The sequence below is a fragment of the Staurois parvus genome, unplaced genomic scaffold (genome assembly GCF_062004578.1).
Source record: "Staurois parvus isolate SC_StPar_1 unplaced genomic scaffold, SC_StPar_1.0 ptg000668l, whole genome shotgun sequence".
Taxonomy (NCBI): Eukaryota; Metazoa; Chordata; class Amphibia; order Anura; family Ranidae; genus Staurois; species Staurois parvus.
In genome coordinates this window covers 862,766-934,854 of record NW_028318464.1, presented here as the reverse complement: position 1 = coordinate 934,854, position 72,089 = coordinate 862,766, and the positions used below count along the sequence as shown (strand labels likewise).

General features: G+C 41.8%; 1 protein-coding gene across 1 annotated transcript; it reads left to right on the top strand.

The window, feature by feature from the left end:
* Positions 1-15,106: 15,106 nt before the first annotated feature.
* On the top strand, positions 15,107-32,758 carry LOC149447814 (transcription initiation factor TFIID subunit 9-like). Its single transcript, XM_089651914.1, has 7 exons — positions 15,107-15,259; positions 19,777-19,858; positions 21,436-21,572; positions 22,436-22,570; positions 24,869-24,950; positions 30,322-30,435; positions 32,534-32,758. The coding sequence occupies exons 1-7, from the start codon at positions 15,209-15,211 to the stop codon at positions 32,698-32,700; spliced, it is 768 nt and encodes a 255-aa protein (XP_089508040.1). The 5' UTR covers positions 15,107-15,208; the 3' UTR covers positions 32,701-32,758.
* Positions 32,759-72,089: the final 39,331 nt, after the last annotated feature.

Genomic DNA, 72,089 nt, shown 5'->3' with positions numbered 1-72,089 from the left:
AGCAATCTACCTTCACTTTCTATCCTTATGATGCTGCCACACCACAGAGGTTTAAAGAGTAATTTAAAAAATGACATGCTCACATAGCAAGCCTAAATTCTCAAATGTCTTTTTTTTTTCTTACAGCTGTGATCTCAGTGCTGTAAAAGATTGGCATTTGAACTGTGACACTTTAGTGCTGATATGTAAGTATGTAAGTTTTGGAGTTCAGTGTAGTGTTTGAAACTAAATTAAGGGTTAATTTAGGTTCAAGAGCTAGGGAGGCCATTTCCGTAGTTCCAACTGTCACTGATTTCGAGGGACTGTCCCTCATCTGTCGCTCTTTCCTCATCATTTGTCCCTCGTTTTGTTCTTATCTATATAGTTGTTTATAAAATGCACTATTTATTTTTCAAAAAGTGTGTTACAGTGCTAAACCTTTCATCCAGTTTCTAAATTACTGCATTTGTAATAATCCAAAGCCAATATAAAGGAGTATTGGTCAGAAAGCTACTTGTGGGTTTAACCAACAATTGTTTGTATAATTCTCCTTTAAGGGGTCATGTCAGGGGGTGTGTCCTATGCCTACATACTTTTGCTAATAGGTGTCCATCACTCCCATCTCAGAAAATGGGAGTTATACATTTAGCTGTAAATTTATGTTAAAAGTAATTCTCATTGTTTTTAAATCTACAGTTTTTTTAAAGTCCTTCTAATCACAAAAACAGAAATTAAAAATTGCAATTCATCAGTCTTTAGATGTGGTGGCTGCATTTGTTTGTGTTTATATGGCTTTTACACCTGGTGATCCTGCCAGTAACACACTTCCTGTCCTAGGGTGACATAGCTTACTCACCATACATTATCTGGGGAGGAGCAAAGGAGTTATCACCCTAGGCTGCTTGAACTACAACCCCTTCCCTTCATTTTCATAACATGGGGGGAGGGGAGTGTTCTGTAGTCCACATAAAATAGATTGTAAAGTTGATAACACTGTTTGAGATTACAGTTCATTACACCGGAAGTGACACTTGATCTCTGGCAGGTATTTTCTATACTTGAGGAAAATGTATGTAGCATGAAAGAAATGAAAATGCAAGGACTGGCGAGCTGCACGTGAAGTTCTGCCCAAGAGGGGATCAAGTCTGCTTTCTTCAGAGCAGAACAACTCCTGCTGCTTCCTTGAAGGTTCATGTAGGCTATGGCATATACGTTTGTCCAGCTAGTTTCTTGGTGGGTGACCTCACAACTGTGCGGTACAACAAAGACAGAACCACCAAAGCACCCTGACTTCCAGGATGCTGAAGGGAGGCCAGGCTTCTTGTACCAATAAGGTATCTAGAACTCATTCACCAGCCTAAAAGGCTGGCACCCTTTATGAGAACTGTACACATCTTTCTAAAGAAGATGTCCCTGTCTTCAGCACCAGACTGGAAATCCGTCATGCCAGGGAGATCCTTGGCTTGCAGGCCAGACACAGGTAGAATCTGTTTGTCCCATGCTGCAGGCACCAATTGAGGGTTGGCCTTGGGATGGTAGGGTCTGGGCACAAGAGCTGTTGGATAGAACTTTCCATCAGGAAAATTGTGGACAGGACCATATTCAATATTAGGCCCAGGTGCTAGATGGTGAGTTGGTTTCAGTGACGACTTCCACAAGTTGAGACTCAAACAGAAGCTGTGCAGAATTTGTATCATCTGTTGGACATTGGATACAGGCATAGGAGGACTGATACTTGAGCAGAAGATCGTCAGAGTAACCTAAATTTATCTTCTGGAAGTAGAGCAGAGCTGAGACTGGGGCAAGCACCTTACAGAAAAATCCAGGGGGCCATAGACAGCACAAAGCTAGAGATGACAAATTGGTAGTGCCGACTGCCCCCACAAACCACAGATAGCTTTGGTATTGTAGGAAAGATAAGAACACACAAGTAAGCCTCCAAGATGTCTACTGAAGCCAGAAAATTCCCCAGAAAGTGGGAGGCATTGACTGGCCTTATTGATTCCATGGAACTTTTGAACCTGCAGAAACAAGTTGAGAGCTTTCTCCTCCATTTGGCATGAAAACTTCGTATATATTTGAGTAAAAACCTTGAAAGTGTTTCTCATTCAGGAAAAGGGCAACGACTCTCTGAAAAAAGAGCTGCTGAAAAAGAGCAAGAAAATGAGACCATCTTAGTGGAGAGTGGGACAAATTTAAAAGCCTGAAGCAGGGAAGAGGCTGAGCCTTTAACTGAAGTTTGCAGCCCCTTGAAATGACGCTCTGGAGTCATAGATCTGAAATATTCTGGAACCAGAAAGCCAAGAGGGCTGACAAATGTCCCATCACTTTACCAAGTGGGGATGCCACTTCTTTGGAAGTATGGTACAGTCTTAAACTTGGAGATGGAGGCTTGAGGGGGATAAAATGAACTTTTTCTAATCTTAGAGATAGAAGATCTAACTGCTGAAGTGTGAGGCATCTTTTTTTGGGTGTGGAGAGTACTCTTGCTTCTTGTGGTCCCTTTGATGCATTTATCCAAGGAGGGACCAAACAGGTGCTCAAAGGGCAGACATTCTAGGTGCTTCTTGCATAGGAGTTCTGCTGACCAGCATTTGAGCCAAAGAATCTACATATGGACAGAGAAAAGACTCATCCTGGAGATTTGGCAGACCATGCCCACAAAGCCATTCACGCAGAAGTGTAAATATATGGATGGAGCTAGGGTCTTGACCCATGCACTTAGTGCAGGCAGCCAGGGTCTGGCAAGCAGCCATAGAAGCAACCAGAGGTTGCATAATAGAGCCTCCTAAGGCACAAAAGGCTTAGGTTGAAGGCTTCTAACCTGTTATACAGTTGTGTTCAAAATAATAGCAGTGTGTTGAAAATAGTGAATAAAGCTCAAAATCCTTCTAATAGCTTTTATTTCCATACACACAAATGCATTGGGAACACTACACATTCTATTCCAAATCAAAACATGAAGAAAAATGTATCAAATTTGTGTTGTTCCTCTAAAAATATTGAAGAAAAGTGAATATTAGACTGTTCAAAAAAATAGCAGTGTTTGTATTCTTCTTTACAAACTCAAACATTTACTATATAAACTGAAAAATGTTTGAAGATTTTGCTTTCCTTTGAATCACTTAATTAATATTTAGTTGTATAAGCACTGTTTCTGAGAACTGCTGTACATCTGTGTTGCATGGAGTCAACCAACCTCTGGCACCTGTGAACAGGTATTCTAGCCCAGGATGATTGGACTACATTCCACAGTTCTTCTCTATTTCTTGGTTTTGCCTCAGAAACTGCATTTTTGATGTCACCCCACAAGTTTTATATTGGCTTAAGATCCAGGGATTGGGCTGGCCACTCCATAACGTCAATCTTGTTGGTCTGGAACCAAGATGTTGCACGTTTACTGGTGTGTTTGGGGTCGTTGTCTTGTTGGAACACCCATTTCAAGGGCATTTCCTCTTCAGCATAAGGCAGCATGACCTCTTCAAGTATTCTGATGTATTCAAACTGATCCATGATCCCTGGTATGCGATAAATAGGCCCAAGACCGTAGTATGAGAAACATCCCCATATCATGATGCTTGCGCAACCATGCTTCACTGTCTTCACAGTATACTGTGGCTTGAATTCAGTGTTTGGGGGTCGTCTGACAAACTGTCTCTGGCCACTAGACTCAAGAAGATCTTACTTTCATCAGTCCACAAAATGTTGCGCCATTTCTCTTTAGGCCAGTCAATGTGCTCTTTGGCAAATTTTAACCTCTTCAGCACATGTCTTTTTTTCAACAGTGGGACTTTGCAGGGGCTTCTTGCAGATAGCTTGGCTTCACATAGGCGTCTTCTAATTGTAACAGTACTCACAGGTAACTTTAGACCTTCTTTGATCTTCCTGGAGCTGATTGTTGGCTGAGTCCTTGCCATTTTGGCTATTCTTCTATCCATTCGAATGGTAGTTATTCGCTTTCTTCCACGTCTTTCAGGTTTTGCTTGCCATTTTAAAGCATTTGCGATCATATTAGCTGAGCAGCCTATCATTTTCTGCACTTCTTTATATGTTTTCCCCTCTCCAATCAACTTTTTAATCAAGGTACGCTGTTCTTCTGAACAATGTCTGGAACGACCCATTTTCCTCAGAATTTCAGAGAGAAATGCACTGTAACCAGCATGTACAACATTTGCTGCCTTCCTTCCTTAAATAAGGGCAATAATTGCCACCTGTTTTTCAAAGAATGAATGACCTCACTAATAGAACTCCACACTGCTATTATTTTGAACATTCCCCTTTCAATTAGTGATTCAATTACACAGAATCAGCAGCATGCATTTCATGACTGTTGGGTCTGTTGGATTTCTATTACTCTACTACACCTGCTAGTAAATTATTTGCCATGTAGAAATATCATTTCTACCAAAAACAGTGATTGATCAGGTTAGTGATGTCTGACTGCTATTATTTTGAACACAACTGTATACTGAGTCCTTGAACACAGGATTATTTTTTACAATGATGGTAAGGGTCTTGTTAAGACAAGAGATGGCAGGGTCCCCAACATGAACTTTTAATTTTTGTGGGAAATCTCTCTTTGATAGGATATTGCTGAACAAAAATGTTTTGGAGGAGCAAAACAGCTTTTCAGGGTGAGGCCAGTCATGATTTAGGACAGGCTGCGAGAGTGATTGTACAGGAAAGGCTTTAGCATGCTTGAATGATTGAAGGGACCCCATGTAGATGAGCAGAGTCAGATGTTAAATTCTAATTTTTACCAGCACTCCTGGTGCTGAGCTGAACAACTTGGCACAAATGGCACAGCATGCACTTCACAGTTGATCAAAGCATAGCAGCTCTGACACTCTATGCAGGATAAAAAAAAGGCTTTTGCCTAGCATTTTGCCACAGAAGATGTCATATGATCTGGGTAGGAATAAGGGGAGCAGACCCCATTTTGTCTTTACCCTCCATGGTGGTCATACCCCCAAAGGGATCTTCAGAGACAGGGCTCTTCCACAGGCAGACCACAGCCTTGGGCCTGTATTGCATCCTGCGGCTAACTCAACTTGGTGCACCATGTGAGAACGTGACTACCCAAGCAGGATCCAGTGCCCAAAGCAACATTACAGAATGGGCCCCTGTCTTATGGTCCCCAGGGCTTAGTTAAGGAGTCAACAGAGCTGGAAGCTTTATAGGAAGCCACAGTGGCTTTGGTACAGCCAGAAGCCTTTATAAAAGGATTTTCTTAGAGAGAAAACCTCCATAGGACAGAGGTAATCTTCTTTCAGTAGAGAGAAGGAGTCCCTTGCCTAGGGGACACTAACAAAAAAAACTAAGGGCCCGTTCACACTTATGTGTCTATGGGGTAAAAAAATGCCGAAGAAAATTGCATGAAAAATGTATCACTTTAAATCCCATGGAACTCTTCACATCAGTGCTTTGTGGGTGCAGTGTGTTTTTTAAATGCTGCATCTTTAGCGCACTTTTCAAAAGCGCACCAAAACCTCATCTTCCATTGATTTCTATAGAACACATTTTTTGAGTCACGTGTTCAAGTTTCACAGGTGCATGCTTGGAGTCAGAAGTCCAGAAATTGTGGCAAAATGGCAGCAAAAATGCATACGCATTTTACCACATTTTTTCAACACAGCAACGTGAAAGTACCTTACCCTAGGTTCACACCTATGCGTTTTCTGCGTTTCGCAGAAATGCAGTACAGTCCATTTAACATGATTTCCTATGTTTTTTTGGAAAGGGTCAGGGACATTTTTAAAAGCAAAAAGTTGCATTTTTGGTTCTATAGTTTTCAATGGAAATGCTGCAGAAAAGCATGTATTGCATTTTTGCTGCATTTTTTCCACGTTGTTGAGGCGTTTTGCTTTTTAAATCTGCCTAGCAACAAGAAAACGTAAAAAAATAAAAAAACGCAAAATGCATCAAAAAGCGGCAAAAACGCAAGTGCAAAAATGCAATGCAGAAACATCTCAAACACAACATTCATAGGTGTGCACCTAGCCTGAAGGCCTGCTGGGAGTGGGAGAGTTTTATATAGGAGGATGTCCCTGCAGCTTTTTTTTGCAATACAAAACAATATGGTTCACTACACCAAAGATCAAAGAATTTAAAAAAGAAATAAACATAAATGTGACCCCTGCTGCTATTCCAAACTTTGCGTAAACACAAAAAGTGAAATTTAAATAAATGTGAATAGAGCTGGGTAACAACAATTAATTAATAGGTGTCATAGATGCAAACTGATGTGCCCAAAAATATCCGCAATCAGCACAATCCACCAAACTGTTTATTCTATAGTCCACAATCAGTGTAAGGTAAGCGCTGTTTCTGCCCGGTGGAGTATAGAGTATACAGCTCGGTGGATTTCTATGGATTGTGGATTTTTTAGCAGCTTGCTATTGGGGCACCCGATGCTCCGTGTGTCCATTCACACACGGAGTCACGGCTTGGCTCTGCCCCCTCTCTCTTCTCATTGGCTCACGGGCTGTGATTGACAATCCAGTGCATTTTTTTTCTGCATCAAAAACACATGGATAGTAGGTTATATGGTTTCCAATTGCGTAGATCACACCAGTATGTTCCAGTTCCAAAAAAAAGTAGAACATGCTGCATTTTTTCTGCAATGAGCTGTACTGGAACGTGGTAAAAAGCATAAAAAATGCACCGGAATGCACATGTCCTTATTTCTGGTGAAGAAAAATGCACAGGAATGCATACAAAAATGCACTGGAACACATCAAATATGTGCATGCAGAAACGCATTCAGAACGCAAACTGTGTTTCTATAGTGTAAACTGGCCCTAAAGTATACATGCAAACTATCATTGCTGACCCCCTTGTGATGATGTTTGAGGCAGCCTGGAGAAGAGATAATGTGGTCTATGCTGCTGCCAAAAATGGGTGTGGCTACATCGCCCTATTGGACGCACTTTAAAGGGGTACAATCAAACAGAATCTATGCTACTATAACTGCATGTGTTCCCATCTCCATTCCAAAACCCCTTAAGACCTCAGACCAGAGCACACTAGGGGGGTCTAACCAAGACTTCCCTTGTGGCTGTGTCATGCAGATTTTCTGGAATTGGCTATTTTGGTGGTGTATGTGCCTTTAAGGGTACATCTAGAATTTGAAGGTTAAGCTCACCTTTTTGGGCAGAATTTTACTTTTTATATTAAATAAAATCCTTTGGTAATATCATTCTGCCCAGCCACCCTAATGTTCTTATCTCTCACTTATCTCATCCACAGAAGCTTTAAAATTTCATATTTCATATTTTATAAAAAAATTTATTTCTACTTGCATCACTTGCTGTAGCTTATCTCCCAACATACACACAAAAAAGCATGTTATAGGTATGTATTACCAGCCTGGATCACACCATCCTCATTACTATACCACCATCTCCTGTTTTATTTCTACCCACTTTCCTACTTCTTCCCTTATAGCGGAGTTCCACTCAAAAGCAGAAGCTCCGCTTATTTGCCTCTCCCCCCCTCCACTGCCATATTTAGCACCTTTTGGGGGGAGCGGATACCTGTTTTTACAGATATCCGCTCCTACTGCCGGCTCAGTTCGCTGCGACGAAGTGAGCTGGAAGTTCGGCTCCCTCCCACAGTCTCCTGGGAACTTTCACAGGTCCCAGGAGACTGCCGGACCCAGGGGCGGACTGACCATTTGGAAACTCAGGCACTGCCCGAGGGCCTGGGGTCAGTAGGGGGCCCATGAGATGCTCCTGGTACCTTTTTCATAGGCTTTTTTGAGTTTGGGCAAGGACACTGGGGCCCCATGATCCCCTGTTGCCCGGGGGCCCCATGAGTTGTCAGTCTGCCCCTGGCCGGACCAACTAGGAGGCGCAGCACGACTCGTGCATGCGCAGTGGGCACCAGGCTGTAAAGCAGCGAGCTGCCATAGCCTGGTTCCCACAGTTGATATGCCGCCGCCGTGGAGGAGAGAAGGGATGGCGCAGGTGAGTACATCACTGGACTCTGGAACAGGTGTGTGTTTATTAAAAGTCAGCAGCTACAGTTTTTGTAGCTGCTGACCTTTAATAAACACAAAAACGGCTGGAACTCTGCTTTAAGGTGACTATGCACATTACAATCTGATCGTACAATCTACTTTAGATCTACCACCAGCTATCAGCTATGTAGTACAAGGGCCTGCCTGGTTTGATACAAATTGAATAGATTGTTCAGGGTTGTTTCCTCCTCCTTGTTTCCTCCTATTCCATTGTTCTGGTATACCTAAAGGAGATTGTATAATCAGATTGCATAGTGCATGGCCAGCTTTATACAAATACATGAGAGGGAGTGGATAGAGACACTCAGCTGTCAGGCCCCATTCACATCTCCACATAGCAGGAACTCATGTCCCCGTGGACATTTTTTTTGCTGTGTTTTGGAGAATTTCCTCTTGTGCATAGAGCAGCCCATTCACTTGAATTGGCTGTGCTAAGCACAACAATCAGGGCTGGGACAAGGGGTGGACATTAGGGACAGCCACCCTGGGTGCAATGGTTTACTGTAGTGTTGGGGCACCTTCCTTCTGTTACAAGGCTGACAGACGTAGTAACAGCGGCAGTGATTTTGACAAGCGTGTGACTGCTCGACGTAAGATCCCCTAAGCTTTCACATCATGAACGGGAAGGGGAGGGCTTGCACTTTGCCAACTTTGCCCTGGGCACTAGATGACTTTGTCCTAGCACTGACAACAATTACCCCAAAGGAGCTTGCAGCGCGTTTCTGAAACACATGGCAAAGAAGTGAATGGAGCCTCATTGTTCTTGTGTAAACCCACCAATTTCACTTTCAGACCCCATTCGCACCTGAGAACATACGTTTTCTGATTTGTTTTTCCTGTAGCACACATAGAGCAGCTTGTTGATTTCAATGGGCTGCCCTACACATGGCAAACTAGCTCATGGGAGATGTTGGAGTGTTTTGGGTTGCAAGTTTTTTACTGTGTGTTTTTCTGTGTTTGTCGCCCGTGTTTTGTGTGACAAAATGTGTTTGCTTCTGTGTTTGGTGTGCGGTTTACAACAATAATGACATTGAATGTGCAACTAGCTTTTTTTAGGTTTAGAAAAGGTGGCCATACACTATACCAGGGGCGGACTGACCATTTGGAAACTCGGGAACTTCCCGAGGGCCTGAGGTCAGTAAGGGGCCCCATGAGATGCCCCTGGTACCTTTTTCATAGGCTTTTTTGAGTTTGGGCAAAGACACAGGGGCCCCATGATCCCCTATTGCCCGGGGGCCCCCGTGAGTTGTCAGTCCGCCCCTGCACTATACAGTCTGATTGTACAATCTCCATACCATCTCATTTAGATTTACCAAATTATATAATAGGAGGAGACACCCTCTATCCAATTGCTCTGTATCCAATTAGCTAGGCCCTTGAACTACATAGTTAATAGCTCTAAAAGAGATTGTACATTCAGATTGTATAGTGTATGGTTCTACAGAACCCAGGACATACTTCTCCTGTATTCAAAACGACAGCTTTATCTACATAGGCTGTTATGTGATCGCTCAGCTCCTGTGCACTCTGCCAAATGAATGATCTATGGCTGTGTATTTATGAGAACAGTATTCAGTGACTGTATTGGAAAAATGTGCACCTGAAAAGGTGGGTGGTAGTGATCTGTTGGAGGGCAGATGCAGAGTGTGTGCTGATGATGTCAGCTGGTGAACTACTTCTTGTGTCATGTCTTAAGGTCTGTCCAGGAAGTAATGGAGAAATTTTTTTATACAACTAGCTGGACAAAAAAAAGTGAATTTATCCTTTAATATGATGAGTTTTGTTCTCATTAAAAACACAGTGGCCAAACAAAGTTGACCATTAAGTGCTAATTCACACTATGTGCGGTGACAGACATTTACTGCAATGAAAAAATGTCTGACAGGGACACACAGGAAAATTTTTTTTTCCTATGTGTCCAATTCACACATATTGCTGCGATAAAATGCAGACAAACACTGTGCCAAATCACATGGCAATGTACAGCAGCGCAGCACATAAAGTTGTCGTACATGGCCACAAATGAAGTGTACATTTTGTACACTTCACATAAAGTTTTTACAAAAAAGGAGCTGAGTGATACGCTGAATTGCGCACCACACTACCCCCTACTGCAGCCAGCTACTGGAATGGTGAATAGCTCTGGCAGCTCTGCGTTGCTGTGTGAATATAGCCTAAAACCTTAACTATGTGTGTGTTTCTTTACTTTGTATGTTATTATTGCTCCTTTGTGCTATCCCATGGAACAATTTAGAAACTAGATACAATATTTAGCACTGTAAAGCTTCATTCAAACTAGCTGTGTTCTCTGAAGAGAGATCCACATTGTATTGCCTCCTTAATTCCTGCTTTAACCCATGGAGCAGTGCATGTGGTTGCTTGGTGCTTGCAGGGCAGCACTAGTCACCTGAGTGCTACACCTGCATAAAGTAACGAGGGTATCATTCCTGCCATGACTGTTAAGCAAAGCACTGCAGCAGCAACATGTGAACGCTCACAGCCACTGCAGCTTAAGGGGGTAGCGGTTGGGGACAGTAAAAGTACAGCACAACTCTGGGATTTTATGGACCCCCCCCACTAGTGTGAATGAGCCCTGAAACACTTTTTAAATAGATAGTGTATTTAAGGTAGGACTGGAGGAAATGCGCTGGGAAAAATAAAAGCATGTCTGGATGTGCCTTTGAGGTGACTAGTGTTGATAAGGTTGGAAGATTGTACTGTATTTATATTGCATATTTTTTATTTAAAACAATTCTGGTTATAGATATCTTATACACTATATTCCGAAAAGTATTGGAACGCCTGCCTTTACACTCACATGAACTTTAATGGCATCCCAGTCTTAGTCCGTAGGGTTCAATATTGAGTTGGCCCACCCTTTGCAGCTATAACAGCTTCAACTCTTCTGGGAAGGCTGTCCACAAGGTTTAGGAGTGTGTCTATGGGAATGTTTAACCATTCTTTCAGAAGAGCATTTGTGAAGTTAGGCACTGATGTTGGACGAGAAGGCCTGGCTCGCAGTCTCTACTCTAATGCATCCCAAAGGTGTTCTATCGGGTTGAGATCAGTCAAATTCCTCCACACCAAATTTGCTCATTCATGTCTTTATGGACCTTGCTTGGTATGCTGGTGCGCAGTCATGTTGGAACAGGAAGGGGCCCTCAACCATACTACCGTTCTCCTGGCAACCACCAAACCCAGACATTTCCATAGGATTGCCAGACAGAGAAGTGTGATTCATCACTCCGGAGAACACGTCTCCAATGCTCTATAGTCCAGTGGCACCGTGCTTTACATCACTTTACATTACTTGGCGATGTAAGGCTTGGATGCAGCTACTCGGCCATGGAAACCCATTCCATGAAGCTCTCTATGCACTGTTGTTGTGCTAATCTGAAGGCCACATGAAGTTTGGAGGTCTTTAGCTATTGACTCTGCAGACAGTTGGTGACTTCTGCACACTGTGTGCTTCAGCATGCACTGCCCCCGCTCTGTCATTTTACGTGGCCTACCACTTCGTGGATGAGTTGCTGTTGTTCCCAGTTGTTATAATACCACTAACAGCTGACTGTGGAATATTTAGTAGCGAGGAAATTTCATGGATGGACTTATTGCACAGGTAGCAACCTATCACGGTACCACGTTTGAATTCACTGAGCTCCTGAGAGCGACCCATTTTTTCACAAATGTTTGTAGAAGCAGTCTGCATGCCTAGGTGCTTGACTGTATACAGCTGTGGCCATGGAGGTGAATGGAAAACTTGAATCCAATGATTTGGAGAGGTATTCCAATACGTTTAGCAATATAGCATATGTAGCACTATCCTCTTGAGGGTCACTGTATTTGTTTTGGGTCCCCCTAAGCTCTGCACAGCCAGGTAACATGTATTTTCTACACTTGTAGTCCGTAAATAGTCCTAGAGTTGTTTTTCAGTTGTTTTTATTAGGGGTTAACAACTTGGATGGGGTCTAGGGGTATATGAGATTGTCACTCCAGAGAACACGTCTCCACTGCTCTAGAGTCCAGAGGTGGTGTGCTTTACACCACTGCATCTGACGCTTTGCACTCGGTGATATAAGGCTTGGATGCAGCTGCTCGGCCATGGAAACCCATTCCATAAAGTGCTCTATGCACTGTTGTTGTGCTAATCTGAAGGCCACATGAAGTTTGGAGGTCTTTAGCTATTGACTCTGCAGACAGTTGGTGACTTCTATGCGCTTCAGCATGCGCTGACCCCACTCTGTCATTTTATGTGGTCTACCACTTCATGGTTGAGTTGCTGTTGTTTCCAGTTGCTTCCACTTTGTTATAATACCACTAACAGTTGACCGTAGAATGTTTAGCAGCAAGGAATTTCATGGATGGACTTTTTGCACAGGTGGCAACCTATCGCTGTACCTCACTTGAATTCACTGAGCTCCTGAGAGCGAGCCATTCTTTCACAAATGTTTGCAGAAGCAGTCTCCATGCCTAGATGCTTGATTTTATACACCTGTGGCCATGGAGGTGATTGCAACACCTGAATCCAATGATTTGGAGGGGTGTCCCAATACTTTAGGCAATATAGTGTGCATAGTTATATACAAGCTGGACCATTGTAACTATGTATATATCAGTGGTGGGCAACCTTTTTTTTCAACTGAGCCAAATCTCGCCAAAACCACGATTGAAATTTATTTTGAGAGCCACATTTTTAAAACTGAAAATACATCTCCCATATAGTAATGCATCCCCCATATAGTAATTCATCCCCCATATAGTAATTCATCCCCCATAGAGTAATTCATCCCCCATAGAGTAATTCATCCCCCATATAGTAATTCATCCCCCATAGTAATTCATCCCCCATATAGCAATTCATCCCCCATATAGCAATTCATCCCCCATAGTAATTCATCCCCCATAGTAATTCATCCCCCATAGTAATTCATCCCCCATATAGTAATTCATCCCCCATATAGCAATTCATCCCCCATATAGCAATTCATCCCCCATATAGTAATTCATCCCCCATATAGTAATTCATCCCCCATAGTAATTCATCCCCCATAGGAATTCATCCCCCATAGGAATTCATCCCCCCATAGTAATTCATCCCCCATATAGTAATTCATCCCCCATAGTAATTCATCCCCCATATAGTAATTCATCCCCCATATAGTAATTCATCCCCCATAGTAATTCATCCCCCATATAGTAATTCATCTCCCATATAGTAATTCATCCCCCATATAGTAAGTCCCACATATAGTAAGTCCCCCATATAGTAAGTCCCCCCCATATAGTAAGTCCCCCCCCCATATAGTAATTCATCCCCCATATAGTAAGTTCCCCCCCATATAGTAAGTCCCCCCCATATAGTAAGTCCCCCATATAGTAATTCATCCCCCATATAGTAAAGCCCCCCTGTGTCAATTCACTTACCTTTGCTCCGCGCGTTCCTCTCGTCGTGCTTCCCGCGCCGTTCTGGTCTTCAGGGCGGACTGTGAGAGGAGAGGAGTTCGTCACGCTGCCCCGCCTACATCCTGACAGCTGCAGAGCCCTGACTTTTGGGGCGGCCGCCCGAGAGGAGGGAGGGGAGCGGGCGGGCGGCCGTCCGAGAGGAGGGAGGGGAGGTGAGGGGAGGTGAGGGGGCGGCCGCCCGGCACACGCCCGTCCGAGAGGAGGGAGGGGAGGGAGGGGAGGGAGGGGAGCGGGCGCCCGGCACACAGAAGAGCCGCATTTAAGCTTGTAAAGAGCCGCATGTGGCTCGCGAGCCGCGGCTTGCCGACCACTGGTATATATCATACTTGGCAGCTGCTTATGGAAATTGGAAATCACTGAAGTAGATGCTGCTCCATGGATCTCCACTTGCTGCTGTGTTCCTTGCCAAGAAGCTGGCCTTATGCATTCTGAACACAAGAAGGTCAAATGGCATAGATGTTATTCAGAGAATGCTTTACATTTTTTGAAAGAATGCAAAACATTCCTTTATTGGATGATGTCAAATCAGAGAACGCTTTGTATTAATTCAGAACAAGCAATACATTCCCTGAATGGCACTGGTGCCGAACAACCGACTTCCTGTGTTCTCAATGCATCAGGCAAGCCACTCAGTGCAGGATAGTAGCGGTGTCTATTTCAGAGATTTCAAGCTTCCAGAGGGATCAGCCAGACAGAGGCGTCCCTAGGGTAGGTGTCACCCGGTGCGGTAACACTTGGTGACACCCCCTCCGACGATCCCGATGGATCGGATCTGCGGATTGAGCATAACGGATCGGAGTCCGATCCGTTATGCTCAATTTGCTGATCCGATGCATCCTGTGGGAATTGTCGGCTTTCTTTACAACTTACCTTTTTGTGGAGCGGGTCCGGTGTCACCACACCCCCCGCACCTGCCTCGGAATGCCACTGCAGCCAGGTAAGGTGTATATGTAGTTACATTGTTCCAAGCTGGACCAATGTAACTGTGTAAAGATATACCATACCTGGAATTCTTCTTTAACCCATTGTTGGACTGACCATTTGGAAACTCAGGCACTGCCTGAGGGCCAGGGGTCAGTAGGGGGCCCCATGAGATGCCCCTGGTACCTTTTTTCAGTCTTTTTTGAGTTTGGGCAAGGACACAGGGGCCCCATGATCCCCTATTGCCCGGGGGCCCCATGAGTTGTCAGTCTGCCCCTGGACTGGACTAATGACCAGTAGCCACTGGGACTGTCTCCTGATCGTGTGATCACTGTGACAGCCAATCACAACGGTCACACGATTGCGTCACACTAAAAAGGAAGGAAGGGAAAGATCTGCAAATGTATTTTAACACATTAGGTGCTCAAATATCTCACATAGGCTCTGCGCTGTACACCCGAGGGCAAAAAAGTCTTCTACAAATCACTGAAAACAGAAAATCAATATAATGTCAGGCAACTAGCGTTTTCAGAAGCAGCCAAGCAGTGACAGCCCACATGTTCCCTTCAGGTTCCCTTCAACAATGGTGTACACAGTGCGGAGACTCCATGAATCAGGGAGCAGCCTCCCCTGTACAGCGCTTACATCTATACCCATTTTCGCAGATAGCACACTCCATCCAGCAGGTGGTGCTAGGCGCAGGATCAAAGCGTGCGCTTTGCCTCAACAAAGATGGCGGCTCTAATCTGCCAGAGCTTGGGCGCTTCCGCCCTGTCTTGTGCCTCAGTTTCCTCCGGACGTGGTTTAATAGGAGTGTAAGATACTATGGAGCAGGCGAAGATGGCTTCTCCTAAAAGTGCGCCCAAGGATGCTCAGGTAAGTCGGATGGTCAGCTGTGTGTGGTGCTGGCAGGTTGGCTGTGGAGGGTGTATACAGATAAGGGAAGAGGCTGGCTGGAGTGGAAACCTAATCAGGTGTCCTCAGTCCTGGTTGTCTGCAGTGTTTCATGGACCGAGGATGTCCTAGGGGGAGGTCTGTTGTTTGATGGACAGTACAGGGTCCCTGGTATATAATGGGAAGCATATCATTCACACCTACCATTTGCTTCAATGGTTTGCCCTACGTGCGACAAATGTGCTCCTGGAGATATTATTATTATTATACAGTATTTATATAGCGCCAACAGTTTGCTCAGCACTGTACATTATAATGGGAGACAATACAGCAACAATACAGTACACGAGGGGTTCGAGGGCCCTGCTCCTTGGATCTTACAATCTAGGAGGGAGGGGAGAGTGGTACAGGAGGAAATGGCTGTGTGGGATGGAGTGGTGGGAGGAATGGAGGAGATCGGCTGTTAGGTGAGGGCGGGGTAGGCTTCTCTGAAGAGATGGGTTTTCAGGGTGCGCCAATAGGTGAGGAGGGTAGGTGACAGTCTGCTGGATTGGGGTAGTGAGTTCCAGAGGATGGGGGAAGCTCTGGAGATGGGCATGTAAGGAGGAGACCAGGGAACTGGAGAGTAGGAGTTCTTGTGAGGAGCGGAGAGTGCGTTTTGGGAAGTAGATGGATATCAGGTCGATATCTGCCGTGTTCTGGTTTGTGCGACAAATGTGGCGGCGCAGCTCCTGGAGATATCTTGCGTGTGCGACAAATGTGGCGGCGCAGCTCCTGGAGATATCTGGCGTGTTCTGGCATGTGCGTTTTGTTGTGCGACAAAATGCACGTTTCCTAGCTGCGTTTGGGGAGCCATTAACAATTGATGGCAAGCAAGAGCAAAATGTGTGGGTTGTGTGTGTGGTTTTTTTTTTTTTTTTCTTCACAATCCCTCACCACAGATGTGGATGGAGACCCCAGTTGCACTTATGCATTTTGTAGCTCGAAGCCGCTCAACAAGCATAAATCCATTGTTTTCAATAGCCTTTGTTCACATTTGAGCGTCCTTTTGCTTGTAGCAAAATATCTATCGCTCAGAAAAGTACATGAGCTACTCTTCAGGCAGAATTCAGCCTCATAATCATGCGAGGAATTGCTGCAGTTCTGCCTGCGATTTCAAAACGCTCTGCTAAGATGACATATTGCAGAACTTCTTTTGGGCAACATGTGTCGCCGCAATTGCAGTACTATTTATAGTAGCAGAACCGCACCACGTTTTCAGATGCCATTAAAATGAATGGCACCTGAATATGTGGATCCGTGATTTGTCATTTTAACAAAAAACAGTGAGTTCTACTAAATTGACAAATCGCAGAATCACATGTTCAGGTTCCCTTCCTTTTAAAGGGAACTGAAACGCGGTGCAATTCTGCTGTGTGTGATGTGGTTTGCTGCAATTGCAGCACGATTTGTCCAGCCAGAACCGCACTGCTATTTCAGGAACCATTAATGTGAAAGGCACCTGAACACATGGTTCTGCAATTTGTCATTTTAGAAGAGCGTTTTGAAATTGTTCGCAGAATCGTGGTGATTCTGCCCCCTGCAATTCAAAATGCCCATGTGTGAATGCAGCTTTAGGCCCCATGTACACGGGACACTTCTGAAGGATGGAAACTGACTGGAAAACGTTTGCATAATGCGTTTAGAAGCGTTTTTTAAAGATAAGCACATGAGAACCTCCCAAATGCCCAGAATGCACTGAAAAGTGGTAAATTAACTATTCCAGAGACAGAGAAATACACAGAGAGCAGCATGTGTTGACATTAGCTAGGTGTGAGTTGCTCATTAACATTTCTTTTGTTTCCAAGGGTGGGAAGCTGTCTGGTGGAGGGAGTCATTAAGGTCACCTGGCAGGGGGTCTTCAATGAGAACTTGAGGTGTGAATGGACATTAACATATCTTTCCTTTCCAAGGGTGGGCGAGGTCTGAGGTGTGAATTGGTCACTACAATGTGTGACAAGCTTGGTAGGAACATCCCTTAAGTGTTTTGTCCACTTGAGTACCTTGAAAACGCTTTGCATGCATTTTTCATGATGAAAAAAGGCTTTGGAGAGCATCGGGAACTGGAAGAGTTAAAAAAAAAATAAAAAAATTTCAGACGCAAACGCTTATAAATGCGATTTGCCGCATTTACAAGCGTTTTGCACTTTTAATGCTGATAAAATTGCCTGCTGAACGCAAGTTTTCTGCGTTAAAAAAAAAAACAACTGTAAACTCAAATGTCTGTAAATGAAGATGTGTACATGGACACAGAAATACATTAGGGTGAGTTCAGGGGCTGCTGAAAAAACACTGAACAGCTCCTAAACGTGAGTTTATCAGCTGCAGTGTACATGAGCCCTTAAGCTAAAAAAAGTTTTGGAGCCACTTTTGTAGCTCGATTCAAGCAGATTGGTGCATTTTGATTCCGATAGATTTTTATTGGTGCGTGCAAAAACACACAATACACACATTTTTAAGCCGATTTGTTCAAACAGCAACAAGTGATACCACAGATCTGTTCTCTATAGACTAATACAAAAACATCCTAAGCTCAAACGCTGGAACAAAACATGGAAAACTGCAACACTGGGGTATGAATGCAGCCTAACGCCGAGTTGACCCCCGAGCAATTTGCAGTATACACTGTGTGTACAACTATTAGGTGAGTTGTATTTTTGAGGATTCGTTTCATTATGGAACAACTACAGGGCTCTCGGTCAATCCAAAATGTTAGTAAACCTGAATATTTAAGGAAGTAAAAGTGAGGTTTTTGCTTTCTTAGGAGAATATCTATGTGTGCACAATTATTGGGCAACTAGTAGTATGCAGAATTATTATGCAACTAGATGAAAAATTTCCCATCTCTCTTGTTTATTTTCATTGCCATTTGTTAAATTGAGAATAATAAACAACTCAAAATTTACAAATAAAAATTTCCAACATTTAAAAAAAAAATCAGTGACCAATATAGCCACTCTTTTTTTCAATAACAGTCATAAGCCATGGAGTCTTTCAGTTTCTTGATCAACGTTTTGTGCAGCAGCAACCACAGCCTCCCAGACACTGTTCAGAGAGGTGTACTGTTTAGGGCCAACATGTTCTCAATAGGGTTTAGGTCTGGTGAGGAAGGGGGCCATGTCATTATTCTTTCATCTTTAAGGCCTTTACTGGCTAGCCACGCAGTGGAGTACTTCAATGCATGCGATGGAGCTTTGTCCTGCATATATATCATGGTCTTCTTGAAAGATGCAGACTTTTTCCTGTACCACTGCTTGAAGAAAGTGTCTTCTAAATACTGGCAGTATGTTTGGGAGTTGATTTTGAGTCCATCTTCAACCATAAACAATCCAACAAGCTCATCTTTAATAATACCTGTCCATACCAGTACCTGACCTCCACCTTGCTGGCATCTGAGTCGAAGTGGAGCTCTGTGCCCATTACAGATCCAGCCACAGGTCTACCCATCCGGTCCATCGAGTCACTCTCATCTCATCAGTCCATAAAACCTTTGAAAAATCTGTCTTCAGATATTTCTTGGCCCAGCCCAGACTTTTAACATATGTGTCTTGTTCAGTGGTGGTCGGGTTTCAGTCTTCCTTACTCTGGCCATGTCTCTGAGCACTGAACATCTTGTACTTCTGGGCACTCCAGGTAGGTTGCAGTTCTGGAATATGACAGTACTGAAGGATAATGGGTTCCTGGTAGCTTCAAGTTTGATTGATTCTTCTCAAATCTTTTGCAGTTAATTTACATTTTTTTTTTTTTTTTTAAATCAACACGTTTCTTGCAACTCTGACTATTTGCAACAAAATGTTTGATGGTTCTGTGATCCATCCAGTAATTTTAAGAGTGCTGCATCCGTCTCAAAGGCTTTACAATTTTTGAAGATGCCTAATAATTATGCACATCTTGATGTAGGGTGTTGATCTCCTTAGGCCATACCCTCCCTCATTACACAAATACACATCACCTGACAAGCTTAAATCCAATAAGCAGTCAAGTATTTACAACTTAAAGTTGGACAATGTGCATAAAAATGATGATTTGGTCAAAATACTCACCTGCCTAATAACTGTGCACACAATGTAGACTTCAGTGAAAGCACCTGAAATCATACTTTTTTGTGTGATTTCTTGCCTCCCCTCTTTCTAGTAACTGGCTTTCTTAGGTAGAACACAAAAACACTCAACACTTGTACAAACATGGAAAAGAAATGCTCCAAAGTTGCCTGAAAATGCTCACACTGATTGGGGACTAAAAGAAGAAGCAGGAAATATGTTTCTGGTGACCCGTGTGTTAAAATGTCACTGCTTTGATTTTCCTTGGCCACAGCAAGTTTTTGATTCGGCACGTGTACACACCTGACATACACTTGTGTTTCCGAGCTAAGTTGGATAAATTGATGGAAGTTAGACTCCTGCAATGTGTTCTCATATATTGAACAAATTGTAATATTTATGAAATCATTCTGTTTACAGGTCATGGCCCAGATATTAAAGGATATGGGGATCACAGAGTACGAACCCAGAGTTATCAACCAGATGTTGGAATTCACATACAGTAAGTAAAGGGTGGCTGAATGAATGTGAATTTCAGAAGTTATTGGAAGGTTTTTGGCTTCTCCTAAATTGCTCCTAGTGTGTGTGATATAGAAATAAGTGAGTGAGGCTCAGTTCACATGGATGTTTAGCCACACTACAAATCCCATCGGCAAGAATTTACTGATCCCTGTGGCTGTGATTGACAGCTTTGTGTGGCTAGCAGAGGCCACAGGTATGCATGGCTGTTTGCAGCAGACAACAATTACCTGCAGTGATTTCAGCAAGATGCAGTTTGTGCTATCAGCACACAGCTGTCAATGCCAGCTGCAGGAATCAGATTTTTGGTTGTAAACAAGAAGAAGAATAAAGTGTAAAAGTGAGCGCTCCCTGGTGAGCTGCTAAGGCACTGAAGGTAACCAATAAAACCTCATTAAAAACTTAAAATAAGTGCAGCACTAAACATAATAGATATAAAATATCTGTCCATAAATACATCAATCAGAAAGTGACAGTCTGTGCAGATCTAAAATGCAGAATGACAGCAAAGCCGGTATTGGTGCTCCAAATAGTGTGGTTAAATTACACACTCACCAGATGCGTAATGTATATACGCATAAAATAAATCGGTAGAGGTCCCCTGTAGGAGTTGGATATGATCCTGGTCAAGGATGATCCTATGGGCTTTCTTTATGGTCTCCCTCGTGGAGCTATTCATTTGTAGAGCCCACCTGATCCAGCCCTCTTCAGTATCCAGAGAAGGGAGTTCCTGACAACAGGCATCTACACCCATCCATCCCTTAAAGGGACCTCTGGCCAGCTGGATCATTTACCCCCTGTGAGCTCCTGACAGCACCACCTTTGCCTAGAGGGAGGATCATCCTTGACCAGGATCATATCCAACTCCTAAAGGGGACCTCTACCGATTTATTTTATGCGTATATACATTACGTATCTGGTGAGTGCATAATTTAACCACACTATTTGGAGCACCAATACCGGATTTTGCTGTCATTCTGCATTTTAGATCTGCATAGATTCACTTTCTGATTGATTTATGTATTTAGGGACAGATTTTTTTATATCTATTATGTTTAGCGTTGCACTTATTTATCTATTTTAAGTAGATTTTTGCCACTCGGATTTGCATCGTGGTAAATGCTTATGCAAACGGAGCATAAGGAGTTGGATTTATTTTTTTTTTGGGTGGGTTATTGTGGACGACGGTTGGTCTCCTGTAGACAGTTTGGCGTAGAGTGAGCACAACAGCAATGAATTGCCATACACAACTTTGTAGGCTCCATCCCTCCACTTCCTATAACTAAAGTGAACATGTAGAAGGCATAAGAAGTTGGAGTTTTTTTTTTTTAAAAAGGAATGCATGGGACAAAGGATTCCTAGCACCGGTGGGCTTCTGTGGGTCTAAAGTCGCCTATCCCTATATTTTCCATGAACGTTACAGATTAATACTATAGGGATCCGTTCAGCCTTCATGCCCAGTTGCTGCTGTAAGCTCCATATTAACACCTGTGGTTTTTGAAATCCCATAGAAAATAACTTTGTTTTAAATGTAATTGAGAAATCCCATTTACCTTTTAGGATATGTAACCACAATATTGGAGGATGCAAAAATTTACTCAAGTCATGCTAAGAAGAACAATATTGATGCAGATGATGTCAGACTGGCCATTCAGTGTCGGACAGACCAATCTTTTACCTCTCCACCTCCAAGAGATGTAAGTACAACACATAAAAGCTTCTCTCTGAACAGTCCAGTGTGTGTCTTACAATCCTATACAGATTTCAGTGCACTGTCTGGCGCATAAGTCCATTCTTTCTACTCTGATCATCACACAGCTTCTCCTCTCACATTGTACATTTAATGTCATAGCTTTGCTCCTCATACTATATGATGCATTTCATAGCCCTTCTCGCACTCTACAGTGCTTGTCATAACCCTTTCCTCACACTTTAGTGTACATGTAATGTACTTCTCCTTGTACTCTATAATGTATGTCATAGCCATCCCGCTCTGCTTTACACTCTACAGGATATGCCAAAACCCTCCTGCACCTCTTCCCTATACTATATAATTGCATATCAGCATTGTTTATCTCCTGCAACCTCTTTGCAGACACTTGCTGTCTACATGTGGTAGAGCAACTGCTTCACATGATTTCTCACAGCAGGTTTCCTAATGGTAACAACAGTGTAACATGCCTGTACACTTGTAGTGTCTAAAAGGTGAACACGTTACAGGGTGGCAATGCAGGTGAACTTGGAAGACAGGTAGGTAGAAAGCGTTGTCGGCATATAATGGGAGGTGCTTGCACATGGACCTTTATGGCAAAATCGGCAGGTTTTATTTGAATGAAAGCTGTAGATTTAAAAATATTAATCATGACTTTTAATTTTTTTTTTTAACGTGAACTTATGAGATTTTAATGACTGGGTTTTGCATATGCTTTTAAGCTCTTTAATGCAAGTATTCAGTTTATACCGCCAGTTTTAATTTTCTATTGCAACTTTTTTTTCTACTTATTTGCATATGCTAATTTTATATTTATTATGTACAGTATACCTATTTTTTATTTTGTAGTTTTTATTAGATATCGCAAGACAGAAGAACCAGACACCACTTCCTTTAATAAAACCATACGCAGGACCCAGACTGCCTCCAGACAGATATTGTCTGACGGCACCAAACTATCGGCTTAAAACAATACAAAAAAAGGTATGTCCCTTTTTTGCTGGTTTTTGGAAAGCTATGTAAAAGCAAATGTTTAATAATATTTATTTATTTTTTTTTGTGAGCACAAATGTTTTGTTTCCTACGTCTTGAACATAAGTGTTTCCTGATGCCCTCTGGCTAATTTTGGCAAAGGAATTGTTGCTTGATTAACCACTTCCTGTATATATGCGTCATTTAGCATTTTTCGGGTAGGAGGCACAAACCCTATTCGCGGCCTTGGCTGTCAATCACCAGGTCCCGGACGGTGATTACTTGTTGGCACCCGGTGATCGAGGAGCATTACTGATGAAGGAAGAGAACTGTATGTAAAACAATACCGTTCTCTCTCCTCTCAGCTCCTGCACACTGATATGCATGGCTTTGCATAGCAGAGCCATGCAAAGCAGTGTGCTTACAGTGAAGCACACAGTTAACCCTTTGATTGCCACACATGTTAACCCCTTCCTGCCCAGTGCCATTAGTATAGTGTTAGCGCTTTTTATTAGCACTGATCACTGTATTGGTGTCACTGGGGATGTCAGTGACACCAAGTCGGCTCCCCCCAGTGTCAGAATGCCTGCCGCAGTCCCGCTATAAGTCTCTGATCGCCACTATTACTAATGAAGATAAAAAAAAAATCTGTGTGTATATGTGTGTGTGTGTGTGTGTGTGTGTGTGTGTGTGTGTATATATATATATATATATATATATATATATATATATATATATATATATATATATATATATGTGTGTGTATATGTGTGTGTATTTATTAAACCACCATTCTGTAAACGCTATAACTTTCACATAAATTAATTTACACAAATCGGGTTGTTTTTTTTTTTTTTTTTTTTTTATAGCAAAGGTCTAAATTTATGACAACATGATTTTATTTTATACTGGACATGTTTAATAACAAAATGTCAAGAATATTTTTTTTTTTCCCTCAAAATGGCTGGGTTTTTTTTTTTTTCTTTTCAAAGTGCAAAAAATAAACACACAGGCAATCAAATACCACCAAAAGAAAGCTCTATTAGTGGGAAAAAGGACTGAAATTTAAATTGGGTACAGTGTTGCATGACCATACAATTGTCAAAGTACTGCAGCACCATAACACATAAAATGACCTGGTCAGGAAGGGGGGGTAAATCCTCTGGAGGGCAAGTGGTTAAACATTAAGTATCTGTAATGGAACTTTAGCAGTTGGTTGGCAGAATAGCAAACTTTTGTGTTGGTTTACAAAATTTTGAACAGTAAACTCTGCAGGAAAAAAACTAAGTATACCATGGCAAGCAAAGTTCTGAGATATTCTTCAAGGAAAGTGCGGGAGGGGGAGGTGAAGTATCAGCCAACATGGTGCCCAGATGTGTGCATAAAGCATATTTTATGATATAATATCACACCCCTCCGTTGTGAAGGCATGTGCAGTTTCCATGAGTGTGTAAAAAAAAAAAAAAAAAAAAAAAAAAAAAAAAAATTGCGCATCTTAAAAGATATCACCTTTAAAAAAAAATAATGCTTTTTTTCAGGTAAAAAATTGTGCATTTTACTTTTTTTTTTTTTTTTTTCTCTAACTTTCTTAGGTGCCTGGAAAGCATTGCACCTGAGATCAGAAGATTGCAGGTGCAATGTCAGGCTCCTGCAGACTTATCAGTGTAGCTGTGTGCCTGTACTTCCCAATGCAGGCATTTCAGTCCAGGAAGAATCAATGAATTATGAGGATACTCACAAGCACCCTCGTAGATCACTGAGAACTACAAGTCAGACGCAAAGGCTGTGTGCACTAGTTTAATTCACAGAACTCTGAAAAGAGCATGGCCGTGCAGGGTTCCACCCACAGGGCTGCATCATTCATTCACAAATTCTGACAGCTGACACACGGACAAGAACCCCAGTTTGCTGTCACAGGAAGGGGGGCAGAGGGGAAAGGCTGCAGGAGTGGGACCATGTTACATGTTCCACCCTAAAAATTGGTGGAACAGTCAGCATGTTCCCGAAGGTAAGCTTATCCTTTAATATAAGGAATGTCAGAAGGAACACTGTGTGCCTTTCATGCATCTTCATGGATTGCAATGGCAGAGAGGAGTGAATGCAGCCTTATTCTTCTAGTTTGAATTTAGACCAGTCCACTTACATTTCAAGATGTGTTCCCTGCAGAGACTGTATAAACATCAAGGAGCATGGGTGCAAATACATTTTCACACATTGCATTCTGTTTTTGGTCAAATATTTTGTATATTCACACTGTTGAGTTTCTCTCATCTGTAATTGAAGTGACTATATAATGTTTTCCTCTCCTAGATCCCAACTTCAGCAAGTAGAATAACAGTGCCAAGACTTAGTGTAGGAGCTGTGACAAGCAGGCCAAGTACTCCTACTTTAGGTAAGCCTCTAATGGCCTAGTTAAGGCTACTTTCACATTGAGGAGTTTTTGAAGCGTTTTTGCGTTTTAAAAAAAGCGGCTGAAAAGCTCAAGAAAAAATGCTTCCCTGTGTATGTGAATGTATATCTGTGTAAGTTTTCACACTGAAGCGTTGCAGTGCGCTGTAAAAACTCCTGATTGCAGCATCTTTGGGGCATGTTTGGTGAGTTAAAGAGCCCCAAAAATGCCTCTTCCATTAAAATCTATGAAACCACCTGAAAAGCACCTCAAAAACACCTCTGGTGCATTTTTTAAGTCACATGTCCTTTTTAAATGCTTAGAAATGTGGCAAAAACACCTATGCGTTTTTGCGGCAGATCAGTGTGAAAGTAGCCTAAAAAAACTCACTACTTGACATTGTTTGCATTGCAATTATTCTGATAACTCAAATGCTTTTTAGAAAAGAAAAACAAAACTTTTTATGGCACAAAACACTAGTAGTTTCACAGTTGTTTGCCTGATAATTGTTTCATTGAAATCAGTGGAAACACATAAAAATGCATGTCAATGAGCTTAGTGCGTTAGTACACGTTAGAGACATGCAATACTTTGTATTGATGTACATTCTAAAGTGCAATGCTTGTTGACATAGATGCATTTCTATTGATTTCAATAGGAAGCACATTAGCCAAAAACACAAACTGAAATCTGTGTAGAGGCCATTACTATTTATGGGATTGCTGCTCTTTGAGGGATGAACTTTTTAGCTAATGCTTAATTTTACAGAATGGTAGAATCGTTTTTTGAAATATAATTTGGCTTTATCTGCTTTGAAATCCATGCATTCCAGACATGTTTTGGATACCAAATGTTTGTGTACTACTGTTTAAACACCGATGAGTTTTACAATCTATACAGAAGAGATATGACTTGTACCTGTTACTTTATCACCTAATTTGCAGCAATTGAAACAATGTATTTTTTTTTGCTGAGTAACCTTAATGCTGACCACCCTTTAGCTACAAGCTAAAACAGTCAATGCTGGAAAGAAAGTTGCATTTTCACCACCTGGTTTATAGCTCCTGTTAGAATTTGAGTGTATGTGCTGAGCTGATGATGGAGTCTGCGATAGATTGCTGTTATTCCCTATAGACCACACTGTGTCTCTGCTATCTGTGAGACAGCATATGCATTCTGTTCTAACAGGAGCTGCAAATACTGGAGGCTAAACTGTACATCCCAAGAACGTCACGACTAGAAAAAAAAAAATCCATTATCCTAAATTCTGTTTAAAGGACACGTGAAGTCCTAACTTGCGTTTTTATATTTGTTACGAATGGTAAGAAAAAAAAACAAAAAACTTGGCCAGCTGAGGATAACGCATGCCTCAGTTTTTGATTTTGTTAGGAGGATGGACCTTTCTTCAGTTCTGCTGTAAGGCTAAGATCATACTAGCTTTGTTAGCAGGTGTTAGACAGGCGTTTGGGAAGTGTTTTTAACGCTCCTTAAACGCCTATGAAAATTCTACACATGGCAGCACACAGTGCTGTTCACACTGAAGTGTTTGAACATGAGGCATCAATTTTGCCATGATGCTGTCAGGAGTTGAAGCTTCCCATATAAGTCTATGGTGACACTCCTCAAACGCCTGGCAGATGTTTGCGGGGCGTTAATACCATTAAACTTCATTATAGTCGTTTGTGGTGCGGTTTTAACACTTGGCAAATAACTCAAAAATGCGCATAGGGCATTTTGAGGAGTGTTAAAAACCCTTCCCAAAGGTCTGTCTAACGCTTGTCAGACGCTATAGGGGCATTTGTTAAGAGTTCGAAATTAGTCAAGTGTGAACGAGCCCTTAGACTAGCCTGTTTTTGCCAGCACTTTTTTTTTTTTTTTTCCCTTTTACTTAAGACTCTCCTCTGCATCACAGCTAGAGCTCGTCTCGCCAGTTGCAGCTATCCAGTGTGGCTGTCATCAGATTGGATATTGGAGTATGTTGCTTTTGGGCTCAGCTGGACAGGGGGTTACAGGGTTTGCCTGGAAGTGCCCTTCGGGCACTGGGTTCTGCGTAAGGCACTTTAAAGGCTTCCCTCTGGTTAAAGTTTGCCATAGAGCAGCTGGTATTGTCCTATCTCTAAATAATCACTGTGTGAATAGGCTGTTTGGGCCTAGCACTGAAAGCTGTAAAATTTCCTGTTTGTTACTGTATTTAAATCTGCTACTACATCGAACACTCCTCATTCATCCAGAGTGGTGTCTGTATAATACAGGAGGTGTTACCAGGTGATTGATAAGCTGCAATTTTTTTTTTTTTATCAAATTTATTTTAATAAAATGCTTTTGGAGTAAAAATCTATCTAAAGATCATTTTCTATTTAAGATGCATTTAATGATTGATTTAGTTTATTTAGCATGAAATGGAGCTTAGTTATGTAGTATGAGGCTGTATATTCTGCTATATTTACATTTTTGGTAAACTCATTCAATGAATTCAAGCTGAGATAACATGCACTTATTAACCCAAACTCTGTTCTGATATTTCTGTTTTACTAACCTGACAGCTTATTATTCTAAAAAGGAAACCTTCATTTGGCTTGCTAATATTAAAGATTCTCACTATCAACAAGAATGAGTCGGATTTCTTACATTTAAAGAGCACCTGTCATTTTAGATCCATCATGGCAGCGCCTGTTGGCGAGCATCCGCTCACCTGCTGCCACCACGTCCCTCACTTTATGTCATTGCCACATCATCAGCCGTCCCATTAAAGTGAATGGGACTGGCGGTGAGTCAACAGCGGGTTAGAAGAGGAGCCGCTGCGGGACAGAGATGACAGTTACTCTTTAAAAATTATGAATAAATTTGAGCCTTTTCACTAGTGATTTAAATCAAATCCACCCTGATTAGGGCTGTCGTTGCCCGTCTTCAGTGAGACGTTACACTACCAGTTTGTAGCCCTGCTCTTCAGCCTTCCACCAGATGTTTACCATGGTACTGTCCCCTGTATTACCCCATTCGCACAATTAGGCCATCTTTTATGTATCTTGTACATAAATAAATTGACTTGGCAATCTCATATGCTAACTTTCCAGTCCAAGAGTCTGCTCTTAGATGCAAGTTGCACTCCAGACCTCCACAGCGCAACGTTCTGTTGTCATGGGACAAATCAATTTAGGTCAGTGGTCCGACTAGTTTATTTGGCACCAAGGACGAATTACTTTTTTTTTTTTTTGTAAAATATAAAATATGAGGTTGTACAGGGTAAAGGGAGATGCCCATATACCCAAGAAAAACCAACAAACTGTGTTAACCAAGTTACCATAGGTGTCAGATGCTCTTACAGGTTGTCAATTTAGAGTTCAGCTGGTCCTATACCAGCAGGCTGAACAAAGAACACTCAGATCCCCACATCCATACAAGTGATGTGGATGCATGAATCCCCCCCCCCCCCCCGTGTTACTATATATTGTATTCTGTCAGTGGGGGCTCCTCCTTTCTGTCAGAATACACTAATCAGAACTACAGCAGCTTATCAAATGTTGTTTTTTTTTCAGCAGGACTGTTCGACAGAAGCTGGTCTAACAACTGGCTTCTTTTGAATGAAGAGGGCTACACAAAATTTGTGCTGTTCCTGCTGGACAGCTTTAACCATGAGTAATGACCTTAGAAATATTGCTGTCAATGATGACGTGCAGCACAATAGGTGGTGTGTGTTTTTATATATGCACCAGGGGGCAGGTGCAGGGATGGCTCACTTTTTTGGGTGCACTTCTCACCCCCCCCACCCCCCACTCAGTTTTATTACTATCCTATAGGGCAGGGGTCTCCAAACTGCAGCCGGATGTGGCCCTTTGCCACCCTTTATCCGGCCCTTGGGGCACTATTCCTCCCACAGAGACCAACAATGGGCAGTACTTCTTCCCATGAAACCAATAATGGTGTACTATTCTTCCCTCTAATACCAAGGGTGGGGCACTACTCCTTCTCCTACTGACCAACAACCCTGAGGTCATGTTTATTCTCATTGATGCTGGGGCCAGGATATTTTCCATCCTCGCTCTAATCCGGCCCTCCTAAAGTATGAAGGACAGTATACTGGCCCTTTGTTTGGAGACCCCTGATATAGGGGACCAATATCCCTCTATGTGAGAGCATGTTTATAAAGATAGGTTCTCGCCAATGATGATTTGTGTAAAAGCCTCTGCTGCTGCCAACATGTGGCAGCAATAGGTTTAATGGTATGGCTGTTGAAGCCCAGGTTTTGTGAGACCGAGACATCTCTGAATTTGATTTCTATAATGCTAAAAGCTTCTCGTAGAGGTCAAGTATTGAACATGGGAGGTATACTTCAGTTCATGTGAGTCTCGGGGGTTCCAGCATAGGCGGTTTCTCATGGGATGGTTCCTTTCTTCTTACAGCTGGTCCTAGTTTAACCCTTTACTCTCAACAGCATCATGGGGCATTACATTCTATTTCCAAGGCCTGTTGTCCTCTCAGGCCTGATTAAGACCTCTGTACAGGGAATCCTCTGCAAAGCTTTCTCCTGATAGTTCCTCTGATATTCCATAGGATCTGAATGTAGTTTCAGTTCAGAAACCTCTGTTTTTATACCTTTTACAGACATTACTCTACACAGCCAACAGGTGGTTTTTCTCTGTAGCCATCACTTCTGCGATCCATAGGAACAAAGTGCTATTGAGGCCCAGGACTTCCTTGTCTAAAGTAGCTTCTGCCTTTCGCCTCAACCAGGTTATCACTTCTGTTTTTCTGTCTATCTCCAGTTCACCAAAAGGTTTGCCAGTGTCCAATCCCAAAAGGTTAAGACTTCCTGTGTCCCTAAATAGAAAAATGCTATTTATATAGGCTCTCAGTATTTGTTTTAACACTTTATTAAAACAAATACACAGTGGCTCCATAACACTCAATTTGCAGAGCATCCTTAACTTTCTAAAGAAAAAGCCCAGCATTTCCTGCTTACTCTTTGGTCAGTTCTCTCAGTAATGAGTCAATACAGGATTTCGCTGTATAGCTAAGAGGATTGGGGCTATGGCCTCTTGTATTGTCTTGCTGTGGATGCTGTTTTTCCCTCATTGTGAGTCTTTTAATGAAGCTTTCTAATATAGGTGAATTTTTTTTTTTTTCCTTTAAAGATAGTAGTAAAATAAGGCCAGCAAATATGTGGATCTGAAGCCTCGAGCCCCACATTCTGCCTGTGCTGAACATGAAATACTTGTGCTTAAAAGTGTGTTTTACTTACAATTTAAACAAAAATTTTATATTTTGCTCTTGAATTCCATATGAGTGAAAAAAAAAATATAACATTATACATTCCCTTTTGTGCAGTCTAGCATAGCCAGCATTTTCTGTTTTTAATGTATTTATTTTATTTCAGGGACTCCTGCAACACAAACTGTGTCAGTTTCCAAAGTTGGGGGGACACCAGTGTCTTTGGCTGGTCAGCGGTTTACAGTTCAGATCCCCACTTCACAGACAACAGTAAAAACAGGTTAGTAAATTTCTCTCGCTTGTTTTCCTAGTGATTGATAACATATTCATGCAAAAATGAATTTCCTGCTTTTGGTTATAAAACATCTTTACCTTGAAGCAATTTTCATCTACTTGAAGAAATAAAAAATGCATGATTGTTGGAGCTACTGTTAGACAGTGTATATAGGAAACAGATCAAAAGCAAATAAAAAGTAAATGAAAAACAGTCAGCACTTGCTGTGAAGATAGGGTAGAATAGAACTACATTACAAGATTATCCTAAGGATTTAATAGACTCACAAACTAGAGACTGAAAGCTTAGACTTCCAAGCATCAAGATTTAATAATAACTCTGAGAAATTACTGAATGCTGAAATAACTTGACATAGACACCAAGTAGGATAAGACAATAAGGGGTCCATTTATACACTTTTTTTTCACACAGGTATCACACAGCTTTCAGCCAAGATTTTTATATTTGTATTTAGTTAGAAAAATGTGTAAATGCTGAGTGAAAGTTGTATGACTCCTGTGTGAAAACACATAGACAGTGGTGAGCCATTACATTCTGACCACGGACAGGTAAAGTGAATAACTTTGATTATCTCATCACAGTGGCATCTGAAACTGGATGAGGTATATTAGGAAGCAAGTGAACATGTTGTCCCTGAAGCTGATATATTCAAAGCAGAAAAAAAGGGCAAGCGCAAAGATTTGAGCGACTTTGACAAGGGCCAAATTGTAATGGCTAGTCAGACCAACTCCAAAACTATAGCTCTTATGTGATGTTCCTGGAATATGGTTGTCAAGACCTACCAAACATGGTCTAAGGAAGGAAAAATGGCAAACCAGTGACAGTCATGAATAGCCAAGGCTCATTGATACATGTAGGGAGTAAAGGCTGGCCAGTGTAGTCCTAACCAATAGGAGAGCTGCTGTAGTTCATATTGCAGAAAAAGCTAATGCTGGTTTCGTGAGAAGGGTATCAGAATAGTGTATCACAATTTGTTGCAGATGGGGCTATGTAGCTGCAGACTGGTCAGGGTGGCCATGCTGATCTGTGTCTAAAGACAAAAGTGCTTACAATGGGCACATGAGAAACGGAACTGGACCACAGAGCAATGGAAGAAGCTGGCCTAGTCTGATGAAAACCAATGGTTTGAGGAACACAGCAGTGAGCTCAGTGTGTTGACTTGGCCTCCAAATTCTCTAAATCTATGTCCAGTCGAGCATCTGGGGATATGCTGGAAAAGAGTCTGATCCATAGGATCTGCTACTGATGGCTTGGTCGTGCCAGATACCACACATACCTTTTTTAGAGGTGTAGTGGAGTCCATGCCTCGAAGGGTTATGGTGGGGGGTCATAATGTTATGGCTGAGCCTCTCAGGGACAGGGACCTTCTTGCACAATAGGAGTGATTGTAGTACCACTTATTCAAAATGGAAATTTCCATAATTTTGGTACTTTTCTCTTAGTAAACAAACCATGTATAAATGAGCATTTTGCACTCTGCAAGTCTCACAGGAGAATAATGTTCCTGGTATTTTTCCTTAAAACAAGCCTGTGCTTTGCCCATTCATTTTCCCATACCTTCCTAGCATATACTTGCCTCCCTCAAAACCCCCCCAGCTGATTTCAGTACTAAAGCTGTGACTGCTCCTGGGCGAGTACAGCTCTCAGTGTGCATAGAATTTGTGGGCTGGCATTGGGGAGCAACTGCAATGAAAAATAAGAAATCTGCTTTTAAGCTTTTTGCACACAATGAAATGTATGTTTCATGCATTTTTTGCTTTCCTTTAACAAAATATAGCTTGTTTCCACCAGTGCACTGCAATAATAATACTGACTGGCAGAAATTGGCATCTACTCCATTTTAAGTGTGCTTTTAGTTCTTGTTAAAGTAGAGGACCCCCCCCCCCCCTCAGAAATGCAAACTGCAAATTGTTGGTGTCATTTTTGGTTATCCCTTATGTTTGCGATGATCAAAAAATTCTATATAATAATGCTTATAAATGCATTCCAGCTTTTTAAAACTGCATAGTCATCCCTGCCAAACATTTAGGGTTCTTCTGTATTTAGAAAACTGTTTTCATTGTTTGTTTTTCTTATTTTGTAGCCACTCCTACCACGCCAACAGTTCAGAATGTCCTCATAAACCCTTCCTTGATTGGATCAAAAAACATTCTCATAACTACAAATATGGTGCCATCACAGAACGTAACAAGTGAATCCAATTCGTTAAAGCGGAAACATGAAGATGATGAGGACTATGATGTAATATAAATTCTTTATGGCACAATGAGAGTGTACATAACAATAAAGATTAGTAATTGTTGACCTATTTTGTGGAATGATGTTACATTGTATAAGCATTGCAAAAAGTAATCAAGAAGAGAAATGCTTAAAAAAACAAAAAACACTTAATAGTAACAGAATGATGTCTTGTATGTGAGTTCCATTCTTATGCAGGCCATAGACTGGTCGTTCATCGGCCGAATTTTCATTCGCTTGAAAAATCGGCCGATATTCACGGCGCTAGTGGGGCCTGCCCGTCGGCCGTTTTGTGGCTGATCTTCTCGTTTATTTTTATCGGTCTTGCTGGAAAATCATTGGACATTGGTGGTAGCATCGGCAACGGGGCCAACCGATTTTTTTTTTTTTTTTTTCTCTTCCCATCGGCAGACAATTCGGCCGATAAATGGCCCGTCTATTGCCTGCATTAGTGTATTTAATTAGGTTTGCTTTTAGTTAGGTTACTGTCTTGGCTGTGTTTTTGTATCCTACATCTGTCATCTATATCAAGGATTTCTAAAATGTGACCCGTGGGCCAAATCCAGTGTGCAGCAAGATTTTATCCAGCCCTCCTAATGTAAAATGGGACTTTGGTGGGGACTCTGATTTAGGGCAGGACTCTGATGAGAGGGAGACTTTGAGAACTTTCTTGTAAGGGGGCTCTGAGGGGACCCTAATGTAGGTAGGGCTTACGTTCATTTGGAATGTCTTTGTTTTATCATATCAGCTTGACATAATTTAGAACATACAAAAACTGCAGAAAAATAAAACACTCCAGGTAAAATGTATTGGCATTAATTACATTAGATTTTTTTCACTTTATAAATGGATTTTTTCAGCATGCAAAAATGTGTAAAATATACATTGTGGCCCTAATGTTAAAGTATGGAGACCCCTGATCTATATCATGGAATTGCATACATGTTTGCAACTGCTAGAGGACACACTTGCCACACTGTGCTGGCAGTACAATTTTTGCACCTGCTAAGCATTTTTGTGTAAGACTGAAATACAGAAAAAAAGTGCCTGCAGTGTAAACTGTTTCCAGACTTGTATAGCCTAAGGATGGCCATACACTATACAATTTTCTGCCTAATTTCCTTTAGATTTACCTTCAACTATCTAGTGCAAGGGCCTGCCTAACTGGATACAATTGAAAGTGTTGTTGGGTTTGACCTCATATTATAGTTTTTGGTAAATCTAAACCAAAAATCTCAAAATTGTATAATGTATGGTCAGTATTAGCCTCGGTTCACCTATATGCGAATTGGATGCATTTTGAACTGCATCCTATTCACATGATGTGAACAAAAAGCCTTTTCTATTGAGCTGGTGCACATATGTGCGGGCCGGCTGCAGTGTGATTTCAAAAGAAGTCGCTTGAAATTGTGCTACAATCTGGCCTGCACATACAGCTTTTTGAAAAAGTATTCATACCCCTTGAAATTTTCCACATTTTGTCATGTTCCAGCCAAAAACAAAATTTGTGTTTTTATTGGGATTTTATGTGATAGACCAACACTTAGTAGCACATAATTGTGAAGTGGAAGGAAAATGAGAAATGGCTTTCAAATTTTTTTACAAACCAATATCTGAAAAGTGTGGTGTGCATTTGTATTCAGCCCCCTTAATTCTGATACCCCTAACTAAAATCTAGTGGAACTAATCTATTATAAATACGTGCAGCGCTAAAAATGAGTATTTATAAATGTCTGTCCATCAGTAAATAAAAATGCCAAAAATGTATCAAATTTGAAGGTGACAGTCTGTGCAGATCAATGGTGCGGAATCACAGTAAAATCCAGCAGTGGTGCTCCAAATAGTGTAGTAAAATAGGAAACATTGCTGGAAGTGGCAGCAGAGGAGGAGCTATTTATTTCCAGAGCCCACCTGATCCAGCTACCTAAAGTATCCAGAGTGGGGAGTTCCTGTAAGCAGGCATCTACACCCATCCATCCCTTTTAAAGGGACCTCTGGCCAGCTGGACCTTTTACCTTCCGTGAGCTCCTGACAACACCACCTTGCCTAGAGGGAGGATTATCCTTGACCAGCTTCAGATCCAACTCCTAAAGGACCTCTACTGATTCATTTAATGCATATATACATTACGCATCTGGTGAGTGTGTAATTTTACCACACTATTTTGAGCACCACTACTGGATTTTACTGTGATTCTGCACAGACTGTCTCCTTCAATTTGATATATTTTTGGCATTTTTGTTTATTTACTGATGGACAGACATTTATAATACTCATTATTTTTAGTGCTGCACTTATTATATGTTTCTAACAAGGTTTTATATTGGTTGCCTTTAGTGCCTTAGCTGCTAACTAGAGAGCGCTCGCTTTATTACTGTATTTTTACTAGTGAGACCAATTGCCTTCAGGAGTCACCTAATTAGTAAATAGTCCACCTGTGTGTAATTTAACCTTCATATAAATACAGCTGTTCTGTGAAGCCTTCAGAGGTTTGTTAGAGAACATTAGTCATCAAACAGCATCATGAAGGCCAAGGAACACACCAGACAGGTCAGGGATAATGGTGTGAAGAGGTTTAAAGCAGGGTTAGGTTATAAAAAAAAAAAAATCCCAAGCTTTGAACATTTCGTGGAGCACTGCTCAACCCATCATCTGAAAATGGAAGGAGTATAACACAACTGAAGACCTAACAAGACATGACAGTCCACCTAAACTGATAGGCCTTGCAAGGAGAACATTAATCAGAGAAGCAGCCAGGAGGCCCATGGTAACTCTGGAGGAGCTGCAGAGATCCACAGCTCAGGTGGGAGAATCTGTCCACAGGAGAACTATTAGTTGTGCACTCCACAAACCTGGCCTTTTATAGAAGAGTGGCAAGAAGAAAGCCATTGTTGAAAGAAAGCCATAAGAAGTCCAGTTTGCGAGAAGCCATGTGGGGGACACGGCAAATGTGAAAGAAGGTGCTCTGGTCAGATGACACCAAAATTGGACTTTTAGTCTAAAAGCAAAACGCTATGTGTGGCGGAAAACTAACACTGCATCACCCTGAACACACCATCCCCACTGTGAAAGATGGTGGTGGTAGCTTCATGTTGTTGGGATGCTTTTCTTCAGCAGGGACAGGGAAGCTGGTCAGAGTTGATGAGAAGATGGATAAAGCCATATACAGGGCAATCTTAGAAGAAAACCCTTTAGTCTGTAAAAGACTTGAGACTGGGGCAAAGGTTCACCTTCCAGCAGGACAACGACCCTAAACATACAGCCAGAGCTATAGTGGAATGGTTTATTATTATTATTATTATTATACAGTATTTATAAAGCGCCAATAGTTCACTCAGCGCTGTACATTACAAAGGGGGACAGAACATGTGACAGAACAATACCAATACAATGCAAAACATGAGGGGATCGAGGGCCCTGCTCTTTCGAGCTTACAATCTAGAAGGGATGGGATAGTGGTACAGGAGGAGATAGCTGTGGGGGATGGAGTGGTAGGAAGAGTGGAGGAGGTCAGCAAGTTAGCAGGGGGTGAGGTAGGCTTCCCTGAAGAGATGGGTTTTCAGGGTGCGCCTAAAGGAGAGGAGAGTAGGTGATAATCTGATGGGTTGGGGCAGGGAGTTCCAGAGGATGGGTGACACCCTGGAGAAGTCCTGGAGGCGGGCATGGGAGGAGGAGACCAGGGAACTAGAGAGAAGGAGGTCTTGTGAGGAGCGGAGTGTGCGTGTTGGGCGGTACTTGGATATTAGGTCAGTGATGTAGTTCGGGGCAGTATGGTGGACAGCTTTGTACGTCAGTGTTAGGATTTTAAATTTGATCCGTTGCGCAATCGGAAGCCAGTGGAGGGATTGGCAGAGGGGGGTGGCGGAAACGGAGCGGTTGGAAAGGTGAATGAGTCTGGCAGCCGTATTCAGGATCGACTGAAGCGGGGATAGCCAGCGGCGAGGCAGGCCAGTGAGGAGGGAGTTGCAGTAGTCGAGTCGTGATATGATGAGGGAGTGGATGAGCTGTTTAGTGGTTTCTGGGGTTAGGAACGTGCGGATTTTGGCGATGTTGCGGAGGCGGAGTCTGCACGAGTTTGTTAAAGATTGGACTTGGGGCTGGAAGGATAGGTTGGAGTCCAGAATGACACCAAGTACTCTGGCCTGCAGAGCGGGTTTGATATTGGCGTTGTTGGATGTGATGTAGAAGTCAATGGGGGGTGGGGTTCGGGCTGGGGGGAAGACAAGGAGCTCGGTTTTGGAGAGATTCAGTTTAAGGAAGTGGAGCGACATCCAATCTGATATGTCGCTCAGTAGGTGTGTGATTTGGGCAGAGACCGAAGGGGTGAGGTGGGGGGTTGAGAGATAGATTTGTGTGTCGTCGGCATAGAGGTGGTAGTTGAAGCCGTGAGAGTGTATGAGTTGGCCAAGGGAGGAGGTGTAGATGGAGAAGAGAAGGGGCCCAAGGACAGAGCCTTGAGGGACCCCAACAGAGAGGGGGAGTGAGGGGGAGGTGGTAGCATTATAGGTAACGCTGAAAGAGCGTTGTGACAGGTAGGATGAGAGCCAGGAGAGAGCAGAATCTCTGAGGCCGAGGGAGTGTAGTATTTTGAGGAGGAGGGGGTGGTCAACTGTGTCGAAGGCCGCAGAGAGGTCAAGGAGTAGGAGCACTGAATAGTGGCCATTAGCTTTGGCGGTTAGAAGGTCGTTGGAGAGTTTGAGTAAGGCGGTTTCGGTGGAGTGTAGGGGGCGGAAGCCAGACTGTAGGGGATCGAGGAGGTTGTTGTCGTTGAGGTGAGAGCATAGGCGGGTGTAGACGAGACGCTCGAGGAGTTTAGATGTAAGTGGGAGCAGGGAGATGGGTCTGAGGTTGTTCGGGTCATTGGGGTCCAGGGAGGGCTTTTTAAGTATGGGGGTGATGTGTGCATGCTTCAGTGGGGAGGGGAAAGTGCCGGAGGAGAGGGAGAGATTAAAGATGTGGGTGAGGGAGCGTAGGATGGAGGGGGAGGGAGATCATGTGTTAGAATGGCCCAGTCAAAGTCCAGATCTAAATCCAATTGAGAATCTGTGGCAAGACTTGAAAATTGCTGTTCACAGACGCTCTCCATCCAATCTGACAGCTTGAGCTATTTTGCAAAGAAGAATTGGCAAAAATGTCGCTCTCCTAGATGTGCAAAGCTGGTAAAGACATCCCCAAAAAGACTGGCAGCTGTAAATGCAGTGTAAGGTGGTTCTACAAAGTATTGACTCGGGGGCTGAATACAAATGCACACCACACTTTTGGATATTTATTTGTAAAAAATTTTTTAAAACAATTTATCATTTTCTTTCCACTTCACAATTCTGTACCACTTTGTGTCGGTCTATCACATAAAATACATTTACGTTTTTGACATGACAAAATGTGGAAACTTTCAAGGGGTATTGAGACTTTTTCAAGGCACTATATGTGAACCCAGGCTAAATGGTTATTATTGGGCACATTGTGGCTGTACATATATCCTGTATGTTCGTTTGAACTCACGGATTCCCTGTTTAGTGAAGAATAGTTGGGTAATAGTCCTAAAATCAAGCCAGGTGTTTGGAGCTTTTATGTTTTTTTTTTTTTTTTTTTTAATGCAATGGTTTTCTCAAACCAGTTTGGAAGGGCCTAATTTTATGTCATGTTTGCCTGTTATACTGGAAGTGGCAGAGAGATTCCTTCCACACACGGGGGAATGTACTAACACTGGAGCAGATGTGCATGGCAACCAATAAGCTTCCAACTTCAGCTTGGGCAATGAAAAATAGAAGCTAACTTGTCATGCACAGTTTCTCCAGATTCTGTCTGCACCAGTCTTGGGATACTGTCACACTGCTCTGTATGAAAAAAGCATCAAAAACACATGCGTTTTTGCCACGGTTTTCTGTGTTGCGTTCTAAATTTAACACAATGCATTATGCGTTTGCCCCATAGCACTTCCCACTATTCTAATGCAATTTACATGCAGTTTCCAGTGTGATTATTGATGTGACTTTGAGACTTTAGAAGTTCACAGAATTGCACGACAAGGGAAATCACATTACAGTGCATCCAGAGAGTATTCACAGCGCTGAACTTTTGCCACATTTTATGTTACAACCTTATTCCAAAATAGATTAAATTCATTCTTTTTTCCTCCAACATTCTACAAACAATACCCCATAATTTATTAAGAATAAAGTATGAAAAAAAACACATGTACATAAGTATTCACAGTCTTTGCTCAATACTTTGTTGAAGCACCTTTAGCACCAATTACAGCCTCAAGTTGTTTTGAGTATGATGCTACAAGCTTGGCACACCTATTTTTGGGCAATATCTCCCATTATTCGCAGTACCTCTCAAGCTGTACCTGTAGCTTCGCAGTACCTCTCAAGTGTCGGTACACAGTCATTTTCAGATCTCTCCAGAGATGTTCAAGTCTGGGCTCTGGCTGGACCACTCCAAGACATTCAGAGTTGGTACGTAGCCACTCCTTTGTTATGTGGGCTGTGTGCTTAGGGTTATTGTCCTGTTGAAACATGAACCACCGTGCCAGTCTAAGGTCTAGAGCACTCTGGTTTTCATCAAGAATGTCTCTGTATATTGCTGCATTCATCTTTCATTCATTCCTGACCAGTCTCCCAGTTCCTGCTGCGGAAAAACATTCCCACAGCATTATGCTGCCACCACCATGCTTCACTGTAGGAATGATATTGGCCAGGTGGTGAGCAGTGCCTGGTGTCCTCCAGACATGACGCTTGGCATTCAGGCCAAAGAGTTCAATCTTTGGTCTGAGTGTCCCTCAGGTGCGTTTTGGCAAACTCCAGGTGGACTGCCATTTGCCTTTTACTGAGGAGTGGCTTCCGTCTGGCCACTCTACCATACAGGCCTGATTGTTGGAGTGCTGCAGAGATGCTTGTTCTTCTGGAAGGTTCTCCTCTCTCCACAGAGAAATGCTAGAGCTCTTTCAGAGTGACCATCAGGTGCTTGGTTACCTCCCTGGTTAAGGCCTTTCTTCCTTGATCAATCATTTTGGCCGGGCGACCCGCTGTAGGAAGATTCCTGGTGGTTCCAAACTTCTTCCATTTACGGATGATGGAGGCCACTGTGCTTATTGGGACCTTCAATGCGGCAGAAATTTTTCTGTACCCTTCCCCAGATCTGTGCCTTGATACAATCCTGTCTCGGAGGTCTACGACAATTCCTTGGACTTCATGACTTGGTTTGTGCTCTGACGTGCACTTTTAACTGTGGCACCTTTTATATAGGCAGGTTTATGCCTTTCCTAATCCTGCCCAATCAACTGAATTTCCCACCGGTGGACTCCAAGTTGTGGAAACCTCTCAAGGATGATCAGTGGGAACAGGATGCCCAAGAGCTCATTTTTGAGTGTCATGGTAAAGGCTGTGGATACTTATGCACAGGTGTTTTTTTTATTTTTAATAAATTGCAAAGATTTGAAAACTTCTTTCACGTTGTCATTATGGGGTATTGTTTGTAGAATGTTGAGGAAAAAAATGAATTTAATCCATTTTGGAAAAAGGCTGTAACATAAAATGTGGCAAAAGTTAAGTGCGGTGAATACTTGCTGGATGCACTGTACATTCCGACTTCAGTGCAACTTCAGCCACATAGACGTCTTTGTTATCTCACAGAAGTCACATCAGCATAGATAAGAAACATTCCTATGTGACATTATTGGATCAGTGTGTTTTTTTTTTTTTCTTTTTTTACCTTCACCTCTCCATCCTTATCCTTGCTGCCTGAAACTTAGGTTCACACTGAAGCGCTTTTGATCCTTCCTTTGATTGATCGTTCCTTTCTTTGATCAATCGATCCTTCCATCCTTTGAAAACTGGAAAGCGTCAAAATCGCAGCTGTATCAAAATCCATGGATGAAGGGTAACCAAGGAGAAGTGGTGAGGGCTAAAAAAATAAAATAAAACACTGAATCCTTCGAAGTTGAATACGAATGCTTATCTATGCTGATGCGTCTTCTGTTAGATAACATAGAATTGTATTGGGCTGAAATTGCACTGAAGTCCACCAGGAACCTTTTCCAAAATCACAAATCGTACTCAATTGATTAGAAGGGCACCATTGAATATAATGTGATTTTTTTTTTATGTGGTTTCTATTCATTTCAATAGAGGATGCCTTTTTGGTGCTTTTTTTTTAACTGGACCAAAATTGCAGCAGGCTTTTTTTTTTTAACTGCAACTGAAGTGCGAAAGACCAGTGTGAAGAGCTACATAGGATTTAAATGGATGCATTTCTTTTTTTTAACTGCAGAATGCACCAAAAGCAGATCAGTGTGACAGCAGCCAGAGTGAATTCATCTCATTGTGGGCATATAATTTTGGTTGGGTTCAACAAGTGCTAAGCTCTGGGAACTACCATCCTCCTGCCCAATGAGAATGTTCTGATTGACCACTGCATATTGTGGATGCTTACTTAAATATTTGTAGATATGTGACAGTGAAGATGTGGAATGTACTAGTATAACTGTGGGCACTTGCAGGACTTCACAGGAGAAAGGTAACTCATCATCAAACTTCACAGCAGAGGCATCAAAGTTGTCCACGTGCTTAAAGTGTTACTAAACCCACAACAGTAAAATCAGTCTGTATATGCAGTAAAGCATGCTTGTTATACTGTGGAGCCTAAGGGGTTAATTCTCTGCATTGTGTAAAAACGCTGCTTCATTCTGACTTCTCTGATCCTCCCCTTCTTCCAGTGTCCCCCTCTTATCTCCTGATAAGACATATCAGGTGGAGTAATTCTGCACATGCCCAGTTTGGTGTGTATTGCTAGAGAGGTGTTTTCTTTTTTTCTTGGGAAAATGCATGTGATCAGCACTGTCCAGACAGAGGTCAAGGGTTGTGGATCCTCCTAGAGCAGAATGAAAACTCCTCCTACAAGCTTTAAAGTGTTCCTAAACCCAAACAGTAAAATCAGTCTGTATATGCAGGAAAGCATGCTGGTTATACTCACTGTGGAACCTAAGGGGTTAATGCTCTGCATTGTGTAAAAAGGCAGTTGACCCTGACTTCTCTGCCCCTCCTGTTGTTCAAATGTTCACCTGTTAAGACAGACTGAACCCATAGGCATATTCTCAGTTTAGTGTGTATTGCTAGAAAGGTTTTTTTTTTTTCTTCTTGGGAGAGTGCATGTGATCAGCACAGGGCCAATCACCACTGTCCAGACAGGGTCAGGGGTTTTGCATCCTCCTAGATCAGAAACATAACTTCTCCTACAAGCTTTAACCAGTGCTCTGCTGAAGGCACAAGACTGCTCTAACTGCTGATGAGAACAGGTATTTAGCAGTTTACATTTACTAAAATAATTGCACTTCCATGTTCTGTGTACTGCGGAAGACCAGATATAGTGAATGCAGGGCCCCGGGTTTAATAACACTTTAAATACTAGAATGTTTTGATGGGGCACTTTCTTGAGAATGGTAGGTTGTGTCCCACTGAAGCAATGAACTAGCTGTTGTTCAACCTCTCTTGTGTGAAGTCCTGTCAGTGCTCATGGCTACGATACTGAAATAGATGTGTATATACAATTTATATAGACAACAATGTATACAGTCACATAAACACCATGCCTTGACAACCAAATATATTTAACAAAAAAAAAAGTTCATTTGGGATAAGGTCCTAAAGGACTAGGTGTTAAGGCTATGTTTAAGGGATAAGGTTAACTTTTATTTTACCGTCCCCTACACTCCACTGAAACTGCCCTCCTCAAAATCACTAACGACCTACTCAACGCCAAAGCCAAGGGCGACTACTCTGTCCTCCTTCTCCTGGACCTCTCTGCGGCCTTCGACACAGTTGACCACCCCCTCCTCCTTAATAAACTACTCTCCCTTGGCATCGGAGATACTGCTCTCTCTTGGTTCTCATCCTACCTATCCCGACGCTCCTTCAGTGTCACCTACAATGGTGCCACCTCCCCCTCCCTCCCCCTCTCTGTTGGGGTCCCCCAAGGCTCTGTCCTTGGGGGACCCCCAAGTCTCCATCTACACCTCCTCCCTGGGCAAACTCATACAATCTCACGGCTTCAACTATCACCTCTATGCTGACGACACCCAAATCTACCTCTCCACCCCTCACCTCACCCCCACTATCTCCGCCCGCATCACTCACCTCCTAAATGACATCTCAGACTGGATGTCGCTACATTTCCTCAAGCTCAACCTCTCCAAAACCGAGCTCCTCATCTTTCCCCCTGCCAACACCCCCCCCCCCCCATCCTATCCATCATCGCCAACAACTCCACTATCACTCCCGCCCCGCAAGCCAAAGTCCTTGGCGTCATTCTTGATGCGAACCTTTCCCTCCAACCGCATGTCAAATCACTCACAAACACATGCAGGCTCCATCTTCGCAACATTGCCAAGATACGCTCCTTCCTCACCCCAGACACCACCAAACTTCTAGTACACTCCCTCATCATCTCACGCCTTGACTACTGCAACTCCCTCCTCACTGGCCTACCCAAGTGCAGGCTCTCCCCGCTCCAGACCATCCTGAACTCAGCTGCCAGACTCATCCACCTCACCACCCGCTCCACCTCTGCCACCCCCCTCTGCCTCTCCCTCCACTGGCTCCCGATTGCCCAACGAATCAAATTTAAACTCCTAACCCTGACCTACAAAGCCGTTCACAACACTGCCCCTGACTACCTCACCAACCTGATCACCAAGTACCACCCTACCCGTACCCTTCGCTCCTCACAGGACCTCCTTCTATCCTGCTCCCTGGTCTCCTCCTCCCATGCACGACTGCAGGACTTCTCCAGGTCCTCCCCCATCCTCTGGAACTCACTGCCCCAATCCATCAGACTGTCGCCTTCCCTATTCACATTCAGGCGCTCCCTCAAAACCCATCTCTTCAGGGAAGCCTACCCCACCCTCACCTAACGGCCATCCTCCCTCATTCCTCCCACCACTTCATCCCCCTCAGCCACTACCTACTGTACCTTTACCCCCTCCCTCCTAGATTGTAAGCTCGTAAGAGTAGGGCCCTCTTACCCCTCGTACGTTGTTTGTTGTTGTTGTACTGTGCCATGTATTGTCCCCCCTATTGTACAGCGCTGAGCAAACCCTTTGGCGCTATATAAACTCGTAGTAATAATAATAATAATAATATTTTGGGGCTAAGTGTTTGGAGGAAATGAAGGGTTACATTTAAGGGCTGGGTGAGAGGAGGGTTAAATATTAGTGTTCAGGATTACTTTACTCCTTATTTTTAGAAAGTTAGCACTCGGTATTTCTTGTTGTAGAATGCCAGCCAGCAATGAATGTGCAGAATATGTATGGTCATACAGCTTCAATTTCTTTATAATTTATAGCCGTGTTTGTATTGTTCTTTGTTTTTTAGTTTGTGCAAACGGTTGGGTTGATGTGTCTCCTGCCCACTATACAATTGTGTGCTACTTGCTACCATACTTACATATTATGCACAACATTGTTCTATAGACTCAACTGTAAGTGGGAAGACTACTCTGTAATCTGATTTATGCTTTGTTTTTCATACTAAATATCTCATTTACTTAACCACTTGACCTCCTGAAGGTTTTACCCCTTTATGTCCAAATCATTTTCTTGCTATTCAGCACTGTTTTACTTTAAATGGCAATTGCACAGTCATGCAACACTGTATACAAATGAAATTTGTATCATTTTTTCACATAAATACAGCTTTCTTTTGGTGGTATTTGGTCACCACTGGCATTTGTTATGATCTAAAAACAAAAAAGACCGAACAATTTTGGAGAAAAAAAATATTTTCTACTTTTGTTATAAAACATATCCAATAAATAAAAAAAATCAAATTTCTGCATACATTTTGGCCAAAGTATATTCTGCTACATGTCCTTGATTAAAAAAAAAAGAAATTGGTTTGTGCAAAACCTATAGCATCTACAAACTATGTTATATACTGAAATTTACGCAGCTGTGATGCTATAATACTAATGGCAGTGATCAGAGACTTTTTTTGTTTGTGTTGGTGTGGCAGGCAATCTGGTGCTAGCTGACGCTGGCTGGGAGGTGCACTGACATCAATAGTGACACTAATGCAGTGATTAGTGTTAATACTGTACACTGTCACTGTACTAATTACACTGTCTGGGAAGGGGTTAGCATATAGTAGCATTCAAGGGGTTAATTGTGTGCCTAATAATGTGTAATGTGTATAATACGTGCTGATTTTACTTTACTATATGGCTGTTTTTTTCCACCTGCTTTGCAGGGAGGGAAAGCAGCCAGATCACTGTTCCCTGTACACAGAGTTCTGTTTTGTAAAAACAACTCTGTGTGATTGGACGTAGTCTATCAGCTAATTTCAGCCAAAATCATTGCCTGAAATCCGCTGCCAAACCTGTGCTATGTCCAATCACAGTATGGGTCAGTGGGAGGTGCATGCGCCTACAAACCCGGAAGGAGGCAGGCGCATGTAATTTTATTTATATATATACTGTGTGTGTGTGTATGTGTACATATATATGTGTATATATAAAACTCTGCCTACACCTGCTGCAGTAAATGTCATTTGTTAAAGGATAAATTCACCTCTTATAAAAATAAATGCATATCTTTTTGCAGGTACAAAAATTTGCATTTATTCTTCAACACTGGAGCCTGTAAAGCATTGCACCCATGATCAGCAGATTGTGGGTACAATGCCAGGCTCCTGCAAACTCTCAGTACGCTGAGAGCTCTGTGAATGAAGTGGCCGTGTGGGTGGAGCCCTGCATGACCATGTGGTTTTTAAATTGTGACAGTGGGTGCTTGAAAAAGATTCCCTGCCCACTGTCACAGGGAGGGGGGATTGAGAGGACAGGAGGCAGGAACATGTTACGTATTCCATCCTTATTACGGGTGGAACATGTAACATGTTCCACATGTGAACTTAGCTGTTTTTTTTTTATAATTTACTTTATATTAATTTTTAAAGAGTGTACAACAAGCAGAGTTCTATGGAATTGTGAAAGAACAATCATAAGGCAATGAAAGAACAAAGAAACAGGCTCATCGATGAGATATACAATGTCATTGCATAACAGTGAATTAGTCATCATTTTCAGACAATTGAGTGGAAAGATCCTACGGTTCCCAAACTCCTTCAAAGATGGTGACAGAGTTAAGGCAGTGAGGTACTGCATTCTTCTGATCTCTACTATAATGTTCACCAATTCTGAAACGTGTAAGAGGCGTAGTAGAAAGCCAATGCATGGGAATGGTTCTCCTGGCCGCTGTTAAAACATGAGAGGAAAGTTTCCTGGCAGTTTTGGAGAGGCCTAGAATAGGTAGGCCCAGCGAAAGGTGGATGGGCTCAAATGGAATAGGAACGTGTAAACGTAGCTGCAAAAGGTTAAGGACCTCTCTCCAGAAGGGTGCAATGTGTTGGCAAGTCCAGAAAATATGGAAGAGGATGCCAGTTTCCTCGCCACATCGTCAGCAAATAGGAGAAACACTCCGACTGCGGGCATGGAGATTCTCAGGGTTCTTATACCAAAACATCAGTATTTTATGTGTTTTCTTTATATACTACACAAATAGAAGACCTGGAGGCAGCTTCCCAAATCCTACTCCATTGATCCAAGGCAATATCACGTTGGAGGATTCGGGGCCATTTGTGCATATAAAGGTGTGTATCGATTGAAAGGGGACAGGCATCTTGAAGCAGCTTATAAATAGAGGAAATTATACCCCGTAGGTATGGACCCTGAATGCAGATGCGTTCAAAGAGAGTAGGCTTCTCAAGGGTTAGAGATGGGGCTTTGGAGGACAAAAAGTGATGTATCGGTAGATAAACATAATATTGGTGAGATGACATACGAGTAGCTTTTTGAATCTCAAAAAAGGGTTTAAGCTTACGGGTCACTGGGTGGACCAAGTGTCTCAATTACAATAGATCAGCCTTGGCCCAGGGACTCACACAAGCCAAACTATCAGGGAGACTGGGATTAAATATGACATTGGTCAAGCGGGAACACAAAGAAGACGGCGAATCTAACCCTACACCACCTCCATATAGATAACGTAAAATGCATGGGTCCAAGCAGGAGATGTTTATAAGAGGTGGTTTCAATGTTGGTCATAGACCAGAGTAGAGAACAAGGGTGCGTTGGACGAATATTTTAGCCATTCAATCTCGGCCCATTTATTTAGACAGTATGGGCAATTCGGCAATAGGAACAGGAAGTGTCTCAAACATGTACAGAAGTTTGGGCAGTATGGTCATTTTTAGTACATTAATCTTTCCAAGGAAGGAGATAGCAAGATTGTCCCAAGATTTTAAGGATTGAGAAATAGCATGACATGGGGGAAAAATTAGCTTCATAAAGGGAGTGGTAAGAGGAGGTAAGATTAGTACCTAAATACCTCAAGGCATGTGGGCACCATCAATAGGGATAATTTGACTAAAGAGAAGACAAAATGGTAGATGGTATTTGGAGTGGTAATGCTTCGGTTTTAGGCGGGTTGACCTTATAACCCGACAGGGCACCAAAAAGCTGTAGAGTACGATGTAAGACCGACAGTAATGTGGGGCTCCGTCAATGTCAGCAAGATATCATCCGCGAACAGGACAGTTTAAAGTCACTATTGTGGGTGCGTATCCCATAGATATCCGGGTTGGATCTGATAGCTATAGCCATGGGGTTCTAAACAGAATAACCACAACGGGAGAGCGGACATCCCTGGCATGTACCATTGGACATCCGAAAAGAAGGGGATAGGAACGATGCTAATTTGACCTGGGAAGAGGGAGAGGAGTAAACAGCTTTTAAAGCAGCTACAAACAGACCACTAAACCCAAATCTCTCCAGGACTAGAAACGTATGGCCAATTTAATCTGTCAAACGCTTTTTTAGGCGCCCAAGCATGAACGTAGCTTTTAAAGTGGTTGTGAACCACTGACGTGAAATTTTAAATGCATATCCCTCTATAGTGTGTACTTTTATCAATCCAGAGAACTATGTGTAATTTCTCTCTGCTATCTGCTTGGTGACAGGGTAGGGAGCTGCAGCACACAGCCTGTGATTGACAGCCTCAGTTCTGTTCCTGTGTGCTGTGTGAAGGTTGGTGTCTTTCTCCCCTGCAATTAGCTCTCAAAGCTCTTCTCACTGATATCTGCAGAGTTTAACTTCAGTTCTCTGCCCCCTGTTTCTGAAAGCTCAGACAAGCTTTCCATATTCATGACTTTGAACTGATGTAGAGAAGAGATTATATAAACAGTTGCAATTTATGTAGGAGGATTTGTTTAATTTCTGTTGCTTCACTGGCTATATGTAAGAGTTTAAAACCACTTTAAGTAAGTTGAGGAGGTATATTTTCTTCCAAGCAAACCATCAGATTTGACACCTGCTGGCAATTTGAGAAAGTGAACAAGTGGGTTGACTCCTATTTGAGACTATTTGTAGTGAGTCTGCATTCATACACCAAGGATAACATTTATTTTCTTACAAAGGATTGAAGGCCTTTGGATTCCTAAAAATGCAAGTTTAGTGACCATAGATGTGGAAGCTTTTGTTTTGTTAAAGTAACCAGAATACACAGGAAAAATTAGATTTTATGCTAAAAGTTGTGGAATTAATTTTGTATTGTAATGTTTTTGGTAACTCCCACTACATCCAGGTAGAGGGAGTAGTGATGCGGATATGTTGTGCCTTTTCCTACACCAATCTGTACCTGGGGGAGTGAGAGAGATCTTTTCTTCTTTCTGATGAGACCTCTAAACACACTGATCACATTTTGACTTGGTTAAGTTGAATTAACTGGGACATCCCAAATTTAAAAAAAAAATTTCACCAAACAGTTGCATGAATGTCTGGCCTTTGTTAATGCAAACTCCTTCAATTTAAAGTTCACAATGGCATATATGTCCAAGATTACTTTCTTGGATGTAGAAGTAAAACGTACCCCCCGGTGGTATGTTAGTAAGCAATTTGTTTAGAAAACCTACAGCAGGTAACACAATTCTCAGGGTGGATAGTTTCCAGTCTGTCCCTTATAGTCAGTGACTGCGCTTTAAGATGCAATTGTCATACTGAGGACAAATTTCAGGAGGAGGCATCTGCTGTGAAAGAGCATTTATTAGAAAGGGGGTAAAGTAAATCCTGTCTGTGCAAAGCATACAATAAAGTGAAGGGCCAATCACATTCAGAATTGCTCTTTAAGACAAAAGAGAATACTGAGGATAGATCAATAAGAATTTTTATGGGTTTTACTGCTCAATATGAACTGGTGAGACAGTTGGTCAAAAAATTCTGGTACCTTTAAACATCAGAACCAAAAGATGGTAATTTTGTGTCCAACAAACCACAAATAATGTTTAAATAAGTTCCCTCCTTTCATGATATGTTAGTGAGCAATAGGAAGGGGGTAGAGACCCCTGTACCATCTTGGGCACCTTTTTAGATGTGGTGACTGCCCTTACTGCCAATGTATTTGGGTTGCAAGAAGCCCCAATGGTATGCGTCATAGCTTTAAACATTTTGTTAACTGTAATACCAAATGGGTAGATCACGTGACCAGACTGGAGCAGCCTGAAAATAGATAAGAATATACTATCTTTCATACACAGATTAGTTAGTGTTGGGGGAGGAAGAATTTTAAATTAGTTATGTATAGCCTGAAATTCCACGATAAGATCTTGCCTGCATATTTGACAGCCCCAAAGTCTGTCTTTCTTAGTTTTTATGATATACAGATTAGGAAAATGGTGCATGTTACTGAAATATCATACCATAAAATTTTCACAATATAGAATAACAAGGTTCCAGAGTTTTTATTTTGTACACAGCATGTTCTCGGTAGAAATAAGGGCAAACAGCTCTGTTCACCTTGCTTCAGCACTTGGCAAGAGTCCATTCAATTACATTGTTAGTGGAAAAACACAATGCAGTTTTTATTGTAAAGCTCTAATGATAACATTGGCTACATGATAAATCGAATTACTCGACAATTTCTGTGTCCTAGAATACTTTTCTTACATGATAAAATGGATGTAGCGTAACAAGACAGCAACCTCCAGCTAACATTAGCAATAAAATCAATGTATTACAAAGAGGTTGCTTTTTTTTTTACTGCCAAGCAACAAGGTACACAGGGCACAAAAGCTTTCAGGGATTGGCCCCCAAAACATATATTATGTAATTATACATTGTAGCTAATGCTTTCCATACCAGACAGATGTATTTTACTAGATCAACAGCATTTATGCTCAACCTTTTATTGTTAGGGATTGACCTGACTGGATTTAAAATAAATACAGCTTTTAAGTTTTGGGTAGGGTAGGGAATTGTTAAACACTTGTCAAGTTTTGTTTGCTGTCCACATTATATTGCCAAACCTATTGGGACGCCTGCCTTTACACGCACATGAACTTTAATGGCATCCCAGTCTTAGTCCGTAGGGTTCAATATTGAGTTGAGTCCTCGCCCTTTGCAGCTATAACAGCTTCAACTCTTCTGGGAAGGCTGTCCACTAGTCTATGGGAATGTTTGACCATTCTTCCAGAAGCGCATTTGTGAGGTCAGGCACTGATGTCAGATGAGAAGGCCTGGCTCGCAGTCTCTGCTCTAATTCATCCCAAAGGTGTTCTTTCGGGTTGAGGTCAGGACTCTGTGCAGGCCAGTCAAGTTCCTTCACCCCACATTCGCTCATCCATGTCTTTATGGACCTTGCTTTGTACACTGGTGCACAGTCAAGTTGTAAGAGGAAGGGGCCATCCCCAAACTGTTCCCACAAATGCCTTGGTATGCTGACACCTTAAGAGTTGCCTTCACTGGAACTAATGGCCAAGCCCAACCCCTGAAAAATAACCCCACACCATATTCCCCCTCTACTAAACTTTAACCTTTGCACAATGCAGTCAGGCAAGTACTGTTCTCCTTGCACCCACCAACCCAGACACGCCAATCAGATTGCCAGACAAAAGAGTGATTCGTCACTCCAGAGAACATGTCTTCACTGCTTTTGAGTTCAGTGGTGGCGTGTTGTACGCCACTGTATCCAATGCTTACCATTGCACTTCGTGATGTAAGGCTTGGATGCAGCTGCTTGGCCATGGAAACCCATTTCATGAAGCTCTCTATGCACTGTTGTTGTGCTAATGTGAAGGCCAAATGAAGTTTGGAGGTCTTTAGCTATTGACTCTGTAGACAGTTAGCGACTTCTGTGCACTGTGCACTTCAGCATGTGCTAACCCTGATCTGTAGTTTTTACACGGCCTACCACTTTGTGGCTAAGTTGCTGTTGTTCCCAGTTGCATCCACTTTGTTAAAATACTACTAGCAGTATACTGTGGAATATTTAGTAGCAAGGAAATTTCACATTTGGACTTATTGCACAGATGGCAACCTATCACGATACCACACTCAAATTCACTGAGCTCCTGAGAGCAACCCATTCTTTCACAAATGTTTGTGGAAGCAGTCTGCATGCCTTGGTGCTTTATAGTGTATATACCATTAGATACATTTTCATTCATGTATTTTCAGTTTCAGTGACAACTCAGCTTTTTAGATTTTCCCTCAGTTTCAATCCCAGTGACAGTGATCAAAAGGAGAAACAGGGTGAATCTCCCCAATGTGGACATAGAGATAAAAACATGACAGAGATTCTAACCCCCTTTTACTCTATCCCCTGATTCAAGTCACTTCCTCAGCTCATTAATGGGTCAGTAACATATCCCAGAAAACAAGTTCTTCAGAAGGGGGTCAGGAGTGGCAGCTTCCAAACTTATTTTATATCAGGTGTGCTTGAAGGGCAACTGTTACTAGTAGAATTATGGAGACCCTGTTTGGCCTATTCTCACCCAGCATTCCCAGATTTTATCTACATCCTACTGATAGCTGTGCTATCCTTGGCATAGCTTTCATTTGACAACACAGCAAGTAATCCTACCCTTTTTGTCTGGGTCATCATGGTAGACCACCTAGTTTGGGTTAGCTCTACTACCATCTATGCTATAGCCGATACAGCTTTCCGAGTGAACTGATCACACCATAGGGATGTCTCTTTCAGTCACCACCAGAAACTTCCCTGACTTGGGTGACCTTCCCTTACTGTAGACCTTCCTTGATTGGTTGGCCCTGTGTCTGAATCAACTGAACACACCGTGGTCTTCCACAGAGTGGACAAGGTATAAAACCTCTGTCATTGAGATGACTGACTCTTTTGGGAAGATTTCCCTTCACTTCCTGTGTGGTTTTCAGAAAGGTACTGTATCTCCTCAATGGAGAAAAAAACAATACATTCTAACAGTAGTTCTATTATTTCTATCCACCCATTCCAACATTTGTGGTGCATTTTTTGTGTGCAGTATTGCATTAAGGCAGCCTATTCAAATGAATGGGCTGACAACACACCATACAGTGTCCCAGACATGCACCATTTTGGCAATGTAATGAACCATAAGGCATGGTAGTACATTGCAACGTATATGCAAAACCACAACCACTACTGTATGTAACTTGTGTTGACACTTGTTATCACAATCCAATGCCCTGCAAAGGTGTGAATTGGCCATAGCCACCTTACAAAAAAGATTGATAGCAATAATGAAGAACATGAGGTTCTACATGTTTTTGTGCAATCTCAAGGTTCTGTCTAGCCAGCATTTTAGTTCTGAAGTGAACAAGAAAATACCTGTTCTATTTAACTGTCCATTCACCTGTCAGAACACTACAGAGGAGCAGTATAACATACTGTATATTGGCATAAGGGACTTCATGGGCTTAATGGATTAAGTCTCTTGTCTTCACATGAGGACAACCAGTGTCTGAATGGTTCTAGGTGTGTACTAGAGGGCGGTAATGACAAAGAAACAGCTATTAACTATCATGGCTAGGTGGGTGTGGCATGTAAAGTAACCACTTAGCAATCATTTGTCATTGTAGTGACCTAGGAAAAATGAAATCTGTAGCTTCAGGAATTGAATTGCCTATGTTTTTTCTAATTTGAAGAATGGGATTTCTATGTCTTAGTCTTTTCTTATACATAAATACCAGCAAAAAAGTGTATATACTGAGCAGATGATGGATTGGAATATAGTGGAAAGTATAACCCTGCATCAATATTGTGTAGAGTTCCAGGCAATTTGTAGAACTTTAAAATACATATGTTAAAGATATTTAGGCAAATCTGAATGTTCATAGCCAGTATTTTCATGAAGATTACCAGGAATATAATTATTTTCAGCTATTGTGCAGGAGTGTTCTTTTGTCCACATGAGTCTTAACTCCAAACTGTCCCTAATTTGCAGACATATTCAGTTTTTCAGCCCAGAAAGGGGAAGAGATGCACAAAAGGGAATATATTTTTTAGGTTTGGTTTGTTTTTGGATGCCATGATACACATAGAAATTTTATGTGGGGGAATCTAGGTTCCTCTCTGGTTGAATTGCAGACACACTTTGACATATCCCTTCAGTTCAGTTACAACCCTTATTCATTACAGTTCTATTGTAGCGTTTTGTATTTTTAGAGTATATTGTTGTTAATTATAATCAATATGTCCCTTGGCAAAGTCTAATTTTATTTTACATATCCTAGGCTCCTCTTCAGTTGTTACTGCACTATGAACATATAATCACTAGATGGCAGCATTATAAAAGAAAAATAAAGCCGTGTCCTTGTAGATCAGAATTTACATGCTCACCTGTAAGGAAACATTATGACAAAAATGTTATATTGTACAAATGACAGAATTAAGTCTGTTGCACCTGCTAAACCCTCCTTTAGAGTGTAAATGCAGTCATTTTAAGGTGTGTTTATTTCTCTAATTATCCATTGCAACATTTCAATTTAGATCCCAAGTAACTAAGTTTAAAAAATATACAGAATTCTTATCAACCCAGTTCAGGCTTTTCTTTCCCTTGCAGATCTAATGAATATTCAACTGACATTGTGTGCAAAGTTTAGATTTAGCTATTGAGACGGCCGCCTGGTGTAGCATATCACTGAGTAGACAGGCAAAAAAATATGTTCCAGAAGTAAAGATGCTTTAAAGTATAACTCCACCTTTTTGACAGCGAGGCATTATTCCATTATGCTCTTGAAGTATCTGCTGCCCTGAGAAACAAGAAGTCTTTCATTGTTTTTAATAGCTTTAGGACTGCAGACACAACTGCCTGTGGTTACATTTTTTCTGTTAAGGATAGGCTATATTATCAGAGTGTTTAAACATCAAATGTTTGCCAAGACAACTCCAGAGAATGTGTTAGATTAGAAACCAAAATCTATTCATGTATTCCAGTAATAGTTCATACTAGCCTTTTTCAACCAAAGGTCCATGGAACCATGAGGTTTGCTCTAGCATAGCTATGAGTTCATTGAGCAGTGAGCTATGGCAGATTGATGCCCCAAGTGACAGTGCCTGCGTAGTTTCAGCACTGATGTCACTAAGCAGAGCCAGCAATGTGGAGACTCTTCTCTTCTCTCTTACGTAAGTAACCACTGACACCATATTCTTATTTGCTCTTGTTAGATGTTTATAATGGAGCATTCTTTCCATTGATCCCCATGGTAATATAATTTCTACTCACTAACTCCTAGGGGCATTCTTCTCACTGGCTAGAAATGCAAGGAGCATTTTACTTTTGTCCATCAATGTGAGGGGCACTGCACTGTCCACCAATTTTAAGGGAAATTCTTCCCACTGACCTCCAATGTAATAGAGCTTTCTTCCCATTGGCCACCTATGTTATGGGGTATTCCTCCCATTTACCTCCAATGTGATATAGCAGGGTTCTCCAAACCTTGTAAACAAAGGATCAATTTACAGTCAGTCAAGGCTTTAGGAGGGCCAGTGACCCACTATGGCCAGCGGGAGTAGAAAATGCCTCGGGCTTTGTGGTCAGTGGGAGTAAATAAATTACACAGCACCTGTGGTCAGTAGTAGTGCCCCATCGTTCGTATCAGTGGAAAGAATAGTGCCCCATCATTGGTATTAGTGGGAGCAATAGTGTTCCATTGTTGCTGTCAATGAAAGGAATAATGCTCTATCATTGGCATCAGTGGAAGGAATAATGCCCCATCACTGGTGTCAGTGGAAGGAATAGCTTCCCATCATTTATATCAATAGGAGGAATCGTGCCCCATTGTTGGTATTATTGGGAAGACAATGCTCCATCTTTGATGTCAGTGGGAGGAATAGTGTTCCAACATTTAAATCAGTGTAAGGAAGAATGGCCCATCATTGGTGCCAGTGGAAGAAATAGTTTCCCACTATTGTCAGCAATGAGAGGAATTATGCCCCATTGTTAGTGTTGGTGGAAAGAATAGTGCCTCATCAGTGGTGTCAGTAGGAGGAAATAATACCTTGAATTAGTGATAGGAATAATGCCCCAAGGTCCACATACAGGCAAGCAAAGGGCTGCATCCCGCCCTTGGGCCTCAGTTTGGAGACCAGTGTGACACAGCATTCTTCCAACTAACCTCCTATGTAATGGGGCATTCTTCCCACTAACCTCCTATATAATGGGGCATTATTCCCACTGAGCTCCAATATAATGAGGCTATCTTTCTACTGACCTCCAATTTAATGGGACATTCTTCTTTTTTACCACCAATTTAAAGTGGCACTACACAGACCCTCAATGTAAGGGGCATTATTTCCACCTACCACCAATGTTAGATAACATGCTTTCCAATGACTACCAGTTTATGGGGACACCTCTTTTACTGACAGCAATTTAAGGGGCCATTTCCTCACTGACTAAGCGATTGTCAAAAAAACGAAATAATGTTTTAACTGTTTATGCAGTCCAGCAAACATGACAGTAGAGATAAAATTATAAAGTTGGCTACATTTACTTTTCAACAACATTTTATATAATCGAATGTATTGCGATTTAACAAGATTTTCACTGTGCTTATGGATGAAGCTGTAACCTTTGGCCAAATGATTCTCAGCTTTACAGCCTCTATTTGAGAATTAGAGAGCATGCTACTGGAAGCCTGGGAATGCACTGGCCTTTATTTATTTCTGTCTGAAATTCTATAGGATTAAAATGTAAATAGTTTAATACACAGTTGAAATATTACCTATGAATATTTACATCTACAGCCAGCAAGTATAGCTCTAGGCTCCTTTGTATGTTTACCATGCTACTCTTATTCCTAGCGCTTTGGTGGTTATGTGAGATCTGATGAGGCTGATTAAAACTCCTGTCAAGTTTTACTACAGTTGGAAGCTTTGTTGGAGAGATTCCTTTACTTCCTGTCTAGTAAAAGTTTGTCCTCAGGACAGGAAGTGAGGGAAAATCTCTCTAGCAGCAACACACACAGAAGATGAAAAAATGAAATTTCATTAATTTTTTAATACCCAAAGCAAACTTGCCCATCCATCCATCCATGTCTACATGCTTTATTTTGCTGCAAAATCACTTTGAAAAACACCAAGCATATATGGCCATGGGCATCTTGAGCAAGGGCAGATGATTCATGTAGCATTTACTTTCTGGAATCCATCTTCCTTTATCTTACATACACAGGCAAGAGGGGTGTGCTTAGCTGAGAAAACCCTCCTCCACTCCTAAATACTCTTGAGATACACTATTGCCAAAAGTATTGGGACTAGGGTTTCCACCTCATCCCTTAGAACCTGTGTAATTAATATGTGTTCAGTTTTAGAGGCTAAGTTAATGCACACAAGGCACTAAGTGAGTTTAATTACCACCTTAATTGCCCACAGAACCTGTGTAATTAATATGTGTTCGGTTTTAAAGGGATGAGGTGGCAACCCTAATTGGGACACCCCTCCAAATCATTGAATTCAGGTGTTCCAAGCACCTCCATGGCCACAGGTGTAAAACAATCAAGCACCTAGGCATGCAGACTGCTTCTACAAACATTTGTGAAAGAATGGGTCGCTCTCAGGAGCTCAGTGAATTCAAGTGTGGTACAGTGATAGGTGGCCACCTGTGCAATAAGTCCATCCGTGAAATTTTCTCACTACTAAATATTCCTCCCTCAACTGTTAGTGATGTTATAACAAAGTGGAAGCACCGGGGAACAACAGCAACTTAGAAATGTAGTGGTAGGCCATGTAGAATGTCAGAGTCAGTGCAGAGTCAATAGCTAAAGACCTCCAAACTTCATTTGGCCATCAGATCAGCACAACAGCGGTGCGTAGAGAGCAGGGGCGGACTGACCGTTTGGAAACTCGGGCACTGCCCGAGGGCCCGGGGTCAGTAGGGGGCCCCATGAGATGCCCCTGGTACCTTTTTCATAGGCTTTTTTGAGTTTTGGCAAGGACACAGGGGCCCCATGATATCCCCTATTGCCCGGGGGACCCATGAGCTGTCAGTCTGCCTCAGGTAGAGAGCTTCATGGAATAGGTTTCCATGGCTGAGAAGATGCATCCAAGCCTTACATTGCCAAGTGAAATGCAAAGCACTGGATGCAGTGGTGTAAAGCATGCTGCCACTGCACTGATGAATCACGCTTCTCTGTCTTGCAATCCAGTGGATGTACCTGGGTTTGGTGGTTGCCAGGAGAACGGTACTTGCCTGACTGTATTGTGCCAAGCAGGGGCGGACTGACCATTTGGAAACTCGGGCACTGCCCGAGGGCCCGGGGTCAGCAGGGGCCCCATGAGATGCCCCTGGTACCTTTTTCATAGGCTTTTTTGAGTTTGGGCAAGGACACAGGGGCCCCATGATCTCCTATTGCCTGGGGGCCCCATGAGTTGTCAGTCCGCCCCTGGTGCCAAGTGTAAAGTTTCATTCTGCACTCCTGTGACCCGTTTTCAGCTGACAGCGCACTTAAGTCACTCAAGAGGTTCAAGCTGGGGAAAGATCCCAACTTTAAAGTTGGGATCCACCCCAGAGTTTGGAGCAGCACCTGGTTCAGCCTCTCAGCAAGCTGCTGAGAGACTGAGCCAGCTGCTAGCCTCCCCCTCCACAGCCCAGTGCTCAGAGCAGAGAGCGGTGACTGACAGTCACTGCTCTCTGCTCACAGTGGCGGTGAGAAATCAGTTGTCATGTGATTGCTGAGTTCTCACACTTAGAGCCAGCGGGGGACAGATGCAGCATTGGTCTGATCTTACCACCTAGGTAAGTATAATTTGTGGGAAAAAAAGCCAAACTTCTATTTTAAACCCCCCAGAACATTATATATTTTCTGAAAGCAGGGACCCTGTAGAATAAAAAAAATGATAGTTACAATTTCTTATGTTGCATGATATTTGCATAACTGTTTATCCAATACAAATTTTCAGCAAAAAAGTATAATAAAATTAATTCTAGTGCAAACACACACAATTTAATACACAATTTTTGGTAAAATTAAAAAAGATGAGGGCGCATCCAGTAAATAAATAACAAAATGTCAAGTCTTCAAACTGTGTGCGTCTGTGAAATCGCAAAAAACTATGGTACCCAAAAATCTTCATAGGTGATGCTTTAAAAGCCTTTACAGCATTTGCAGTTAACCAGGAGCTCTTGAGCTAGAATTATTGCTCCCACTCTGAAGTTCGTGGTGATACCTCACATGTGTTGTACGATTGCGGTGTACATACACGTGAACACCTTGGGCTTCTTAGTTTACAGGTGAGATTGAGGCATGGATGTGCCTTGATTTCCTCCTGATCTCCATCCTGAACAGGCTTGATGTGGTCCTAGACTCTCGATAAGAACCACCTAGGAGGGGGTTGTGTGATTGGATGGACAAAGTACCGCGTGCACTATGAAAGTGATCAGTGGTTATACAGCAACATATTCTGGGCGTGCATTTGCGGGTGTGTGTGGAGCAATGGGGGTTATGGTTAATTTATATTTCATTTATTTTATTTTTTTATATTTTCTTTAGTTTTATTTTTTTGCTAAAACAAGAGGTTAATAAACTGGGCAGGTAACAGGTACTGTTTTTGGAGACAATGGGGGTCTAATAGACCCCAATGTCTACCCTGTCCTCCAATGCATGTAACCAAGCACAGATCCACTTGGTAGATGCTACCCTGGCTGTACCGACCAGGAAATGGTGGATCTGAAACTGGATGTGACATAATCATTGTTGCTTCTGATTTCTTCATTTACAGGGGAGATCAGGGCATAAATTTGCCTCAGTTTCCTCCCGCTCTCCATCCTGAAGAGCTTGATATGGTCCTGGGCTCCCAGTAAGAATGTGAGGGCCTGTGTAAACCACCCAGGAAGGTGGTTTCTGGGCTCTCCTGTCCAAAAAGCTGAAATGTTTAAGTACACCCATGTGAACGAAGCCTTAAGTTAAGTAGGGAAATGCTAGAAACTGTGTTACCTTTATATTGTTTTCTATTTTCCCATTGCGAATTTTCCTTAAAGGATTAGCTTACCTTTTCAAAAACAGTGAATTAATTCATAATACCTTCCCCTCCCCTTTGGTCCCCGATGCATGTACCCAGGGCCGGTACTGCCACTAGGTGAACTAGGCAGCTGCCTAGGGTGCACTACCCCCTAGGGCACAGTCATGGCTCTAACTCACGGGCAACTCTGACAAGCCAGTTAACATGGTTGCGGCACCCAGATGAATCAAAACAGAGACACACATCGTAAGAGAGATCCCTCCCTCTGCCTCCTCCACCTCCAGGAAGTCAGATGCTGCCTGTTTGTTTGCTGATTGGTCAGCTCTGAGTGAGGGTGTGTGGCTAACCAAGGGACGCCAACCCGCCTTGAGCCAATCAGATGTGGGAGCACGTGGTGAGGTAGAGGAGAACAGGATACCCATCACAAGGATCACATAACCTGGAGTGTGAAGAGCAGCTGCTACGGAGCAAGGAGGAACATTGACAGACTGTTGTGGAGACAGCCCATCCAGAGGAGAAAGAGCTAGAGAGTGTGTGGTGGAGCCCAGAGCCATCCTGAGTCTAAGCGGTAACCCCGAGCAGACAGTATAGATCAGAGCAGTCAGTGGAGGCCAGCAGAGCCAACCTGAGTGGGCAAACCAACCCAGCCAAAGCCAGAGGACTCATGTAATTAATTTGTTGACCTGACACAGTCATCTACCATGTCATCTCCATCCTGCACACAGTAATCTCAATGTTGTTTCTCTCCTGCGTACATGTTTTTTTTTTATTAGAATCTACATGTCAGTCCCAATCTGAGCAATTGGGGAGGGTTGATGAAAAACCTAGTGACCAGACTTGCAAAAAAAAATTGTCAGGAAAATTCTATTTCTTCTCTCCATGATCAAGGGAAAATAGCCTAATTCCCAGATCTCATGCCCCAAGAGGATGTGGGCTTTGTAAAGTGGAACTTATCAGAATCTGGACATCACCCCTGGCAGTGCCCAGCTGCCCATGCTATATTTTTTTACAGTATTTTTGTTTTCTTTTAAGCCAGTTAAAAGACCTTCTCCCCCTTGATTGGATTTTATAAATATTTTTGCATTGGTACATGTCCCCAATGTCAGTGCTTGCCTACCCATGCTCATTTTTAACAAAAGCTTGCACATTTTCCTTAAAAATGTCCAGGGGTTGGTGAACCTTCCTCTGAGTTCACTGAACATCCATTGAATAGAACTTTGCCCAGTTCACTAATACATCTCCACGTAGAAAACGTACATATTTGCTTTAAGTGTTAGGGTCTGTAGGGTAAATATAGCAGTAGGTCCCCCTTGAGAAGCAATGATTTACAGCATCCAGCATGGGGAACAATGGTTCCTGATGGACCAGTTGCTTTTGGTACCATGCTGTATCCATTGTTATACAACAAACTCAATGGATAAATAGGAGACTGGGTTGGTTCTGCAAAAACACTTTTCATCTCCATGCAGCATTAAAGGGCATTTAACAGTGACATTTTGTAATTCTTTTCATTAATAAGGAATATTTTTAAGCTACTCATCAGTTCCGAGGTAGTCTGATGAATCCAGCTTTAAACACTTCAATTAACAAATGCCAGGGGAAATCACTAATGAACTGGATGAATGAATGAAAGAATAAATGAATGAATAAACAAATAAAAGAAAAAGCTGAATGACACACAAGCCACGGTACTTAACCTGTTCAATAGTCCTGACAAAATGTGCGTAACAAATTTGAAATGAATGGTTCAGTAATTCCAAATGAAATGAAATATCGTGGAACAAATATACTATAAAATACTAAGCATTTTTATTTTTGAACTATTTCTTATTTTTCAATTTAAAGCAGTGACATATAACAATGACATGTCACTGACAGTAAAGCAATGTTGCATGTACGATAGCTAAAAAATGACAGGAATAAAAACTGTGCAAAAAAAAAAAAAGGAAAAACATGCAATGTTAAAAATGCTATGGATTTAAGCCCATGCTTTGTTTCTTGCAGTTTTTAGCTGGAAGAAATAAAGAATAGAACAATAATTGTAGGACATAACCTCCATCACTCCTGCCTCTGGCTTAAAGGGAAATCATAAAGGTTTTTGTTCAATAGCATTTTATTTCTTTTTTTGAAGTTTAATGACTTTTTCACACTATTGTGATGTATTAACACGCACGTTATCAAAATACATGGTGACATGGATTATCTGTGTTGGTGTGGTGTAGTGCCATTTCTTCTGACTGGTCCCTCAACGTACCTTGCCAAAGTATGTACATTGCAGTGCACCATAGTAACCCATGTGTTGTAGTGTGCAGGGGCGGACTGACCATTTGGAAACTTGCGCACTGCCCGAGGGCCTGGGGTCAGTAGGGGGCCCCATGAGATGCCCCTGGTACCTTTTTCGTAGGCTTTTTTGAGTTTGGGCAAGGAAACAGGGGCCCCATGATCCCCTATTGCCCGGGGGCCCCATAAGTTGTCAGTCTGCCCCTGGTAGTGTGCTGTGTTGCAAAAACATTCCTACATGAGCCTTTTTTTGTACTTTTTAGTGTGTTGGATAGCCAAATCAAATAAGTGGGTTGCATTAACACAATGCCCCACCAACATCACAGACCACCCCCTTTTTAATTACCTCCCTTAAAAACAAAGTATACTTACCTTATTTATATTTTTTATGACCAGTTATGTAATGGTCAGGTTTTCCTTCAGGTGTTCTTTAGCTGCAGGTGGTCCTCAGCGATGCAGAGAATGTGGGATGGGGAAAGCGTGGTAGTGGCTTTTGGGAAACAAATAACAAGTAGCAGCTTCAAGTGTTAAGTTAAATTCATTTGTACCTGGGATACAGTGGGGGAGAGTTACTTAAACTGGTGCGCACAGAATATGGTGCAACTGTGCAAGGTAACCAATCAGCTTCTAATTTGAGTTTGTTTAATCAGGCTTTGACAATAAAACCTGGAAGCTGATTGGTTCCTATGCAGAGCTGCACCAGATTGTGTGTGCACTAGTTTTATTCAATCTCCCTCTTTCTGTCCGATTTGATGCTACATGAGTGTAAGCTTTTTGCACATTGACATTGTGGTTAGGGCTCTGTGACAATGACATAGTACTCAGTACAGTTTTTATGCTTTTTCCTCTGCTTGTTTCCTGCAACGTTTGCTTGCTGCATAACTATTCTGCATTTGCTTTACCAACATTTACCTTTGCTCTCACCACCACTGCTCCAAAGTTCACTTCTTTTCTCATCAGTATTACATCAACGTTCACTTCTGCTCTCACCACCACTGCATCAATGTGCACTTTCACCACTGCATTAATGCGCAATCCTGCATTTGAAACTACACTTCTGCCCTTGTCACCACTACACTGACATACACTTCCGTATTCAGTTTGATTAATTAACACGTGCACTTTTGCAAGTATAAAATAAAGCAGGGCTTTTGTTTTAACATATGAGCTGGTTCATATTCCTGGTTCAGATCTAATCAGTTCTGTCATCCAGAAGAGTAAGAAAATTCATATTCATGCATGAGGATGTCATAAAAATTCATCCTCAACAAACAGTAGTCGTGTTCAAGTCATAATGGTTTTTATACAGTATGTGGCTATGTATAGGTATGTAAGATTTTGAGTACCTTATTTAAAGCGGTTGCAAATCTTTACATGTACTCTTTGAGGTGACAGGTGATTCACAGAGATGAAACAAATTCTCCTACAGAAGTTGAACCTTTTTATCTACAGCCATCTTTCCTCTACATCCAAAGTGCATCTCTCATCTCTGGAAAGCAGGAGTCAGGGAGCTGACTCAGTGAGGAAAGCTCTGATAACTGATTGCGAGGGAAGGGTCAAACCCCCCCCCCCCCACCACCTTCACACAGCACACAGGAAGAGAGCTGAGGCAGTCAAATAAAGGCTGTGCTCTCCTCTGTCACCATTTTTCTCTTGGTGTCAGGAAAACTCATCAAAAGGGACTTTTGCCGATAGCAGAGGAACAAGGCAGTGGACAGAACTGATACACACTATAGGCGGACATGCTTTGTTCATATTTCACATCTGAGGTTTACAACCACTTTAAAGTATAGCCTGATCACTAAAATCTCCAAAAATGTATCATCTTAATGTCATTCCAAAAGTTGTTCTCAGTATTCAAAAAAATGCAGCTTTAAAAAAAAAAAGATATTTGATGATTCTGCTACAAAGATCTTTGTTCGGGCATTTCCTGAAGCCAGCAGGCTTAGACGGGACTGGTAAGGGGGCTTTTATCTAGAACAGCTCCCTCACTATAACTCACAAACTGCATAGGGAGAAATCAGGGAGCGTTGGGAAATCCGTTTGCTTCCTTTTGCTTTGCTAATATTGGGGGCTTTTTGTCTTTCATTTTGCTTTGTGGTTGATTTGAAGTCAGCAGTCTTTTTAAGATGCTGTCTCACTCACAGTAAACCTTGGGCTGTTATTTCAAGGGGTGGTATTATGGAGTTTTCATTTATTTTAGGGGTATATTGTTTTCTATTTCATGTTGATAGCTCCTTTATTAAGTTAAACTGATTTTGTGGCAAAGCTTCCTTAAAAAAAGTGGGCTTTTGTTTTAAGGGTGGTACTTTGATGTTTTATTTGTCATTTTTTTTTAATTTTAAGTTGAGAAGGCCATTTGAAGTTTGGAGTGCTCAAGGCAGAGCATTTACTTGCTGATAATCTGCAGTATCTCAATTCTTGTAGTAAAAACTCAGCCTCTTTGCCACTAGTAAATTTGGGCTTAACCTTAATCTTTAAATTTTTTCTATTGCTTACTAATATTACATTACTGTATCATCTGAGGTCTCTTAAAGTGGAATTCAAACCTAACACTAGTTATTTTTTAAAATGTTCCCTCACCCCTCCTCCTGCTTTCCCTGCCTAGCTTATGTAAAAAGATCTGTATATGTATTTTTTTTCCAGACTGGTCACATGATCCTGCAGCTCCAGCTCCAGTGGATAAAGGAACACTCGAAAACAGCTGGTAAATCCAAGAGCCTCTATGTCGCCCATAAGCTCCCATGGTGTAGCCGTTGTTGGTGCTCCCTCCTTTCCCCTGCAGCCGCCACTGACTGACACAGGGGAGCTGAAGCTGCAGGATCAAGTGACCAGGGGAGTGGTAAAAAAGGTAAGTATACAGACTTTTGTTTTTACGCAGGGTAGGCAGGAGAGAGGGGGGAAGGAACATTTTTAAGAATAGTAAGTGTTAGATTTGATTTCCACTTTAATTCTTGGTACATTATCTCTAACTACTGGGCAGTTTTACTGTAGCCTCTGCAGGATCCTAATACTTGTTGTAAAGCCCCAGGCTATGCTCCTTTGCCTCTAGAAAATTTTGGTCTAGCCTTACTCATAAAAAAAGTCTTGCTAATGGCCAATTTTACACTACTGTATCATCTGTGGGTCTCTTGATTCTTAAGTCTCTTAACATCTGCTTATACCTATCTGTAGTACATATTGGCATATAACCCCTGACTAAAACTATCTTGCTACTGGATAATTTGACACTGCTACAGTATATTCTCTACAATATATTCATTCTTGTAGTAAAGCCCCAGCCTGTGCGCTTTATTTCTATTAAATTTGGGCCCAGTCTTGCCATTTAAAATTGTCCCAGCCAACCCCCCAAAAATTCCAGAGCCAAATATGCACTGCTAGTATACAATGGTGATGAGATTGGGAAATTTGTATTGTTCTATAAAATCACATAGAGCTTGGAGTCATTCACCAAGCACGTTATTCAATGGATTTGTGTATTTTAAATATCGCCCGTAAAACCACAAGGAAAGACCCAGCTCTACTGTATTAAATAAAATGTTTTTGTGTTGTTATGTGTCTCCCATATCAGCTTAAGTCAGCAAAGGCACTCAACTTCCTGTATAATTTTTTTTTACAGTAGTGCCTTTTAGTCCTAAAAATGTCCAGCATTTAACAAGATTTTCCTCCATAGGCTTCAGTTGGAATTGCCTTAAAGTTCAGGTTCACTGAATTTCAAACACGATTAACGGAACCCTTGGTGAAATGGGTCACCCATCACTATTGGTTTGCTATAGTCTTACACACAAGTAACATATCCAATGTGATCATCTACATTCTAAGATTGTCTGCTAGTTTTGCAAGAGTGCAAACTAACAAAAGTAATTAATGGCTTTTTCAAAGAAGTCAAGAAACACATAATTACATGTTACAGAAGGACTATAACCCAGGCCTTTAATTGTCTGTGAAAAGCTGAATGTAGCATCATCCTGTCTGCTTTAGTGGCAGTTACATGGTGATTTACTTGTGCCCCGTAGATAAAATATTTGTCCTTCCTGCAGAAAGAAACAGAGCAGTTTATCCATTTGTCTCAAATTCTCTATTAAAGGATAGCTTCACTTTCACCCCACATATTAAATTTGCCCCAGCTCTCAGCTTCTGAAGTAAAAAGATTTGTGTAACAGTTTTCTTCCAGTGTAAAGTAATTCCTGCCTGCCCTGCATAGGATTAGCACAGTGTTATTCATATCTGGCCCTGGCCACCTGCCCGTGTCTGTATGATAAAGATGTTGACTTGCCAGAGTGAATGAGAAGCTCAATTTACTAAACTATAATGATCATTATCTGCCAAGATATTTAGCAAGAGACATGGTGAGTTTTTTGAAGTTGTAATTTTTTTGTCAGAATGTTTTGAAAATTCAGAAACAAATAATTTTTTCCCACAAAGTTGCCATTTTAACAAATTACTTCTCACACACAGCATAGTCACACTTATACAGTGATGTGAATAGTATTTGTCCATTTGTCCTCTTGCTGATTTTTTTCATATTTGTCAAACTTAAATGATTCAGATTATCAAACAAATTTTAATATTACACAAAGATAACCCAAGTAAATATAAAATGCAGTTTTTAAATGATGATTTCAATTATTGAGAGAAAAAAGTTTTGCAAACCTACCTGGCCCTATGTAAAAAAAATTATTGCTCCGCTTCCCCCTTGCTAAATCATGAAGGAACTGTCAATAACCACATTTTCTGGAAAGCTGAGTTTAATTTCACTTTCCACACCCAGGCCTGATTACTCTCAAACCTGTTGAATCAAGAAATCACCTAAACAGAAGCTGTCTGACAAACTGAAGCACGCTAAAAGATCTCAAAAAGCAACACATCATGCCACGATCTAAATAAATTAAAGTACAGATGAGAAACAAAGTAATTGACAGGTATCACTCTGGAAAGGGATACAAAGCCATTTCTAATGCTTTGGGACTCCAGCAAACCACTTTGAGAGCCATTATCCACAAATGGAGAAAATTTGGAACAGTGGTGAACCTTCCCAGGAGTGGCCGACCTACCAAAATTACTCAACGACAACTCATTCAGGAGGTCATAAAAGAACCCAAAACAACATCTAAAGAACTTGCCTCCATTAAGGTCAGTGTTCATGATTCAACAAAAGGAAAGAGGTCAAAATTGGCATCCATGGGAGACTTCCAAGGCAAAGGCCACTGCTGATCAAAAAGAACACAAAGGCTTGTCTTACATTTGCCAAAAAATCTTGATTATCTCCAAAACCTTTGGGCAAATATTCTGTGAACTAATGAGACAAAAGCTGACGTTTTTCCAAGGTGTACTTCCCATTACATGGCGTAAAACTAACACAGCATTTCATAAAAAGAACATCATACCAACAATCAAACATGGTAGTTGTAGTGTGATGGTCTGGGACTCCTTTGCAGCTTCAGAACCAGGACGACTTGCCATAATTGATGGAACCATGAATTCTGCACTCTACCAGAAAATCCTAAAGGAGAATATCCGGCCATCAGTTCATGACATCAAGCTCAAGCACACTTGGGTTATGCAGCAGAACAATCATCCAAAACACACCAGCAAGTGCACCTCTGAATGGCTCTAAAAAATAAAACTAAATTAAGATTTGGAGTGACCTAGTCAAAGTCCGGACTTAAATGTGATTGAGATGCTGTGCCATTCATCCTTGAAAATATTCCAATGTGGCTGAATTAAAACAATTCTGTTAAGAAGAGTGGGCCAAAATTCCTCCACAGCGAATGAAAGACTCATTATCACAAAACGCTTGATTGCAGTCGTTGCCACCAAGGGTGGCACAACAAGTTATTAGGTTTAGGAGGCAATTACTTTTGCACATAGGGCCAGGCAAGTTTGGATAGTTTTTCCTTTTACAAATGAAATAATCATTGAAAAACTGCATTTTGCATTTACTCGGGTTACCTCTGTAATATAAAACTTGTTTGATGATCTGAATCATTTAGGTGTGATAAATATGCAAAAAAAAAATCAGGAAGGGGCAAATACTTTTTCACAGCACTTTACTTACACCCCAAAACACATTCTGCTACACCTCCTGAGTTTGGGGATAACACATGTGTGAGACTTTTTTCACAGCATAGATGAGTCAAACAGCATATACTGGTATTTGTGGGCATTTTTTTTGTAGACTTTAAAGTGATACTAAAGTCTTTTTTTTTTAATTAAATAACAAACATGTCACAGGTTACCTGCTCTGTGCAGTGGTTTTGCACAGAGCAGCCCAGATCCTCCTCTTCACGGGTCCCCTGCCTGTGCTCCTGACCCTTCCTTCCTGTCAGGTGTCCCTACAGAAAGCAGCTTGCTATGGGGGCACCTGAGCAGGTGATATTGAGTTGGCCCACCCTTTGCAGCTATAACGGCTTTAACTATTCTGGTAAGGCTGTCCACAAGGTTTAGGAGTGTGTCTATGGGAATGTTTGACCATTCTTCCAGAAGCGCATTTGTGAGGTCAGGCATTGATGACGGATGAGAAGGCCTTTCTCGCAGTCTCCACTCTAATTCATCCCAAAGGTGTTCTGTCGGGTTGAGGTCAGGACTCTGTACAGACCAGTCAAGTTCCTCCACCCCAAACTTGCTCATCCACGTCTTTATGGACCTTGCTTTGTGCACTGGTGCACAGTCATGTTGGAAGAGGAAGGGGCCATCCCCAAACTGTTCCCACAAAGTTGGGAGCATGAAATTGTCCAAAATGTCTTGGTATGCAGATGCCTTAAGAGTTCCCTTTACTGGAACTAAGGGGCCAAGACCAACCCCTGAAAAACAACCCCACACTGTAATCCCCCCTCCACCAAACTTTACGCTTGGCACAATGCAATCAGGCAAGTACCATTCTCCTGGCAACTGCCAAACCCAGACATGTCCATCAGATTTCCAGACAGAGAAGTGTGATTTGTCACTCCAGAGAACATGTCTCCACTTCTCTATAGTCCAGTGGCAGCGTGCTTTACGCCACTGCGTCCAACGCTTTGCATTGCACTTGGTGATGTAAGGCATGGATGCAGCTGCTCAGCCATGGAAACCCATTTCATGAAGCACTCTGTAGTGCTAATCTGAAGGCCACATGAAGTTTGGAGGTCTTTCGCTATTGACTCTGGAGACAGTTGGTGACTTTTGCGCACTGTGTGCTTTAGCATGCGCTGACCACGCTCTGTCATTTTACGTGACCTACCACTTTGAGTTGAGAGCTACCCATTCTTTCACAAATGTTTGTAGAAGCAGTCTGCATGCCTAGATGATATAACCCATAGTGCCTTTTACCATTATCTACAACTGAGGCATGCATTTCGAATTCAATTTGGTACCCGAAAGTCTTCCATTTCTACACAACCCTTAATTGGGATATTTTGATTGCAGGGCCCAAAGTGATTAATCTTTGCTTTATATTCTCACTTATTAAATTCTAAAATATGTATAGCACAGCTACCAGATAGGGCACTCTGGCAAGAGATTTGTCCAGATTTGATGGATTAACATTGGGGAGAGGCCTGTGCCTCCCATTTAATGGCCTCTTCAGTAGTTAATAACAAACTCATGCAATTGTATATTATCCCCCAAACTTACTTTACACTGATACATTTACATGCGATGGATCAGATCCCCACCTCTACCTGTCTACACTGTGGACAAGTGGGGGCCAAATTTAACCATTTGATTTGGTCCTGCCCGTCGATTGTACCTTATTACAGATTTACTTTCACGACTTCTCTCTATGCCGGTGATACCTACGCTGGAAGTATCTTCTGGGATTGTTAGATGAGGAACGTTGGCCTAGATATACCAGAATGTTCCTGCGAAAGACATTGTTTCTAGCTTGCAAACAAATTGCCATTGGATAGATGCAATCCTCTCCCCCTTCTGTCCCAAATACTGCCATATATGAAGATTTTTTACGAACACAGGGGATGCCCAAGTAAATATAACAAAGTGTGTGATGTTTAGCGCTCCTTTAACCTTACCTTTACTACTGACCAATAAATGTCTGGGGTTGTGAGTGGAAGGATAGCCACATTCCATATTTTGGTGTATGTATATGCTGATCTGTATGTACCTTTTATTTGCACAGATTTAGACAAGCCATGTTTTGTTTCCAGTCTATTGTTTTATTGTTTTTCTTCCTTTATGTCCTGTTAAACATTCCAGTCTGTAAATCCTTGTATTGAGATACTCTTCTGTACATTGTTCACTTTTTTAAAAAACAGTGTTTTAAAAAAGATTATGTAAACCCAACATTTCATATTCCTGATATGAGCCCGCTGTACCATGAACTTATATGAAAAAGTATCCTGTTCTCTCTGTATTGCTTCCTTTGTGTGAAAAACCTGGTTCTTCTACCAGTCCCTCTGCTTTCCTATTAAAAACTACTGACTGCACTAGGCATGAGGGCACAGATTGGTGAGTTTTATCGCTGTGCTGGGAAGTCAGTCTGCTTGCTTCCAATGATCAAACTTGTACTGACCTGCAACCGCTTTCCCCCCGGGAAGCCATTCACTGGAAAAGCCAGTGTGCTGCTGTTTCTCCACCCTCAACTCTCTATGCAGTTGAGAACAGAGGGTATTTGATCACTTATTAAAAAGGGGAAAAAGAGTATCTATAATTTTTTTTTATATCTATACAAATTGTTATACCTTTTATTTCTATGCAGAACGGTATGGGTTGTTTTGCAGGGTGAGGGTTTACAATTATTTTAATGGTTACAGAATTACATTAATGTGTCTTTTATAGTTCAGTTTTAAATGGGGAAGATCAGACCTGCAGACCTAATCTAACCTCCTTCAATGCCTTCCAAACACTGCAGTGTGCTCTATACACTTGCACGGTCAGCTCACAAAGTCTTTCAGAATTCTTACTCTTCAACTTTCAAAGAGACTTAACTGTAATAATGTTACAGTGTGCAGCCTATTCCCTTTTTGGCAGGGAGCGCAGTTTAAGGACTTGCAGCATTGTTCCGTGAAGCAGTCATTTAACAACACAATGTAAAAAGATTCAGCAAGAATTTCTGGATAGTGAGAAAAGATGAAATGATATATTTATAGTGGCTATGTCCATTCTGAGCTGATTTCAGCAGCTCATCATCAGGAATTATCCATCCAAGTGCTGCTAGTAGATTTTCTAGTTAGCATATGAACAGAGGCTTGAAGAAAGCGGCATTTAATAGAAACAGGACATGAAGCATGACATAATAAATTCAGCAGTGGCTTTCATGAAGTCACAGCTTAATTTAAACACACACTACTCGGTGGCATTCCATTGAAATCTGTGTTACAGGGAATCAGCTGCAACTCAGCAATAGATTAATATAAGGTTGATCTGGGAGTAGCCCACAGATACTGCTGTACAGGAGCACAGAACCATCCACGTTAACATCAGCAGCAAGGAACTCTGGGGATAAACTTTCACGATTGTTCATTAAATGGAAACTATAATTAATTTGGCAATTTTTAATTATTTTATTTCTTTTCTTTTACAATCTTTGTTATTTGTATTTTTTTACTTGTATAGTATATAATCTTTATTTTACAAATATACTTTTCATGCAGGTTGCATCCCATTATACATTGTTTGCTGAGGAGAAAGCCAAGCACTAGCTGCTCGCTTTTTACCTCTTGGTGATATTCTATATTGCACATATAAGCTCCAGACAAAAGGGAATTGGGTCTTCCTTTACTCTGTTCAACTGTGTATGTGTTGTGTACAGAGCTGAACTGCGGGAGATCATATTGAAAGCTGCTATCATTTAGCTACTGCAAGGTTGCTAAATGATTCAGCAATGAAAAGAACTACATTGAGTGCACCAAACACTGGCTGCAAATAAAGCAATAAAAACAATTAAAATATATTTTTGTAATTTGAAGGGATTTCCTCTTACATCCTGTTGTAATTGTGGGACAGGAAGTGCAGGGAAATGTATTTATTTATTTCAGGTACTTATATAGCAGTGTCAATTTATGCAGCGCTTTACATATATATTGTGCATTCACATCAGTCCCTAACCCTCAAGGGGTGTACAATCTAAGGTAACTAACTCACATTCATACATACACATACTAGGGTCAATTTAGACAGGATCCAATTAACCTACCATCATGTCTTTGCAGTGTGGGAGGAAACTGGAGTACTCGGAGGAAACCCACACAGGCACAGGGAGAACATGCAAACTCTAGGCAGATGGTGTCGTGGTTGGGATTCAAACCAACAACCTTAGTACTGCCAGGTGGAAGTGCTAACCATTTAGCCACTGTGCTGCCCATATGGCAAATCCCCCCATATGGCAAATCCCCCCCATATGGCAAAAAAAAACCTGATAGGAGTTATGACTCTCCCTTGCTCTTCCCTTACACTTCTTAGCTGCCACCACTCAGGTCCCGTGCCACCATCTTCCTCTGTTACATTATTAGGAGGATGTTGTCTCTTCTAGGTTTAGGCAGCTGTCTACCAATGACGTAGGCCCATCCCTCTGCTCCTTTTATGAATGTGTGCTGATACTGTACCTCCTGAGATACAGTGGGGCAAAAAAGTATTTAGTCAGCCACCAATTGTGCAAGTTCTCCCACTTAAAAAGATGAGAGAGGCCTGTAATTGGCATCATATGTAGACCTCAACTATGAGAGACAAAATGAGAAAAAAAAAATCCAGACAATCACATTGGCTGATTTGGAAAGAATTTATTTGCAAATTATGGTGGAAAATAAGTATTTGGTCAATATCAAAAGTTCATCTCAATACTTTGTTATATATCTTTTGTTGGCAATGACAGAGGTCAAACGTTTCCTGTAAGTCTTCACAAGGT

What these genes read in the sequence shown, in the direction of transcription:
- LOC149447814 (XM_089651914.1), top strand. Translation starts at nt 15,209, where the DNA reads ATGGAGCAGGCGAAGATGGCTTCTCCTAAAAGTGCGCCCAAGGATGCT. An exon ending in GTGCGCCCAAGGATGCTCAG is followed by an intron (nt 15,260 to 19,776) that starts GTAAGTCGGATG and finishes TTCTGTTTACAG; the next exon opens with GTCATGGCCCAGATATTAAA. An exon ending in TTAAAACAATACAAAAAAAG is followed by an intron (nt 22,571 to 24,868) that starts GTATGTCCCTTT and finishes TTCCTCTCCTAG; the next exon opens with ATCCCAACTTCAGCAAGTAG.